This window comes from Penicillium canescens (assembly GCF_028828765.1).
Source record: "Penicillium canescens strain IBT 15451 chromosome Unknown utg000013l_segment0_segment0, whole genome shotgun sequence".
Lineage (NCBI taxonomy): Eukaryota > Fungi > Ascomycota > Eurotiomycetes > Eurotiales > Aspergillaceae > Penicillium > Penicillium canescens.
In genome coordinates, this window is record NW_026703975.1 from 1 (window position 1) to 66061 (window position 66061).

Here is a 66061-nt window from a genome sequence, read left to right on the forward strand (position 1 = left end):
CCAGGAGCTAGACCCTTAATAGATTCTCCAACTCCGCCTGAACATTGTTGTCAGTACAGGATATGCTGCTGCAAGATTGCTACGCACCTTTCAGCCAAGTGACAGACTAGACTTAGCTGACCACGAATTTGGCTGAGGTGAGTATATAAAGGCTCTCCCATATCCTACTTTCACAACTCTCACCTCCACCCCATCTACATTTCGTTAGCTCCATCCGCCGTCCAATCATGGTCCGTTCAATCTGCTCTACGGGGGCTTGGCTCTCTGATGAGCTACGTTACAGCCAAATATCAGAGACCTGCCCAACGAGCTTTTGCTGTGGATTGTGTCATATTTGGACGGTAGTGCATTATTTTGTCTCGCAAAATCATGCAAAGACCTCGATTTTAGACTGCAGCCCAGCATCTGGAAATACAATATCAAATTCTGTGGCAGCAATCTGTTGTACCTACGTCAGCACGACAACATTGGTCTTGCGGAGGTTTTGCTCCTGCACAACGCCAACATCAATGCATTTACCGGAGGCAAAACTCCTTAATGAGGGCGCTGAAATTTCTTCCGCTGTGTGACCTCTTGCTCAATCGTCAGATCTAGACATCAACATTCAAAATCGTTATGTAGAGCGCCCTGTATGCCATCCACTACGGAACTTTTTCCACCGTCAAGCGCGTTCTTCTAGAACAACCCAACGCCCAGGTGGACATCAAGCACAAACACGGCTGAACGGCGCTCCACCTAGCAGGCAGTCTTCGCAGGCTGAATAGGGCCTCGTGCATCTGCTACTTTCTAGAGGCAGCGACCCCGATCTACAGGATGATTCGGGCCACTCGCCATGGGACTGGTACGTCGCTTCAATAGAATCGGGTAATGGAGTCGATTTTTCAAACGATCCGTTGGCCGAGGTGTTTTGCACCAATCATCACAGGAGGGCTGAGCTACCTCTTCACCATGCAGGCATCCTAAGGGTCAGTAGATGTTGCCAAACGGCTTCTCGGAAGCAAAAAGGGCCTGAATTTGGACATCCAGAACCGGAAATGGCCACATCGCCGCTCCATCTCGCCATTCAAAGCGATCGCCTAGAAAATGGTCAATTTGCTCCTAAGTCACCCCCTGTGCCAATGAACTGCAAAGACAAAAATGGCAATACGCCACTTTAGCGCATGAACTACTCGTCATGCGACGAGATAACCGGAAAGGCTGTTGGCCGAGAAAGACATCAACGTCAATTTTGCTTGAGGCCGCGGGAGTTTCAGACGCTGTTCAGTATCTTCCACCACGCCGCGGCCAGGCCACCGTGCTCCTACGACGGCTGCTTGCGGTGCCAGGGATCAGTCTGAATCTCTGTGTTGAGGCCATTACCTATCTCCGTGGCCGTATATCACGGACGCATGAACACGGTTGCTTGTCTGTTATGTGCAGGGCGTGGAGATCAATGGAATGGATGTAATAGATCCGCCCATTTGTCGAGCGGTTGCACATGGCCATCTCGATGTGGTAGTAATGACTCTTAAGTAAGACCACGTTCAGCATCAATGAAAGCACGATCGTGTAAACTCACGACAATTCTTACTTGCCGCCGTCAGGTGAATTGGAGATGGTTCAGGCACTACTTAAGCCATAATCGGATTGATGTGAACCTCAGGAATCAATGTTCTGAGGATCCATTGATGTTGGCGGCCGGGGGTGCATTCCTCGATTGTTAATGCACTTGGTGGTCAATCCGAGACCGACATACTTCAGCTGGTAAAAATCCCCTGCATTCTAACAAGGAACGATTGCATCCAGGGGGCCATTCGAAGCAGAATGGAAGATGCCAAAGACTCCGCAAAAAGATTGCTGAAGCGGTCTCCGGGGAGAAGGCTTATGGTCTGGAAGAGCTTTACATGACGCATTTCGGTATTGTCGGATGCAACGTATTCGCTGAGTTAATCGACACTTTCCGTTAGCTACACTGGCCAAAGCATATTCACTGGATCCGTAGTTTTTTTGTTTAATATATTGGGCAATAAAAGCGACATTGAAACATGAGGATTATCGCAGAATATTCCCACGAACCCGGCGTTATTCCAGATGCGTTACTTCCAGTAATTTTCTCAAATTACAATGCGGTCACATTATTGCCAAGTTGAAGAAGTAATCATGAATATGCAACCCTTCAATTTCTCTTGCGTTGTCCAAAAACCCTGATAGATTGATGTTCGGTATGGTGATCCAGCCAATGAGGATCCCAGTCAATCGACCCCGAGATGATTCCAGTGCCTGCTCAAAGAAGTGCAGCCGAGACAGCTGCTTGTCGTGGCGCAGCTGAAGTCCGTCCCTTTCTTGAGTCAGGTGTGTGCTAGCTTCCTTCAAGATCTGATTGCTCTGCTCTAGCTTCTGGCCATCGATGTAGCAGCTGGACACGCACGACTTACAGGCGTCGATAGAGTCCGATACCCGACCTGCTGGAAAGGCAAACTTGGGATCTGTCGCGTTCTAAGGCCCGCGAAGGCTGATCTGCGGAGGGTTAAAGTGTCAGTCGCCAAGCTATGTCTTGTTTCTGCTTCTCTTGCGAGGGAGAGCTGCGACGGTCAGCAAGAGCATTGGAAGCTGGAGCCGCTTTACTTACCAGTGGAGAGACATGACTGTAGCCTCCCAGAAACTCTCTTTTTCAGAAACGATTGGTAATGCAGGGGCCGCTTGTTCTCCTTTTTTCCTGGTCTACGGGCGTACCGTTAGGGCATCCATCTTGATCGCAGGGAAAGTCGAGTATCTGGGCAATAGTATGTCCACTAATTCTTGGAGCTTTTTATAGACTAGAAGACATCGGTGGCTAGGGTACCAGTCTCATTTCACCCATGGAAGTTAATCAGCGTAGTCAGCTTCTTCAATCGCTTTTCAATCTCAGCACTTGTTAACAGTCCGTTTAATGATGGTGCTGGTGATATCAGTCTCGTGATGTTGATGTTTATGAATGTGCCTCATATTAGTGGCTTCCTGATGAACGGTCCAAAAGATATATATTCAATCACAACGCATTTTCCACATTCGTTTGAGAGCTCAGAAATTCCAAAAGTAAATAGAGTAAAACTTAGAGGATTGAAAAAGAAAATCGAAAAACAAGGTATCCATCTCAACCATGATCACAGTTCAAAAGTTGACTCTCGTCAACAAGGGACGGCCAAGCTTCAACGGGTTGACGGGTCGAGTACGTACCCGCGCCCGCGCACGACCGTGGTCTGACGCTTTCCGCAGCCTAGACGAACAGAACCACACACAGCTCAGACAACCAACACTCGAGCGAGGCCAGAAAATTTCCGTCTTCCTTAGATGAAAATGTGAGCGCTCTTGGTAAAATCAAAGAATGCACAGCTTCCGTTGCCTCAATATTAAGACCGTAGATTCAACGGTGACCCAACGTTTCTTAACCGACTCACTTTGACTCATTTTCAACATGACTTTAGCATGTTTTCTCGATGAGCATCTAAGATTGCACCACGAATTTCGCTGCTAATAGTTGCGGTAGAATGAAGGCATGGGTTGCAACAGGCCTCACTTAAGATAACATCGTGTTCAACGTTTGCTCTCTAGTAGAGCCCGCGTGCTACAGGAGCCGAGAACCTATAAATACGTCCCTCTGCCCCCAGCAATTTGTTCTCCATTACCATCACTTGGCTATGCAGAGTCGAGCAGGTCTTCGATTCCTGATAAGTTCTTCCCTTTGACCTACTGGAATTTCACTGTATTGACATCTATAGTTACATCGTGGACCGACAAGCTCGAAAGTGCTTGTGAGACGCGACGACCGCCAGGTCCATTATGTCACTCATGCCAGCCGATCAAGAAGCAGATTTGGGTTAGCTAGTCAAAGTATCTATGCGAACATCTGTCCACCATAGCAGCCGACCACTGTCCGCTCCTGAATATATCGATGCAAAAGAGCGGTCGAGGTAAAGTCTGTCTCAGCGCGACCCTATCCGAGACTAGACTGACTTCAAAGACGATGCGAAACAAAGATCCATGCATTCCATCCAATATACACCAGCCACGGTGCCCTTTCCCGTGTCGTCTTTCAGAATATGTGAGTCATGCATTGCCTTGCCGATCGACAAGCTAACGATGGACAGGAAACCGTTGACAGCGCACCAGACCGAGTCCGAACCAGCTCTCCGTCAGTGCTCCGCGCAGGGTCATGGCTTACACGCCATTTCTGGCCGTATCACTTCAAACCATGCAACATGTCCTATGTGAAATACTGCAAACTAAGGCCGCGGACAAACAGCAGGATGCATAAGCCCCAGACGTTCGTTGTGCACGACGAGGTGAGTGCAATATCACGCCTCCTGCTGCGCCGGGTCCGATGATTTGTGCCAACTCTGTGCCGGAAACACAAACACCACAGACATCTCTATGCCATTGCAGGAGCAGCCAGCCCATCGCCAACCGCGACAATTCTTGTGGCGAGTAACCTATTCCCGCCGAGTCAGATAAGACCCAGGGCCCGACGCGCCATCGCGTCTTCCCCCTTCTCACCGCCTTCACACCATGAACAGCGGAGTGCCTCAACCTCTCGCTGTTTGCACGAAGCTGTCTCCTAATACAACTGTACAATTTTTTGTCACACGTGAGTTCGTCATGCGCCTTTGCCGTGTTGTGAACTTGTCGGTTCATCCAGCGCGGCTTCTCGAAGCGACAGCCGGAGAGTGTGACGAACCTGGATACAACATGGCATATTGGTGACTGCATCGCAGAACTGATTTGGCAGTGATCTAGTTGGTAAGCAGGTATGATCACGAATATTGTTGATTATCTGTCTCAAGCATACACTCGGATTCTTCACGAACGGCGTAAAGTACAACACCTTGTCCAACTGAATCAACACTTGCTGACTCGGGTCTCACCACAGGAAGACGCCGTCAGATTCCCATCACCCGAATGCAAAGCGAGCAAATCTCTTATCTGCTCGACCTCCCTACATCAATACCATCTATGCTTTGTTTCTTCCACATGACTACTGGTGGCATCGACGAGTCGCTACCTCGACCTTCTCCCAGTCGATTTGGTTCATCAGATCATGCGTTGGTATGCCTACCTGATGCAGACCCAATGGAGCGCATAGCAGTGTCTGTCTCCCGGCATTTGAACCCTCTCGTAGAATGGCCTACTTGCGGCTTGGATCCCTGGCGTCCAGTGGGTGACCATCGTTGTCCTCAGATGGCATCTAGCGTCTTTCGAGCCTGAAACCCCTAAGAAACCGGGAGACGCCAATGCTTTGTCTAGCTAGAGCCATATTTTCGTACTGGCGAGGTTGTTAGTCGGGACTGCTTGCATGGAGAAGGTGAGGCAAAAGTCCCGTCATTTCTACCCGAATCAACTAACAATAGCCAGTCAGCTTCAAATCGATGGACAAGACCGAGGATGGCAAACGATTGAGAGGACCCATGACCCAAGAACCACGCCTGATAGAGTCCCCCTGATTCCTCTTCCTCTCCTCGTTGCTCAGCTTATCGACATATTCGAGCGAGCGGGAACCACTCGGACATACACGGAGCTGCATGCTATCAGGATTGTTTGTCTCGTCCCTGTTAGACAGGAGCTTGGCGATTTCATTCCTAAGCCTGTGTTTTTCTATCCAAGCCCGAGCACTACGTGCAAAACCCATACACCTTGAATGTCAGAGCAGCTGGAGGTCAGTCAAGTTATCCAGTATCCTTCGTCCATTGAGACCGTCGTCTAACATATCGCAATTGGAGGCGCAAGCAGGTCTTGCCAGCAAATCACCGATTCCTCTACGTCTCTGAGCTCACTGTTCTTTGACCATCTATGATGTATTCCTCCGCGCCCAAGACGATATCTGGCATATCACTGTTCGAGCAATTCACCGTGAAGGTGGGTTTGATGTCTGTAACAGAATCACAAGAGCCCTCGGGTTCTAGGACCTCTGAATATCCTGTACAGCCTATACTGAATTGTCTAGCCCAATAAGCGCTCATGTTATATTTGCTTGGGGAGCAGTTGGAGCGGATGCCTGCTAGGGTCACACGTGGGTTAGAACACCCCTGTACAGATATCACCAGGTCCTGAGCGGTGATCGTGGAGAGTGTCTTTACCGGTTCTGATTCCAGATAGCTCGTTGGACCCCGATCGGAATTTAATCATGCTATATCAGCAGCGGCGCGTGATTTATCGCATGTAGTGGGGAATAAGCCTCACAGAAGGTAACGACCGTTTCTTCATCGCTGTAGTGGACTTCTACGAAAGACTGGTTCAATTTACTGGCGGGATATTATTCACAGAGTTGCGACGGCTCCTACATGTAGAAGGAGCGGATCAGATATTCCCGAGCCAAAGCTACCAATGACATGTTGACCTCGAGAGAACGAAACTCTCACTCTCGTGGTCGCTCTATGATGTAGGCATTCTAGTGTAGAATAGGTTCGAGTGACTAGCAATAGTCATTTCAAGCAATTTTTTCCGCGACGCAAGAAACCGAGCCTATCGCATAATCATCTTGGATTGAATCCGTGATTCGGATTTACGAAATACATCACATGGCTCTACACTTCCTAGTTCTGATCTTGAGTGTACAGTATGTTGCGTGATCAGAGTTGCACAATTCTTGAATTAGATCATCTCAATTGAGTTGGAGGCCGTAGTCAAGGAGTGTCCAACAGGGATCAAAATTGCTTTGCAGGATCAAAAAAGAGCAATAAAAGTTTCTATGATGTGGGGGACATGGCAAGAGACCGCGTTGCCTCTGTGAGACGGTGACCAGTACTCCCTTCACCGCCCGAACATTCACCACATCAACATCAAACATCAACATCAAACATCAACATCAAACATCAACATCAAACATCAACATCAAACATCAACATCAACATCAACACATCAACACATCAACGCATCAACACAACAACGCATCAACATATCAACACATCAACACATCAATACATCAACACATCAACGCGCATCACCACATCAAAACACAACACATCAACACTCTCACCAATTCTCACCAGCATGTTTGCTCTACGCCTGAATGAAGGGTGTCAATTTCACTACGCGAAAGCATTATCGGACCGCAAACTATCAGCGCAGAACATTTGGGAACCTCCCCTTTGATAAAAATGACAGTTTCGTTGTTATCGTATAATTTTGGCCATTGAATTTGGGACGATCTATCTAGGGCTCATTCTATCTATCCAATGATGATCCTTCGGAAAAAGAAACAGACTATGAGGAGGTTGGGCAGGTCTTTGCTTCTTCGAATACTGTTGAATATCGAATACTGGTCTCTAACACCACGAAGAGGTGCCTGCACATTGCTAGAGGGCTTGTTAACGCAGCAATCCCCTGCAAAGCACGTTTGTTGACGCAGAGCTCGTCCTGCGAAGCACATTTTTACACTCCGCGGGGCTCAGGGCAGCGAGGGAGCACACTCTTACACTCGCGGGGCTCAGGGCAGCGAGGGAGCACATTTTACACTCGCGGGGCTCAGGGCAGCGAGGGAGCACATTTTTACACTCGCGGGGCTCAGGGCAACGAGGGAGCACACTCTTACACTCGCGGGGCTCAGGGCAGCGAGGGAGCACACTCTTACACTCGCGGGGCTCAGGGCAGCGAGGGAGCACACTCTTACACTCGCGGGGCTCAGGGCAGCGAGGGAGCACATTTTTACACTCGCGGGGCTCAGGGCAGCGAGGGAGCACATTTTTACACTCGCGGGGCTCAGGGCAACGAGGGAGCACACTCTTACACTCGCGGGGCTCAGGGCAGCGAGGGAGCACATTTTTACATACACAGGGCTCATTGGCTGTGAGGGAGCACATTTTTACATACACAGGGCTCATTGGCTGTGAGGGAGCACATTTTTACAGTCACAGGGCTCATTGGCTGTGAGGGAGCACATTTTTACAGTCACAGGGCTCATTGGCTGTGAGGGAGCACATTTTTACAGTCACAGGGCTCATTGGCTGTGAGGGAGCACATTTTTACAGTCACAGGGCTCATTGGCTGTGAGGGAGCACATTTTTACAGTCACAGGGCTCATTGGCTGTGAGGGAGCACATTTTTACATACACAGGGCTCATTGGCTGTGAGGGAGCACATTTTTACATACACAGGGCTCATTGGCTGTGAGGGAGCACATTTTTACATACACAGGGCTCATTGGCTGTGAGGGAGCACATTTTTACATACACAGGGCTCATTGGCTGTGAGGGAGCGCAAATCTTACATCGCTGGGCTCGTGGCAGCGACAGCCGTGGTCACGGATGGTCTGGAGTACTTGGTTTCGCAGAGCCCATCCTGCGAGGGACACTTGTTGACGCAGAGCCCATCCTGCGGAGACTCTTGTTGTCGCAGATGTCCCTGCGAGGCGCTTTGTTGACGCAGGACCTAGGCTGCGGAGAACTTGGTAATGCAGCGGTCTCCTGCAGAGAACTTGTTAACGCAGCGGTCTCCTGCGGGTCTCACTTGTCATCACAGCGTCCCCCTGCGAGGTAGTCTTGTTGACGCAGCACCTCCCTGCGAGGATTATTGTTGACGCAGACCTATCCTGCGAGGCACACTTGTTGACGCAGAGCCCATCCTGCGAAGCACACTTGATCACGCAGAGCCCATCCTGCGAGGCACACTTGGTAACGCAGAGCCCATCCTGCGAAGCACACTTGTTGACGCAGAGCCCATCCTGCGAAGCACACTTGTTGACGCAGAGCCCATCCTGCGGAGACTCTTGGTGTCGCAGATGTCCCTGCGAGGCGCTTTGTTGACGCAGGACCTAGGCTGCGGAGAACTTGGTAATGCAGCGGTCTCCTGCAGAGAACTTGGTAATGCAGCGGTCTCCTGCAGATAACTTGTTAACGCAGCGGTCTCCTGCGGGTCTCACTTGTCATCACAGCGCCCCCCTGCGAGGTAGTCTTGTTTTCGCAGCACCCCCTGCGAGGATTGTTGTTGACGCAGACCTATCCTGCGAAGCACTTTTACGCTCGCGGGGCTCATGGCAGCGAGGGAGCACAGTCTTACATCGCTGGGCTCGTGGCAGCGACAGCCGTGGTCACGGAAACTCTCGAGCCCGCAGGCAAGAGAGGGACACTACGATGCATCAAAGTGTGAGGATCAAAGTGTGAGGACCGAAGTCCTGAGTTTTTTGGGCTGGGAATCCGGCCCCTTTTATAACTTTTCGGTCAAGTCTCTACCATGGAACCATTGCGCCGAGGGTAGAGAGATCACTGTCCTTTGGTTGGCGTTGAAGCAAGTCGAACGACGTTGAAACGGTGTCTGGACACCTTGTGGCCCGCAGATTCATGTTTCGACCTAGGATCATTTTTCTCAATCTTGCGTTGAGTATGGTGAACCGCTTTCATCCACTGTTGAAAGAAAGCAACGCCGCAAAAATGTGATCCCTACATATTGTTGAGTTTGCAATTAAATCGCTCAAGCGGTGGCACCCTACATCTGCCCGTTTAGCCACGGTCACCGTCTCTTTCATGAGGGTTGAAGTGCTTCAACTGATGCCAAAATAATAGGTTGGAACTTTTCTGGCTGACAGAAACGCTGGACTGTACCTGCGGTTGGCTGGAGGATCCTTTGGCCTCGCTCGAATCAATCCTGTTCATCCTTGGCCCCGCGCCGCTGAATGTTGTTTGTTTCCTGACTACTCGCAGCCAGCTAATGTTGCTTTTACCAGAATCTCTACTCCCTTACCGCACAGATAATGACATACTCTCAAGCTCAGGATGAGGATTGTCCTTCTTTGGGAGGGCATAAACAAAAGTCCAGAGCTTATTGGAAAGTTTCAATAGGAAACCGAGCCTAGGACAACCATGTGAAATGTGCAACCAGGCCCACGAGCTAGGTTCGCGTGATCGCCACCCCCTCGCAAGATTGCAACGCTACTATCACATTGATGAGACTCTGGATACAAATAGCGCCCGACGGACCAATCAAACACAATGCGCGAATTTAGACAGACGCAGGTACGGTACTGCGATGCAGATCCCAGCGACGACCCACGGGACACTAGTTCAAGGAGGTTCTATTTATGGCCCGAAGAAGAAGTGAAGGATTTGCAAAGGTCCAGACCGATCCACAAGCCCAAACTTGACGGCCGTCAGTGTCTGATGGAAAAGGACTTTGTTGCGTAGAGGGTACGGCCGAGGTACGGTCCAGGCAGGTGAGGTATTTGAATATCGGCGGAATTTTGGCAACAGAATGGTAGCCTAAATCCCGATCCGTGGTTATGTTTTCCTGGTTCCTGTCACAGGAGAATAATTCTCCTGTCAAGTGGCAAGTTGCTCCTTGTCTATCAGGTCTGTCGAATGTTCTAGAAGCTCTGACTTCTGTCCTGCATAAAGCTTTCCCGTAGAGATTGTACTCTCTGAATCCGACACAACCCCCCTCAATCGTCAGTCCCATATCCCTAGCGGATAGCGTGTGGAAACTTATCCGATCATGGACAGATCTCATGAGCTTATGTAAAAATATCTCCGGTTTTTGCACTAAAACCGAGGAACCGATTGGCTGCCGGAAATGGGTTGAGGTTGTGGGCCGGCGGCCCCTAAACTTTATCTCAATTACCCTCCACATCTTGATTACGACTGTAGCGAGAGAGAATCTTTCTAGTACACTGCTGGTCTGTTCCAATACCCCATACATGAACAGGTCGAAACTCTCGTGATTCTGCCCCAATTCTCTGGGCTTCTTTTGGGCTGTAGGGCTTAATCACGAGCAACCTAGAAAGCAAGTGAGGCAGTAGCCGGGGCCTGAATCCTTCATGACCACCGCATTCTCTCACCGAGCAGGCGATTCCATGGGTCTTCCAGATCAAGTGGTGGAAATGATTTGCGGTTCCGCTGATGATCGTCAGCTGCGCTCGTGATTCCACGGTCTCTGTCTAACTAATTTCCTCCTGACTTGGGTGTAGTTTAAAACAAATCGTACGCTTCACCCCAAAGATTACCCTGCTTTCGACCATCGACCCTATCAAATCCAAGCAGTCGTATTACCTTGAGCCAACAAGAATGCCGTATTTCCATTTTCCTAGAGCCCCCTTGCTACCATGTCCTGTCTCCCTACGGGAACACTCATAGTATCGTAAATCCTTATATGCTGTCCGCAGTATTTACCGGGCCACATAACACTCCGATGAAATCCTCCTGGTTTTGCATGACAAGGATGAAAATGTGTAGGCGGGTCTGTTCCAAGGGCACCACCATCGTGCTCGAGTCCTTTGACTTTGGGACATCCTCTATATTATTGTCATTCCAAAGAAGGGCGATTGCTACTACCTCTACGGAATACATGGAACGATATACAACTACGCTTATATTCCTCATGCTGAGGCTTCGTTGCTGATCACCGCCTTTATTATAGTAACATTTACTTGGACTCGTGTATCGTGGTAGTTGGCCACTGTTCCTTGGACATCGCAATGTAATGCTCCAGCCGATAAATGCTGCTAAAGTGCACGCTCTGTTCGCCGGTATCTCAGCTTCCTAGCAGCACAGACACGATGCACATAGTCCCACCTCCAGGATGACGAACGTGTTCTTTTAGGCCGGCACGGAAGCGGTGCTGGCGTCAAGCGGTCTGTGACAAAGGGTCAGTGTGTAATATGAGACGATTAAGTGTTTCGTACCTGAAATTGGGATCGTTTGAGTTGGCGTTTTGCTGTCATCGGGCTGGTTAGGGTCGGCCGCTAGAATTGTTTGGAACCATTTGTCAATGTTCCTTTGCGTAGGTGTCTTGGCCGAAAGACTCGACCGTGAAGCGCTACCGACCACGGAGCGCCGTACGGCGCCTGCTTGCTTTTGTTTGCTTGGATTTGGGGGAGATTTGGCACCAGTGCGACTCTGCTTCCGCAGGATATGGTACTTTTTTCCTCGTAAAGACTCAACGCTTCGATGCACCTGGTATTCTTCATAATATGCGTCGGAGAGAGCTTTCCACGACAGCTCCGGATGAGCATCCAACCATGGAAGAAGGTTTTTCTCCTCCCATTCTGGCCAGCCGCAAGCGTTACGTGGGGACATGGTTATGCTTGGGTAGTTGGCAGAAGTGGTCAGAACAGGTGAAGAAAACTGCAGAAAGTAAACTTGAAGATGTAGGGTTGTTGAGTTTAAAAGATTGAAGTGTGGCAGATAAAATCGACTTCTGTGTGTCTATGAGATTTGACCCAAACAAGCCCTCATTTTTTGATGCAACGCACATCGTTGAGAATCAACAACGTTGAACGCGGCCACAAGAGTCCATTCTTGTTGACAATTTCCCGTTGTTTCACCCATTTTTGAATTCTATTGTCTGATCCGCCTCTTAGTGAGTCATTGTTAAAAATGCGCAGATTCAGAAATAGATATCTACGGGCAGAATGTAGGAATGAAAAATGCGTGCACTTGCGAACCCCTCCTCAATTGCGAGCAAGCAGTCAATCCTGATCCTGCGATACAACATGCTATAAAACCCGAGCGCCTCCTCCTATCACAGAAAACCAGAACTAGGACCACTCCTCACCCCAGCGTAACTCAGACCCAAGTATGGGCGGAATTCGGAAAGTCTCGCACACTCCTCGACGACACAACTTTCGAAGCCGATTGCAACGTGCATTGTCCTTGTCGTCTTCTGAGTCTGAGGATACTGGTAGTCCATCCGCTACAGGCGATACCACAGAGGACGATTCATCCTTTCAGGAGGAACACGACTCTGTCGACCAGGACAATAGCACCTCGGCCGATGAGAGTGAGCAAGAAGCTGTACGACAGCGGAAGACTGTGTTTGGACACCAAAGGGACTTGGAACCACGCGGGCAGACTCAGCTTTCCGGAGATGGCAGTTCGGTTGCTCTGGAATGCCTGACGGATTAAGTACAATCCTATCAAGCACATAATCAAGACTGGCCTGCTAACAACATCTAGACTAGATAATCGGATGCGGTCAGTAGTGGTCCATCTTGAGTGACAATGTAAAGCGCTAACTGTCTTCGCAGGTCTATTGAGCGCTCATCGCAGGACCAAGCCACCTGGAATGAAACGATACGCAATGACCTGGCCGACATTTTTGGTCGATTGGCAATCGTCGAAAGTGAGATCCAAAAGGGGACACGGCAGGGTTCAAATAAAGCTACAGAGGGCCAGAAGATCGGCCGATCCCTGCGCCGGCAGCAGTGATGCGACTGGAGCTTTACTTGGATGCCGAACCATGTATATCAGACCAAGATCAGTCTGTATTGGTCTTGAGGTATGACCACCAGTTCAACCAACAGAATATGAACACGCTCATCATTGACGCTGGATTGGACGGTCACTGGACAAAACTCGATTGACTCAATGCCAAACTGACGCCATGGCGAGCGATGGACCGTTTGTCGTTGCATGGGGTGTTTGTATTTTACCAGTGATCTTCTAAGCTCTGCAGACAGAAAAGTTTGACTGGTATATGGACTGTACCGAGATGGCTTTTTTGAACCCTCGTGCTATTGTCGCGAGCCACCACATTTTACCGAGTAGATTAAAGATTTGATTATTTCCATCATTGCAGCTGATTTGTATTGACTGGCTCACTATGCTTGTACTTGGTCTGTATAAGTGACGAAATTCCCAAGAAGGCTAATCCTACAGTAGTGCTCTAGAATCATACGCCATATAGCAAGGTGCGATCCTTAGCAGTTGATACTCGCACAGTAGTGCCACATCTATCGACTTGCGATATCCCACTCAACGAGCAATTGCTATTTGTGATTGGGCTGGACCAGGATACTACGGCAAGCTTTGGCTGAACGCCGAGAAGAACTAATGGCTATAATGCGCAAGAGAAGCGCGGATTTCTCCATGAAACCCATAGCACAGATATAAGTAATATTCGGATAGGACCGTTGGAAATGCGTTTACTTTACGGCAAGGGATCCCAGTGTGTAACAAATCCACAGGCCCGCGTGGCAGGGCCTTTTCTCTCATCCAGAGCGTACCCGGGCGTCTCGGCCTGGAGCGGTGTGATGTCGAATACTCTACGGCTGTCTCGCCATAAGTAAGAGTCCAATCTACGCTTATATTTATTTATGGCATAATAAATCGGCCGTGGAGGTTGTAGCGGACTCTGCCGCTAATCTGCACCGAATACTGCCTCGAGCCGCCCGTGCTCGGATCTATTAGACAAAAGCACATAGCCGTCCCCTTCAGGGCAATTAACAGAATTGACAATACACACAATTTCGCACGGTACATGTATAATAAGAATGTGGCGAATGCTTCTTCATGAACTATCTGCGCGTCGGCTATATTAAAAAGCCAGTCGTCTGCAGGAAAGACATGACTCGTAAGAGTTTCGGTCCTTTCCATACATAGAAGCTAGCTCACTCCATCAGTAGGACCTTGCCCAATCAACACACCCCAATTGTGCTCATCTCAGTTGGTGGTAGCTAGTTCATGTTGAGTACCAAGCGGGACATTGTCATTGTTCGATTGGGAGATGCTGGGGAGCATATCGTGGCCAAGCGTACCCGCGCCGCCCTGATCAGGCCATTCCGCCTGGATCATTCCGGAGCCTGGCAAATAGGATGCCAATCGTCTGTTCTGAAAGGCGTCGATCGTGCTCCAGAATCGAGTGGTCGTGGAAACCAGCTCTGCGTGTGCCTGATCCAACACCAGCTATATATCATTCCACGGGACCTGATCTTGCAAAGCGGTGTTCGTGGATTCCACCTGCTGCTGCAATTGGCAAATCTCACGCTGGAGCTTCTGCTGCTCGGCTAATGCGGTATCCCTCGCCGTAACTGCGATTTGCAATTCCGAACTCTTTTGCGCTTTCTCAGCCTTGAGCTGGTCCAGCAACTGAGAAAGATCGTGGTTCTCTCCATCTCTCTCCTCAAGCACCTCTTGAAATTCCTCCTCAATATTGCTCATCACCCGGAGACACTTTCTATGCGTCGCTTTGTCGGTTTCCCTTTTGGGCTTCTTCGTAATTGAGGATGTCTAGCATGGTCAGTAAAGAGTACATTGAAATAAAAGGGATGCCGCCGGGGCTGTTCTGGCCATAGCGTAGTACGATCCAAACAGGTGAGCATTGGCGTACCGAATCTCTGTGTGATTTCGTCTCTGGTTTGCGTGACTTTCGTCTATCCTTGGTCTCAGGACCAGTAGAACGAAGGGAATAAGACGGTGCAGCACGCCGCCGTACGCCGTCAGACCTGAGGTCTGCGTTATTCTGAGGATGCTTGGGATTCTTTGCCATGTTCGAACTTTTGTTTTTCTCAATCAACAGTGAATCAACCAGGCACAGAAGGGATGAGAACAGTATCAGCAGTGACCTGCCGAGAATCGAGCATTATATAGGAATAGGGAGAGGCCTAAGCATAAGATCGGAAAGAGAGCAGTGCTCCTGCCAAGCAAGTGCGTCGGGACGAAAATCACGAACTCAAAAGATTGAGGACTACTTTATATGCCGGACTCCGTGGAGCGTTAGCGCGAATGCACTAAACATCTGCCCTTCGATTTTACTATCGGGGATGCGAGCAATTAGCCCGCACAAAGATGCATGGGGATGCACAGTATCTTTTCACAGCATGAACAGGCCAGCCTCATATTATTACAAGTAATATCACGCATGAGTTACGTTGTACTTTAGTAAAAGTTCAAGCGACAGGCTCAATAAGAACCAAGAGTACATGGAACCTCGACAATGAATAAGCAATGTGTCGTCCAAATTGTGTGATCACCAGACCAGTTTATATGGTTTAATGAGGGTTCGGAAGATAGGCTGCGAAGTCGATTTTTTACGCCTGGAGTAATTACTACGACTGATACATTCCAGTGAGTTTTTGGAATAAGACTTATATTCAGGACGAAATAGAAGTTTTTCAACCGGTATAGGAAGATTGATAAATATGTGTATTTTGAAATGCTGTTATAACCATAATTCCTAATTCCAACCGAAAACTATTTCTGGCATACAATGATCCAAATTACATGTGTAGCCAGGAGACATGATTCCAAGGCAACAGGAACTCAGTCGTGACAGGTAAAATACATACCGATAAGCTACTAGAGCTAATATCTAGGATCTAGTTTCTTTCTGTATCGGTGTTTGAGTCGTTTTCAGAAAGGGGAATTACATGCGTAACGATTACCAAACCTTCCCAAAGATAGAGCGTTGTTGCATCCGAGCTTGCGAGATTGCCAAGCATTTTGTAGGCAACGCGCAAGTTTCTACTATTCCAATGACAGACTGCACCCTTTTCTAGTAAAGTGAAATGTGAACGTTCATTATTTTCGTTGGTATCACCAGCTAGGTACCGTGTACACAGTTAAGTGAACAGTGTTCATGCCCCTAAAGCGAAAGTTGATTGATTCATGTAGATAGATGTGTATTCCAGGTCGTGGTCCAATGCCCCTGAATCCATACGGCGGGAGCCGCAGCTTAGCAAGATTACGTACAACATGTCTTTGCTTATTCTGGCTGAAGGATATGTCCCGACACGGACAAAGGAAGTCACTGTCATAGTGTGTTTGCAATTTAAAATTCCACTTTTACATACGTAGAGAAGTCCAGGGCACAACTTGCGCGAAAGAAGGCTAGCTGGAAAAAGGTATGGTTTCCTAAGTAGCGTCGCACCAGTGAGGCATCGTCTCTGGTGAATCATCAGCGATCAACTCCGTGATATTTTTTCGCCCATCTCCGATGGAGGGTCTGTTACGTTTAAGTGAAACAGGTGCAGGCGTGTTTCATGAGCCTGACAGGATGCAGAGTTGAAGCACTTTAGCTGTGCGTTATCCGGAGTGTTATCTCCGTCATAGCTGACCGGCGCGAGTAAGGTGCAACCGAGGGGTTGACCAAGAGCGATAGCATCTATATCATGCCGTGATGCTAGTTCTGCAACATCGATGTACGAGCGCAGTCGGTTCACCACTCTAGACGGGCGTTCGGAAAGTTCCTTGTACGTCCAGCCATACGCTAAGAAACCCTGAAGAATCAATGCTGTTGCCACCTTGTCCAGTGAGCAGCCTTTCTCCAGGATTTCAGGCCGCTGCAACCTGAGATATTCCAATAGAAGAGAGACATCTCCCTTACTTAGTTTTCTTTCCCACCTGTTTCAATCTAGTCAGTTTCTTGCAAATGTCTGGAAGGCGTACAACACACTTACACTGTGTTTATCTGGCTACCAAGCATGAGCAATAGCCCCGGGCCGGCATCCATCAGAATTTGCATGTACCTTTGGCCAGCCTTACGATCGGCTTTTACAGCGCCTATGGAGGCTGATATGCTTGCTGCCTGCAAAGACAAAGCGGCAGACTTTCTGCCACGGCCACGGGATAAGCGGAGGAGGTCAGAGGTCGCCAACTGTTCAAGATCATGATCCAAGAATATGTGAAAGAGGCGACTTGCACAATCATAATCATCGCGGCCACGCTTCACCCGAAGAAAACCATGAAACAGTCTCTGAAAGCGAGCGACTGGACTTGTACCAACGCCGGAGAAAATCCTTTCCCGAGTGGACCAAAGATTCGCGTATGTTGCTCCATCGAGTTCCATGGCATTGATTAAACCCTGGAGCGCCCGGGCTAGATAGGTTGCCCTTGAGTTTCGAGATCCCAATCTGGCCCTGAAGAAAGCCGCCGCATTCGTATGGTTCTCCAGAGGAGCATAGGCCGCATCGGTAGAGCCGGTCTCAACCACCCCGTCTGGCTGGGAGGAAACGGATGGAGACAGTTCAGAAGCAACCAGCGAGAAGTTGGGTGTCTCCGATTCCTCTGGAGTGGAAGGGAAACAAGTCCTCTGTTCCAGACCAATCACAACAGGGCTTGATGCAGCTTCAGCTATGAAGGGGGTGATATCAAGCGAAAAAACTTGTTGACAAGATTCCATAGACCTTTCTACTTCCAAGGCCATGGTAGCTGCCCCTTCCTGATATGATGGCGAGTCGAAGAGGATCCGTCGTTCGGTTTCTGTGCATTGGAACACAAAGCCGCGAAAGCACCCAAGTAGACCCTTATAACGACACTCAGATATAGGAAATAACACAACAGGGTGCCATACTGACCGGTGAGTTGACAATAAGAGACGGAGGAATTGTCCGGAGCATCCAGGCTATAAGTTGTTCGTTGGTTTCGTAATCCATCAGAATTGGGGACCTGCTAAGCCGTACAAATCAAACTCAGGGGCGAAAAATTCCGGGAGAGATAGCCAGAGTCACAATGTCGGCATTATATTGTTCTTGGATTGAATTATTGGCACAACTTTCAGAGACAACGACACCAAGTGAGAGAGGGACAATTCCTGGCCGATTTAACGAAGAACAAAGGGGTACTTATTCCCCCACCGCATCCCTTTATTCCATATCAATGTGAAACTTATATAAATGCACATGTGGAGTTGCAGCTTTGGCTGGAGCTCACAGGTTGCGTTGTTTAGATTAAAATCCTGGTATTCAAACATTCCCGCTACATTCGGTGGGATCAAGCCAAGTGGAGTTCTTGCATAGAGTTTCCAGTACTTCGCCCGGCTGACTGCAGAAAACGCAGAATTTATGAGTCAAAAGACCTGAATATTGTCCATAGTTGTCAAAGAATGACTAAAGTGGGACGAAATACTTAAAGACAACAGCAGAAATGCTTCGAGGGTAGCGAGCGACGTGTGGGAAGAAAAGGGGCAAAAAAGACAGGAACGAAAAATGGGGCTGAGAAACTCCATTTATCTCTGAAGGAGTAGCGGCCAATGGCACGGAGGGCAGTGTGGGTAGACTTGGGCGGCAGACAGAGTTGAGAGTGCTGAGAGTCTACAGTGTAGGAAGGACTCGAGAGGCCAGGGATCGCCGGTCACTCGGCCCGCAGCACTGCCGTTCACCAAAAGCTTAATTTTCCAAATGAGCTTTTTCTCTTTTTCTTCCGTGTACGTGATTCCCCAGTGGCGCTGTTAGACTTTACATGCCCAAGACCGCCGCACGACAGGGAATACCATATGGTATTCGATAGAATCATTACCATTGTAGCTGTATTTATTTGTAATTCTATTAACGTTGAGCTGAAACTCTAAGTTAACTATTCTCATTGATGACTTGGGGAATAACTCGGGCCTGTTTTGAAGCCAAGATTCATAGAAATTGTACTGTTCCTCGGTATGACGCCACGAATTCCGGACCGCAGTTTCTAGATGCCAATCCAGTGCTAGATGATGCTAATGGTCTGGGCCAGTAGTCGATTACCCTCCTCTAGTCTCTGCCTGATGAGGTCGAACGTTTTCGGATCTGCTCGATAATTGTCATACTGAGTTCTTCCTCGACGTGATCAGCATAATTTCAACAAGTCTTCTTTGCACACTTCCCACTATTACTATCGCTAGCGCAGCATGCGAGGCATTGAGTAGAGATATTTACTGCACCAAAGCTCTTAGTTAATTTTCGCCCATAGTTCCGTTGATGGGTGTCGTGTGTCAAGTGCGGCTGCTGACCTTGTATTTTATCGCGGAGGCGTTGAAATGGCATGTTAAACTCTAACTCTAACGCCAAAAGTTTGGGTTGAGGGCGAATACACGTAAAAATAACGAAAGTGAAAATTTCCATCGTTGAGCTAGTTACTATTGAGCCTATGTAGACATATATGGCAAGGAGGTGCGAGGTTAATAGAGACGGGGATTGCTTTCCTTAGCTTAGAGCACAATCGGTATAGCCGAGCCTGTAAGCCAGGTATTCAGTTGATTGTTTCCTACCTCCCGTTGTCTGAGACAAATGCCTCAAGGTAAGACTAAAACGGATAAAGAAAGATATCCTAGTTTCCTCTTCCGCCAATTAGGACAGTTATGCCGCCTTGATATTACTTTACGGAAGGCCTTTTGGCAACACAGGATACCACCTTTCTGTTGCAGTTAACCCTTTGTGGAGACGGTCCTTTTAGGTATGTAGAAGTTGAACTCCAGTTATCTATGAAACCGCCTCTTAAACTTAATATGTACTGGCCCCAATATTGTCAGGGGTTTGGCGCCCCCTGGCGCGAGTACTTGTTGCTAGGGAAGTAACGGAGGTCAAATACTTCTGTTACACCACTGTACAATCAAAAATTCTTGATGGGAGATCATCCGAGCCGAGGTTTAACTTTAATCTCACTTCTATCCAGGTATGATGTTGTGCCCCTCCTTATCGTCGGTGATTTGCAGGAATCCCATAGGCTACTTCAATTGTGGTTACTACCCCAGGAACGACACAATAATTGCGCCGCGGCTTGCTCCACAATACCCGCTTACAAGATGCATACGGCAAGTAGAACTCACGAATACGGGGCATAGTTAACGATTTGGAAACCAACCGATGGATCTTCCAATGCGGCAGCATTTCGGGTGTCGGGATTGGATATCTCCACATTACCAAAACTCATGCGATGATGTAGAGTAACAGTTTAATTCTCAGTCACGGTCTCTTTTGATAGTTCGTCAATCATGCCAGTTGGTTCCCTCAGTGCTAGGCTGTAATCTGCGATGGGAATGGGGCAACTACCTTTCGACTTGTAAAGTTAGTTCGAGTCGCTACAGAACGGTTACATAACTTACCCGAATATGACAGACGCAGAGAATCTCGGAAGGTTCACGGTGGGCGGGGTTGAGACAAATGGGCTGGGTCACTGTACCTTAGTAATGTGTTTAATATAATGCCGCCTCACTCCTAGCGCGCCTCCCGAATCCATTCGCTTCCACTTACAGATGCTGCTCCACAACTGTGGGCGCGTGCTTACTAGGCATCATTCCGACTCGAATCAAAGGCCCGTAGCCGGCCAATAGAATGGCGAGTATTTTGAATAAGGTGTGTAGGACCTGTTGGCTTCTTGGCAATTTTGCTTACGGTTACGGAGTACGTACGCGGTGGTGACCAGTAAGGCACACAAAAGGGTCTCTCCGTACCGAAAAGTAAGAGAGATGCCTTATCTGCGTTTCCTCAATTTTCATCGCGCCACCCATTGGTCTTGGTCGCAAGATCTGCGGATCCGTTACCTAAAACTGAATATATATCCACCCGAAATTCCTCTAGAACTCAATGTTATGCCGATGGAGAAATTTCGGCCGGATAAATAATCTGCTCTAATTAGCTCCGCACTTTCATGAAGCTCCAGTGGTGCGTCAACCGGGCTTACCTTTGCTCCTGAACTTTATTTAAGATGAATCGAGCCTTTCGGGGCGTCCGAAGGCTGCTAACTGTGTCCCTTTTGCCGGACCCAACAGGGGAATTGCATACAAGGTTGACTGTAATCTTAAGAAACCCCATATTCACTAAATTATGAAAGGGTCGCATTTGCACCAGTTTCGAGGACAGTATCGCCCGGTTACTTTTGTTGAACCGTCCACTCATTCCTTGTTCCTGTATACTTACCTTAGTCATTCCCTGAACTGATCATTTCAAAACGGAGGCCTCGCCTAGAACACCACTGTCGCAAATTGCGTCTCAGCTCCCTTTCCACTTTTCTCGTCGTTGTTGTCAGTGCCTTGGGCCAGCATGAGAAGCCTAGACATTATCATAGATATGGCAAGTTTGAAATCTCTTGCGGGCACCGCGGTGGAATCCACGGTGGGATGAAAGCCGTTGCCTACTTCGGCAACTGGGTACGAGCGAACTCACGCTGAACTTTCATTCCCCGACGAATTTTTAGTTTAATAGTACTTTCGCGATACATACAGGATATCTACGGAGCCAACTACTTCATCACCGATGTTCCAGCAGAGAACTTGACCCATCTTGTCTATGTTTTCGCCAACGTCAACACTACTACTGGCAGCGTGTATGAACACATCAACGTCTTTGGAGAGTAGGCCTAGCTAAAAGACATTATACATAGGATATTGAGTGACACTTGGGCCGATCTCCAGTATGCGTACCCTGGAGATAATACCACTGCGCCGGGAGAAAATGTATGTGGGAATATCAAGCAGATGTTCCTGTTGAAGAAGAAGCACCGCCATCTCAAAACTATGCTTTCCATCGGTGGGTGGAGCTACCGCGAGAATCCTCCCCCCCCCCCCCCCCACCTTTCTTTATGCTTGTATCTAGCACCAAGCGGCGGAATTTTGTTGATACGGCCGTCCAATTGGTCGCAGATCTCGGCTTCGATGGAATTGATATCGATTATGAGTACGTCGCAGACCACAGTCAAGCGGCGCAGATGGTCGATTTGCTTAAGCGTCTGCGCCAGAGTCTGGACCAACTGGCAGAGAAGACAGACGCTACATCCCCATTCCAGATCAGCTATGCCTCTCCAGCGGACAAGGACAAGGCTGTCATGTTACACCTCACTAGCATGACCCCGTATCTCGATTTCTACACTGTTATGGCTTTGGACTACATGGGACCCGGATTCAGCAATTACTCTGGCTACTTGTCAAACTTGTTCCCGGATGTCCGCAATCCACGTGCAACTATTATGATACAAACTCGAGCCTTGATTTTTACATGTTTAACGGTCGGGTTCCACCCAACAAGATCGTTCTGGAGAACCCGCTGTACGGTCGTGTCTTCAATGGCACTAATGGCGTGGGCGATAAGTTCTCCAATGGCGGCACGCAGGGCAGTCTTGGTACCGCTGGGCTTTGGAATTACAACGCGCTTCCCCTACCAAAATTCGACGTAAAGGTTGTTAACGTTCCCCGTGTCGGCGGAAGCTACAGCTACGACGCCAAGCAGAAATACCTGATTAGCTATGATACTCCTGAGATAGCTGCCCTGAAGGCTGAGTATGTTCAGTGTTTGGGTCTTGCTGGCACCGCCTGGTGGGAAGTTAGCATGGACCGAAACGATACTCTGAGTCTCATCGGCACCACTGTCTCTCTGTTTGGAGGCGCTGGCGCTTTGGATCAGTCTCTTCACAACTTGAACTATCCCACCAGCACATATGTTAATCTGAAGGATGGCTTCTCTGGCAATTAAATCAGCCACCATGTTGAGGAATTTCAAAATGGGTTTGGTTGACTAACTGCAAGGTTTTCTAATACCAGGCATGACCAGCCACCCTACTGATCTTGTGTGTTCTCCGCCTTGTTCGACCTGGATTCTATGACGTCTAGTCGCTTTCCAGCCTTTCATTAATCATTGCAGTGAGGATTTTTCTCATTTATCATTTTCTGCTTTCCTCTTTTGTACGTGTGCCTGAAGGTAATCACAGTCACAACCAGTTTCGGGCCTTTTACAAGCCCTTCTGGCCCTATCAGATCTTTCCCTCCTTCAATCCCCATGGCCGCCATTGTCTCTTCTTACTAATAGACTGCTCAATCAACTTTGTTAGTTCGGCTTTTCTATTTTCTCTTCATAATCCTTGCTGTTTCCCATGTGTTATTTGTCGCCTCTCCCTCGTCCGCTCGGGGGGCACAATTAGTGTTGTTTTTAGCACATGCAATTAGTGGATTCTAACGGGTTGAAGGATTCTCGTGCATGCTAGTACTGAAGGAGCCAATTAATCGATTTTATTGAAGAATTAATTACCAGGTCGCTGTTGAAGGCGTCTCATAGCCTTCGGGGCTATTCGGGCGTGTTACGATGCCGATATCCCAAACTGGCCCTTTTTACCATACAAAACCATATGGAAAAGCAGGTACAGAGTACCCGGGTGGCCTTGGCGAGCCGTGTCAACGTCTAAGCGAAACAAATTTTGAAAAAGGAACATATCAAGCAGAATTAGCGATCTATTCATCCTGAATTCCTAATTATGCCAAGGAAGCCAATAAGTGGCAAGCCCAAAATCCTGTTGGCGGGCGACCAGGGTGCTGTCCAAGCCGGGCCGGGCTGCCTGTGGACGAGCCAAGGGCCACGGCGAGGCTTAGGCGTTATCCATGAATCCAATCGCGCATCCCCACTGCAGCCATACGCGCAAGTGTCTGAGTTATTCGGATCTTGACAGATCCAATTGCATGCAGTGCAGTGCTAAATGTAACGGCCAGCAAAGGATGAAATACAAAACATTCAGCTACAGGAAGGTTAATAACATACGGGTCCAGCATAATCACAATAAAGACACTGGCGTTTATCTAGAAACGCAGAGACGATAGTGGGAGAGGATTGGACTAGGGCAACAAGTACGGCGAAGACAGTTGCACAGGAAATCTTGATTGAGACCATTTTGATGTGGTGTTGTCGAAGAAAAAGGAGTTCACCAGAAGAAAACTGAAAAGACGTTCACAACTAGTGTCTGATTCGCAGAATTGTATACTAAAAGTGTATCATATCAGACAGCGCTTCTTCATGGGCCCTATCTTTGGTTCGGCTGTCCTCGGTCTTGTCCACTTGATTTGAAGCTGAGATGGTTATTGTTATTTTATTCGGCTAGAAATGACTGGACTTTCGCCTCACCTTCTCCTTGCACGCACACTTAAACTAACAACCTGGCCGTCTACGAAAGTACGGCTCAAGCAAGGCGAAACATCGGCTCCTCGGGCTCGAGAGACGCAGACGCCATCTGAGGACAGCGATGGTCACCCACTGGACGCCGGGGATCCGAGCCGCAAGCAAGCTATCCTATGAGGTTGTTCGAATGCCGAGAGGCAGACACTGCTATACGCTCCATTGGGTCTTCCATCAGGTAGGCATACCAGCGCATGATCTGATGAACAAAATCCACTGCGAGAAGGTCGAGCTCGCGATCATCGATACCATCGGTATTCATGTGGAAGAAACAGAGCATGCGATGGTGTTGATGCAGGGGAGGTTGAGCAGCCCAGACATTAGCTCGCTTCGCATACGAGTGTGAGAATCTGAGAGTGTCTTCCTGTGGTGAGATCCGAGTCAGCAAGTGTTGATCCAGTTTGACGAGGTGTTGTACTTTACGTTGTTGATGAAGAATCCCCCGAGCATACGCTTGAGACAGTTGGTCAATTAAGATCGTCATCCTACCAGCTTACCAACTAGATCACTTCCAATTGTCTTCTGCAATGCAGTCACCAATATGCCATGTTGTGTCCAGTTCGTCGCACTCTCCGGCTGTCGCTTCGAGAAGCCGCACTGGATGCACCGGGCAAGTTCATAAGATGGCACTAGCGCGCGACGAACCCACCTGTGACAAAAAATTGTACAGTCGTATTGGGAGACTGCTTCGTGTAGAGGCACTCCGTTGTCGACGGTGTGAGGCAGTGAGGAGGGCGTAAGACGCAATGGCGCGTCTGCCCTTTGGTCGTATCTGATTCGGCGCGAATAGTTTATTCGCCATAAGATTTTCGCGGTTGGCGATGGGCTGCTCCTACAACGGTATGGAAGTGTCAGTGGGGTTCGTGTCTGTGGCACAGACTTAGCAGAAAATCAAAACCGGCACAGCAGGAGGGGCGATATTCCACCCACCTCATCGCAGAGAACGAACGTTAGAGCTTATGTGTCCTGTTGTTGGTCCGCGACCTTGCTTTGCAGTCTTCACAGAGGACATGTTGCATGGTTTGAAATGATAGGGTAAGAAATGGCCTGTAAGCCGTGACTTTGCGCGGAGCACTGACAGTGCTGGGTCCAGCTCACTTTGGTGCGCTGTCAACGGTTTCCTGCCCATCATTAGCTTGTCGATCGGCGAGACAATGAGTGACTTACATGTTTTAAGAAAGACACAGGAAAGGGCTCCCTGGCTGGGGTATATTGGACGGAACGCATGGATCTTTCTTTCGCATCGTCTTTGAAGTCAGTCCAGTTTCGAAAATGGCCGCGCCGAAATCTACATACCTGTATGGAGATCACTTTCTTACGTCGATATTCAGGGCCGTGACGGGGGTCGGCTGCTATGGTGGACAGATGTTCGCATAGATACATCGACCATCTAACATGAATCTGCTTCTTTGACCGGCTGGCTTGGATGACATAATGGACCTGGTGGGGATCACTTCACAAGCACTTTCTAGCTTGTAGGCCCACGATGTATCCATAGATGTCAGTACAGTGGAAATTCCGGTAGGGATTAATGGAAGAACTTATCAGGCACCTCAAACGCAAGGCCTGCTCGACTTTGCGTAGCCAAGTGATAGAATTGTAGAACAAATTGCTGGAGGGGAAGACGTATTTATAGATTTCTTGGCTCCTGTCGCGTACGTGCTCTGCTAAGTAGCAAACGTTGAAGGGCACGATGCCTATGCTAAGTGAGGTGTGTTGCAACCCATGCCTTCGTTCTACGGCAACTTTTTGCAGCAAAATCCTTGATTCCTTTTAAATGCCCACCGAGAGACGTGCTGGATTTGTGTTGAAAATGAGTGAAGTTGAGTCGGTTAAGAAACGTTGGCTCACTGTCAATTCTACGGTCTTCTATACTGAGGCACTGGGAGCTATTCAATATTTGATTCATGTTTTGATTATCTCATGCGTACTATTTTATAAATTTAGTTTACACCTCTTTGCAAAGATACAAAGCGGAATAAGTTGCTGTTCTGTTCACTGGTGTCGCTAATGCTGACAAGGTTGCTGTGCACCGAATATATATTTACTAGTAAGCAACCTCAGTGAATGAGCAACATCCTCAGAGAGATTGTGTCTTCACATTAAGCCGTGAGCCTGCATCGCTTCGCACTTGCAATGCTACGTCAGGTATCATGTCGTGCTGTTCTTGAGCCTGACCATCCTCTCGTATATCTGCTTGAATTTTCGCTGGCTATTTACGACACGGAGTTGAGAAGCTCTAGCACCGCTTCTGTCCGTGCCAATGGTAGTGGTGTCAGGCCGTACTCATCCTTCAAGTCCGCCCTAACATCATTTCGCTCAACCAGTAGCTTCACCACTTCTTCATGTCCACACTTAGCTGCCAGTGACAGCGGCGTCAGACCATAACTATCTTTCGTGTCCGCCTCCACATAATCCCGCCACAGTAGCAGCTTCACCACTTCTCTATATCCACCCTCAGCAGCATGCGACTGTGGGGTTCGACCATCGTTATCCCCCGAGTCCGCCTTAACATCATCTCGCTCAACCAGTAGCTTCACCACTTCTTCATATCCGCACCCAGCTGCGTACGATAGTGGTGTTCGACCATTCTTGTTCTTTGGGTCCACTTGAGTACTATTCTTCGCTAGTAGCAGCTCTTTCAGTCTGCCCTCAGCTTCTTCTGCGAGAAGGTGTAAGACTGTGTTCCCTTTTTCATCCTGAATAGAAGTGTGGCGGAATGTCAGGACTCGTACGAGGTCAGGAATGGCGTGTAAGAGTGATAATTGGTCACGAGGGTTGAGATTCTCCGCCGTGAGGAGAATGATCTCTCGCGGGACATAAGCGCGGCCTCGTGGCTTTCTCATCTTTCAGCGCACGACAGATACGGAAAGATAATAAAAAGCCCACAGTAGTCTGGCCTTGTAATCTTGCAGAGCCTTCTCTTCGCAACTCTTGGAGATGTCGTCAGCCTTGAGAGCTGTTGGAGGAACAAAGTGGTTGTCAGCAGAGGTTCTGGGCATTCGATTTTTTCATATGGTTGTATCCCTGCTCACCCTAGATACATCCTCCATTCCAGTTGCTCTAGATCACAGATACGGAGAAACTTGGGGCTGGTGATACGTACTTAGGGGCGGGCTCTGCTTGAGCTTGTCGACCTTGGCAGAGTCCTGTACTTCGTTGTCAACGTAACTCGCCTACAGTTTCCGCAAAGAGCATAAGACTCCGAGATGCTCAAGCTGATTAGAGATAGTATTTAGTGGTGCGCAAGCGGAGCGTGTAAACCCTCTCGCTCACCCAAATCAGGCTTGTCAAAATGGAAAATGTTGTCATGCAACTCAAGTGGAATAAAATGATCAGTCCAGTTGGCTATCATACAGTGGTTAATGTCAATGTCTTGATAGGGCTTATCGTGTTGAACTAATGAAGAGCAGCGAGTATCTTAAGCTTTCCTATGTAGAAGCTCAGATTTCATGACGCAGAGTGAATTCATCTGGAGAAACTAGAAACGTAAGAGCTACAATACCGGCTCTCGATGCAGAACGAAATAGCAAAAGACCACCAGGAATAAACAAAGATTTCAATCCTGACCAGACCTTGATTCACGCCAGGGGAAAGCAATATTTATTGGCTTGGAAAGTGAAGCAGAGCGAGCCAAAGAAGGCAGGTCTACAGGCCCCTTCTAATGACTATTGCTTCTGTGGCACCGAATCGTCGCGGGAGCACTGCTTGTGCGCCAAACCACCAGCAGTCTTATTTTAACCATGCATGCAATCATTGCTTAGTTCACGGCTAATGAATTTCCCGCCGCTGCTCTCTCACTCGTATTAAAAGCAGCCACCATCCAGTCTTTCTTTTCCCCATCAACTTCCGCCATGCCTACACCTCACCATCCTTACTAAACAAGTCCAATCCAGAACCTCGCTGGTCTTGAACCGATAGAGGAGGTTCCACAGCGTCGGGGTTGCGACGACACCCGTATAAACATACAGATTAAGCTTTGTTGCGTGAACTGTTTTGGCCTGGGGGTCTTTTATTCTTATATAGTGGATAGCCGTGCATTTCTAGGGGAGCTGCTCATTCATGAGCTTTGGGCCTCTACCCTCTTTGTGTTGTTTTCGTTGATTCGAATCTCAGAGTGGTAAGTGGGAAATGCTTTAGGATAACCATGTACTCTGCCACGTGTGGTCACATTCGATACTTGGACTGTTGAACGGCAGATCGTAATGTTCGTTGTACTATATGGCGGCATAATCGGATGAGAAACACTGCAACTCTCACTTTGATGCGGCTTGCTCAATAATTCCTCCCCACTAAAGCCTTGGCGGTGGTACCGGAAAAAAGTAGCTTTAGGGACGGAACATGGAGTGAAAGTTGAAAACTGGTTGAATCCAAAATAGCTGAGGGACTACGTTGGTCTTATCATGTTCATTTACATCGGAGTGAGCAAAGTCATAGTATAAAGGGACACTGGCTCCACGACTGTGGAACCACTATCAGCCATGGATAATCCTAGCAAAGCGCCAGAAACGACGGATACACAAGGAGAAGTACCGCTATACACACAGCCAACGTCAACTGGGGAGCCCCCGCTTCTCGGTATTGCAACCCCGCTGCTGGTAAGAATAAGATATGAACAGACAGGACCACGCTGGCCAGACAGACCCAAACCCGCGACATAGAGAAGCAGACCTTGGCTGTAGAGCCCTTCCGACCCATGCTCGAGGCCTTGAAGCCAATTGAAGAAGATAACGAGCTTGTTCATGACATCATCAGCTGTTTTGACTGTTCTGTGGATGCTCTTGCTCTCAAACGATTTGAGCGGGTGAATTTTGGAGTGTGGATTCATCGAGAGGTGCGCTGGCGCGGTCGCGTCACGACTATTTCGCCACTGTGCCGACTGATCTGCAGCGGTCCTTCTAGTACTAGTAGAGTCCGTTGCTGGATAAGTGGGTCCCTTGTAATGTTGGCTAGGGCATATTCCAGTTCTACTGCGGCTTGCGCTAATGTCGGAACTTGCTACAGACGATGGCCATTGCCGGTTTCTGACTGCTCAATGCGACCGCCCGAGAAAGATCGACTGAGATCATGATCAGTGCAATCTCCACATATATGACATGCTTTCCCAGATTTATTTCGGTGCATGCCTGTGGTCTTGTGGTTTAGCTCGTGGTCATGATAGGTCGAATGAAATCTGGATGATTGCAAAGCTACTGTTGTTGCAGATAGGGGGCCGTAGTGATTGCGGTGGATGGCTAGCGGACCGGGATCTTCGCCGGGCTCGAGGGGGAGAGGCTTGTTCTTGATGTCGTTAAACGATAGCTTGGGGAAAATTGAAGTGCGTCGAGATGGCGAAATTGAGCACGATGGATAGGTAGAGCCTGACGCGTTGCCTTTGCTAGATGCCGATTCAGTCGGTACTGGCGGGACGAACGTCGGAGCTCGCAAAGAACACGCCGAAACAGCATAGTCAAAGACACCAGCCGCAACGGGTGAGAGAATGGAGCATCGATGAGGTTCTTTTGTGACTGGCCTGAAGCATTCTGTCTCAACACTCGCGATAGAAGTCCGGCTACTATAGAAAGACGAGGCGCAGTCAAATAAATCCCCGGAGCCCGACAGCGAAGATGCTGTCTTTTGCTTCAGAGCTTCATTCACGTCTGTGGCTAGTATATCAACAGCATTAGCCGAAGTCTTGTAGAGGGTTTGAACCCGCTCGCGGAGTTCTGTCTCAAAATTCGACGAGAACCCGATTAGCCCGGCGCTTTGCTGATGGGCACCAGCACTAGCTCCTATCGAAGACACAGATACGAAGTCGGTAAAGGACAGTTCGGGAAAGAAACGGCGTAGGGCTGCGCTAAAGCGTGGTACAGTAGATGGCTGGTTGTCAGGTAAAGGCCAAACGTCCGACTCTTCGCCATCAGAAGAGACGGCTGTGTCGACGGCAATGATTGTCCGTCGTGATTCCCGAGGAAAACAGTCCAAGTTTGTGTGGATGGCTCGGGTGATGTTTGCTTAGGTATGGAGATGGAGGATACCGTTCCTTGATGGCGGTTTGTTGGAGACATTCTGGCGCTCTCCACTGGTCCTGCAGATGGTGGATATTGGATGGACTTTTCTTTGGCTCCGCTAGTTAAGTGTAGTCCTAGGGAATCTTCCATCTTGATCAACATCTCCTGCGGTCTGATGCCCTTGTTCTCTTTGTCCTTCACATTCTCTGATGATTCCGAGATATTGCTTCCGCGGGTCAAGTTCATCAGGCCGATATCTTTTTGAACATGATTGTGGAAGAGAGTACACCCGAGTTCGGGTGGCCGAGGTAGGCTACACCTTTTGTTGCTCTTCTGTTTTGTGGAGTTTCTCCACGGTCGAACGAATGGAAAGATTCGAGGAGACTCCATTATAGACGTGTTCAGATTGCCTAGCCCACCGAAGGTTTAGTGCCCCGGCGTTATTGAAAGTTGTCGATTTGACTGTGGTCTACATTTAGTCATGGGCCCTTATGGATGTTTTCTCCCACGGGAATAGTGTCCTAGAAAAAGTATGAACGGAGGACGTACCGGAGGACTGCTGTCTTGTGGTCGTGAGTTGTGTTGATAACACTGTCTTTTTTCTGGGCTCTATAGAATAGGTCGTCATATGCATGGTCCTAATCTTGCATGGCCTCCCGCTGAGGCCCCTTTCCTAGAATAGCAAGCCCCGATAAAAACCGTCCGCGGGGGAAATCCTCGTGTATGTAGAAGGCCGTGAATTAGTCTTCACTGGCTACCTTCTCTGGAGGGACACACAGCTTGCGCACAGAAAGGGCCGTTAATAACATATTCTCGAACGCTTTCTGAGAATTCCCTACCTTGGCAGAACCTGCGAAGGCAGGTATGCTTCTAAAAGCTGGTCCTGACGCCTAGCGCAAAATCAAAGTCAAAATTGGAATAAGAAAATGGACTAGAGATCCGACGTATACATAAAATAGTCAGGCCAGGCAGTGCTGGTGTTACTCTGAGAATCAAATAGAGCGAATTGTTTCCCTCCTTGGCTGGCGAGATTTATAGCGAATTATCACCCACTGATAAATTTCTTGTAACAGTAGGCACGTGCGTGGCGAGTGGATCAAAAAGACGAAGAGTTTAGCTCAAGTTAGCATGCCGTTCAGCAATGGTGGGATTATTACCGAGTCTTTGGCGCCCACTTAATTAAACAATTATAAAACGTGGCAAGACCCTACTTGTTCTAGGCGCAACTACCGGTGCGGCGCTGCTTATTACACTTTAAGTTAAGAAACCAATTAAAAGGTTCGGAAAACAATCGTATTCGTCCCGAATAAATAGTGTACATAGAAATCATCCTGATCGTCTTTGTGTTCTTTGTCTTAGATTGAGGAATCTTCCTTAAAGCATTAGATTAAATAGGAAATGTTGCATAGTGTAATATGCATACCTAACATACGTGCCCGCTCTGTTCGATGAATTATACATTAAGTTAAGTGAAGGAAAGTAACAACGTAGTCGATGGCCAACCCGATCTCACGGTCAACCCGATTGCACCAAAACGCATGGTAAATGCGATAAATTTCACTTCATATCCCAACAACCGACCATTTTCACTTGAATGCTAGGGTAGGCTTTCTTAGCATAAGAAATAACGTATCCTAGTTCTAAGTAATTTCGACGTTTCCCTTGCAACATTACTATATAATCCACCGTAATTTAGACGTGATAAACGGAAGTATATTATCTCCATCTTCCCAAACTTCTCTTTTTATCAAAATCACTTTGGTGGACTATTTTGCTATCTATGCCATCGTATCCTGAAATAATAGTCTAACGACATGGTTATTGACATATGAAGTGGTGATATATAATTATTTCCTCGCTTGCGTCTACCCCGGCGCCACACGCGGGATACCGGGCACGTTAGACCCGTTACTACGGATTGTCTGTAGGCGCTTCCGAATCAGGTTATTCCGATATAGGGTTCGGAAATCGAAGGATTAAATCCTGCCTTGCAAGTTAAAGAAGAAAGTATCCGTTCTCCCCGTGGAAAGGGGGTTACGATTGCTGGAGAACATGGTTTCCCTTCAATGCATGGAAAGCCGAGCCCGAGGTTCCGAGCACACGCCTTACAACCGTTGCTGGAGAGTTAGATCTGGGGGAAAGACACCAAATGGAAAGAAGCAGGTGGACAGTTGAGTGCGATGTATTTAATGACCCAAGGACAAAAAGCGGCGAGTTGCACAACACCTAGCCTGCGGCATGTGCCGACTACCGTAAACCTTTTTTATAAATATAAGAGAACCTATATGGCTCTGGAGGTTGACGGAACTGCTAGACGGTACAGGAAAGAAAGGGTCAACTATCGCTGTTACCGCCTCACCCTGATAACGATCGAGCTGCCTAATTGTATACTGTGATAATTCGACCTAGTGAGCTAGGATTTCATTCAAACGGGAATAGTATTAGAAATGAGACGGTCGAGTACGATGAGATTTGAAAGATGGATAGTGAGATTGTAAAGTTCAATCTCAAGACTGGTAATGGGAGCCAACATAACCGGATTAGGATATTGGGTATATCAACGGCTTCCCCCACCAGATAGAGCTCACTTTCTTGGACAGTATTGAAACAGTAGCAACAGTCATTATCTCGAGCAGATCCTTCTACGCTAGTGAGGCGCAGCTGACTCTGTAATTCTGGAAAAGGTGTCTCCTATTGGGCGCATTTTCAGCGATAATATTCTTCGCGATGCGGACTCGGTACTAGAATATACAACTAATCATCTTGGATCAAGAGAGGGTTTAATCCTAGTATCTCTCACGGTTAACATAGCCTAAGTGAAACTACAATATAGCAAAATAAATAATGGTTTTTTCTCTTATTTTTACCCCTTATATTTTCGTGGACTTAAGTGATACAATAGTCGAAGTCCATAGAGGCATGTTCTCTTTGTTGGGCACGTTTGGCTTTACTGGCTGCATTTGCATCCCCCTTGCACGCATGCACGTGGCATTTTACCCTGCTTGTTCTGTTGGAAACAAGAGAGTAAACCCTTACAGAAATTGTTGAATAATGTATGTCATCGCCCCAGGATCCGCACGGACGGGTTTCCCTCGGCTAAATTGGCCTGCGGGGGCTTTAGCAGCTCGATCAGACAATATGCAAGCGGAACGTGGGGCTGTATTGCGAAGCTTCTGGATAGTTTCGGACGCGAAAAACCCCAATGCCCTCAGGTTTCCTGCCGTGAAGATATCGTGGTGATCGCGACAGTGACTGTTTTCAGAAAGAAGCATGGTAGCCGAAATGAAGGGGTCTAGGTCTCGCTGCCAGATTTCCGCGTTCGCTTTCTGCCAGAGATAGTAGACTTGATGTCTAGTCACTGGTTTTCCTTCCGGAATCTGTCGAATCTCGCGGTATATTTCGGATGGAGTTTTGGTCGATACAAGTGAATTGATAAGGTCTTGCACAACTGGTGAAAGTTCGATGTCCTCATAAGGTGCATGCCAATGGTGATGGATTGAAAGGGATCATCGCATTAAGAGACCAAAGCCTGATGTCTCACAATGGTACTGTAAGTTACGGATACTATTTTGGAAAGCGGTCTAAAAAGCCTATGTCGACATGATATCCAATCAGGACTCGTAAGTGTCGGAATTAGTTTCCGGCAATCAAGTCGTAAGAGTGTGGAGGTATAACTGATTTCGAAAACTACTGTAACGTTCCCCAAAATATCATATATAGTGAAACGATTCACGCCTTGCTCGCCGTTGAGAATCTTGAAGGCTATGTCGGTTGCTGACGTGACAACGATTTTAATCACCATTGAACCGATTTGCGAGGTTGAGGTTCCAGATCCTGGAATTATCACTGGATGTGTGGCACGAGATTCAAGAATATGTGTATTTGCATCTAAGTTCCTAATAAGAGTCAGGTCATATTTTCTCAAAATATTAGGATGTCTTTCATACTCCGGAAGATGGTGGACCATAGTGGTTGATCCCGGTACATCTCCCTTAGGAGTGAGGGGAGTTTGGAGAGACAGGGGCCACATCAGCAGTCCTAGAATGGGGATCAGAGACTGGCCTGCACCATCCTGGGAGAGCCAGTATGCCAAGAGGAACAAAGTAAATAGGTCTCATTTCTGTGGTTGAAAGATCACTGAAATGAATTAAAAGTAAATCAATGTAGTACAGGTCACAGAGGAAGACAGCCGCTTCGAAAGACCTGGCGAGCGTTATATAATGCTTTTTGGACTATTACTTAAGCAGTTTTTGGGGCTGACCTCGTTGAGTATCGTGGCGTCAACTGTATGAGATACTTGTTCTGAAATGGAGCCAGGCAGCAAGGAAGTGGGGTTACTCGAATTTTCGGGGCATTAAACTTTTCCTCGCGCATGAGTGTAACAAGTTCTCTCTCTGCAAGTGCTACAATACCGTGGAGTCTAAAGCATGATTCAAAAGCTGATTTTCTGATGCCGTAGGTTATATTACAGTTCCTATTAATACGTAGTTATCAAGCCATCAGAGCTTCTTTAATCGTCTCTCAGCTACCTATCTCGCAGAAAATTACCCTTTAATCAAAAACAGTCGAGACATTGGAATAAGGGAACTTTAAATTAAAAGAATACGACTATTTCGGTTCCGAAATATGTCAAGAAGTGAAGTCGTTTTTGAGTTAGCTAAATCCGGTGTAGTAGTTTAGGGGGCAGAATGCGCCTTCAAATCAGTGCAGCAGGAGTAAGCCAATACCCACTACTGCACACACGTATTGACTGCCATCTGGTAACTATATCCCTACCGTGCCTATCCTTTCCTTATTACTCCAGCCTGGTGTCAAGTGTATAACTTTCTTAACTTGTTTTAGTAGGTTCAAACCGGATACCGAATGGGGCTTCGAAACGTCTACCTCGGTTACGATGGGTAAAATTCATTGCAAACTTTGAGCCCTTGCACAGCTTGGTCTGGCCTGGGCTATCTGTGATTACTCAGCCTTTAGAGTGGCGAGAAAGCCTCCACTTGACGGAGCGAGACTCAACTTAACAGCCGCATGGATTCAGGTACTCGCAGACCAAACAGGCTTCACGAGGAATTCTCAACGCAGGAGGGGTGGCGGGCTTATGGGCGATTATACTGTGCTTCTGGGACACCTTGCTAACCACTAGGCTGGGAAGCAGTACCACACTCCATGCAAATCATATCGGCTAATTTCGCATGGAAAATGCAAACGGATGATAGAGACAGGGAACAACAAACATATAGCGTCGAAGTACCGCACAAGCAACAGATTAAAGCCAATGTTGCAGGCATGGCTAGTGTTGGTTTACAACAAGAATGTTCGTTATCTTGCCCAGGGGATTGTTCGTAGATTTGCTTTAAAAATGTACGAGGTACTTTCATCGACAGGTTGTTTTAGGCTGCTTCTGTGGATTTCTCTGTCTGCCCTGCTCTGAGATCGGGGGGCTGCCATACCTTATTTCGGATTATTGCAGTGAAGGTTAAGGTACTCCATACTTTAAGCAGAAATTAAGATTGGCGGGTGTTACTTGCGGTAAAATAAGAGTTTAGCGCATTTAGCCTACAACCATAGCGTGCTTTTTATTCTTACCGGTTTTACTCTAATCCTCAAAATGGCGACTTCGATCAGCCAGGGAATAGTTAGTATTTGTGCTGCATACCATACTACACTGGTTAGTATCAGTATAGTATACCCTTCGCTGGCACTTGCTTGTCAGTTGCGTGTCCTTTCTCTGCCCCAAACAGCACAATCGCCTCCTCCCCCCGCATAACAAAAGGGACACATGAAAATAGATTATCCAGGTCTGCACAAAATAATGCTAGAATTGATAAGGCCCAACCGGATTGATATTTTCCGTGCGTTTTTAGGCCTAGATATAATCTTTCTTTTACATTCTGAACAATCCAGTAAGTTAGTGGTGGGTCTTCCCACATCCACAGTTTAGGAACCTTGAGCAAATAATTTAGATTACCGGCGCCAACTAGACTAGAAAACATGTGCTTACGGTAAATATACAACTCACACTAAGTAAATATAGCCTACTAGCACCTTTGGAACTGTTTATACTCCTCAGAAAGCTAGCCAGCAAAATTATAAAAGGGGACAGGTTCCCAAACCTACTGTTGGTTACTACTTTCTGGTTATCCTTTACTACTCAGAACCCTTTACTACTTCAAACTACAACATAAGCCCTGCAAAAGCATTTCAAGTTTCACAATGCAGATCATCGCCACTCTTGCTACTCTTTCTTTACTTCCCTTCCTGGGCGTACTTGCTGATGAGCACCAGCAGTGTTGGTGTGCTTACAAGGTTGGAAATACCTGGCAAGCGGATAAGGACCTTACTTTTAATGCTTGCCGCAGGAATGTTCCCAATACAGAGGTACAGTGTTTTCACCCATTGCCCGTAAGGTTTGCACAGCTAATAGTATTTTAGGGTCAGTATGATTTTGGCGTTCAGAAAGTAAGTATAATACGCTTCTGATAACTGCAGTCTGAAAATTATCTAATAAGTTATAACTAGTGTGTCGCCATTCAGCATAAGCGTCTTGATGGAGACAGGTGGAACGGCGATTGTGTACAACAAGGAAAGGATGGCTGGTATCCAATCAACGACGGTGCTATCGACTACACTCAGGCTCCTAAGTATGGGACTACCAAGGGCTTCTGCTAGGTGCACATACTGACCCTGACTGGCTCATACTGCCAAGCCCCACTAAGCGACATGTCTACAGGAGGTTGGAACTTATCAGGAATATGGGGATCAGTATTTTATTGACTTAAACGGTGCCTCTGGGGTTACTGAGGATTTAGCGTCATGCAATACTTTCCCTCTTTGAGTTACCCTTCCTTTTGCCACCTTTTGCCACATCGGGTTTGTAACCTCCGAGTCAGGGCTATGCTCCAGGATATTTCACCCCCTCGACCTCAGTATATACTTTACCAGAATCAACACTCTTTTCATCTCATGATAAGCATTCTATTGGAAATCAGGCAGCGAAAGAAAAAGTTCTCGGACGAGTGGCGCCCCTTTCTACATGGAAATCAATCAGCCTACGGCGCGGTCAATAGTCCGAATTCGGATGATAACAGTGCTCAGTCTGACAGCGAGTCCGATTCAGATAAGAAAAAGAATAAAAGTGCTGCTCGGATCAAAAGTTTTCGTAGAGAACGACTCCATTCTCTCGGTAATAGTGGAATTACTCGAAGGGCTTTAGCATTTTTCATATACTTGATCCCTAGGAACAATCGTAAAGAACGCTCTATATTGCCACTAGCGTTGTCTGTATCGCGTGTCAACGAGTTCTGAACATTCTGATCCACTAGCGGTTAGCCGACTTTGCCGATAGTATTTTCCTAACGAAACGCTATACGCCTCATTGGGAAAGTGTGCTTTGTTGCAGCTTGTTGGTGGCGGAGCTGGATTAGGGCTGATGGAAGCACCCGTGACAATCTCGATCAGATGGTTTTCCTACCGGTAAATCACATACGGCTTTCTGTCATCATGAATCTACCGATGAATTTCTACATCGAGAATGACTTAGCAGAGCTTGTAAAGTCGATCGATTAGGGCGGAGCGTTGAACAATATTCTAAAAATGGCTATTCTCAATATCGCCCCGGTAGTGGCCAAGTTGTTTATTGGATGTTTTGTTTTCTATCATAAATTCAACATCTACGCTTCTCTCTTGGTGGTGATTGCCTCTGTCACCTATGTTTCGGCAGAAGTTTTTACTTCCAATTGGAACCTAGAGCATCAACGCGAGGTGAAGCAAACCCAGCGAAATGAAACCCGCATCATGGAACAAGCCATGCAAGGCTGGCTGGCGCACTATCACATACTTCAACCAGTTCTCTTACGAGAGACCGGATTCCTGGGATTAGCGAGTCTTCTTCCGTGATCGACAGTTCGGTTTCTGAAATATACGACAGAACTCATTATCTCAGCCCATAAGAAAGCAGGAAGCTTCGAATCAGCTAAAAGGGCTCTGCCACAATACACACGAGGCCGTTCCATTTTGCCATTCTGCTCGTGGGCGTATGGCGAACCGCAATGGCTATACGCCGCTCCATCTCCCGATTCGAAACAAGCGCCTGGAAATGGTCAATTTGCTCCTAAGTCACCCCCGTGCCAACGTGAACTGCAAAGACAAACACGCCACTTTGGCTGTCTACTTACTCGTCATACGACGAGATAACCGAAAGGCTGTTGGCCGAGAAAGACATCAACGTCAATTTTGTTGGAGGCCGCGGGAGATTCGAGACGCTGTCTACATCTCTCCACCACGCCGCGGCCAGGTTGGATACCGTGCTCCTACGACGGCTGCTTGCGGTGCCAGGGATCAGTCTGAATATCTGTGTTGGAGGCCACTCTCCAATCTCCGTGGCTGCATATCACGGTCGCGTGAACACGGTTGCTTGAGTATGGAGGGTGTGGAGATCAATGGAAGGGATGTAATAGATCCGCCTATTTTTCGAGCGGTTGCACATGGCCATCTCGATGTGGTAAGACTCTTAGTGCAGCAAGGCGCACGTCTGAACATCAATGAAAGTACGATCGCAACTCACGACACTGCTCTCTGCATTGCCGCCAGTGGTGGTGACTTGGAGATGGTCCAAGCACTACTAAGCCATGATCGAATTGATGTAAGCGTCAGAAATCGATACTGAGGATCCATTGACGTTGGCAGTCAAGGGTGGACATTTCCCGATTATTGATGCACTTGTGGTCAATCCCGGACTGAATTACTTCAGTTTGGCAAAATCCCTGGATCTAACAAGGAACGATAGCATCCAGAGGGCCATTCGAAGCAGAATGGAAGACGCCGACACTACACAAAGATTGTTGAAGCGGTCTCCGGGGAGAAGGTTTGGTGGTCTGTACGAGCTGGCGACATCCACTTCGGGTAACTGTCGTGATGCAATGCGGGACGGCCGAGTTAATTGACACTTTCTCCGCTAGCTACACTGCCCACATTGTCGCTGGATCCGTGGTTTGTTTGTTTATAATATATTGGGTTAATAAAAGCGTCACTAGGACATGCGGCATTATTCGCAGACACATTCCACAAAGTTACAATATGAATTCTTGAAAAGATATAAGGTGCTTTCCATGCGGTAATTCTCTTCATTACAACATAGTTGGATGCATCGTTGGGTACTTTCCTCACTGTAAAAGAAATAGAATAATTAAGAATATACAATCCTTCAACCTTCTCTTGCGTTGTCCAAGAACCCTGGTAGATTGAGTCTGGAAGGGTGATGCCAGGCATCGAGTACGCGAGTCAGTCGAACCCGAGATGATTCCAGTGCCTGCTCGAAAAAGCGCAGCCGAGACAGCTGCTTGTCGTGGCGAAGCTGAAGTCCGTCCCTCTCTTTAGTCAGGTGTCTGCTAGCCTCCTCCAAGATACGATTGCTCTGGTCTAGCTTCTGGCCATCGATGTGTTTGGACACACACGAATCCTATAGGCGTCGATAGAGCCCGACAAGTCGAGCTGCGGGAAAGGCGAATTTGGGATCGTCGCGCTCGAGGTCTTCTAGCACTTTTAAAATAGGTTGAAAGGGCTCGGTCGCCAAGATATGTCTTGTTTCTGCTTCCTGTTGCGAGGGAGAGAGCTGCTGCAGTCAGCAAGAGCATTGGAAGCTGAGCCGCTTTACTTAGCAGTGGAGGGACATGATCAGAAGTTTCCTGCGAATTGTCTTTTTCACAAACGATGGGCAATGCACTAGGCTGTTAATCTCCTTCTACTTCCTGGTTTGACGTGCTGTTAGGGGCATCCATCTTGATCGTAGGGAAGAGTCGAGTGTCAGGGCAATAGCATGTCCATCAATTCTTAGAGGATTCTATAGACTAGCAGACGTAGGTGGTTACTCATTCTCACTTTCACCATGAAAGTCAATCAGCGTAGCACCTTTTTGTTGAGATATTGGCTCACCAAGCCTGAGGCCTCAACGTCTCTGAATTCATGCGCAATGGCCATGTAGGGCTCATTGGGTGCTCTATACCATGGAACTCTTGCAGTTACATCGCACTCTCGCTTATTGTATTTTACTACTAGAAATAGCTGTAAAAGTACCTCTTCAGAGAGTGAGAATTAAAACACCTCACGTTCATTGACATACCCTTCTTGCCAAGAGGACCTTCATAGTCAGACATTTCAAAATTGTTGAGGATATGTATTTCAACCAGACACTACTTTCCTTTTCGTTGAACGCCTTAGATATCCGACAAATGGAATATTGTAGAACTTATAGTCATCAAAAAAAGAAGTTGAAAAAGATAACAAAAATAAAAATAAATAAAAATAAAAAATAGGCGTGTCTTCACGGTCGCAAGTTCGGAAATTGAGTGTTGACAACGCGTGGCCAAGCTTCAACGGGTTGACGGGTCGAACGACCTCGCGTTCTGCAGTCTAGACGGACAGACTCATTGCTCTACACAACCAACACCACACTAAAGCGAGGGTAAGAAAAAGAAATACATACTTATCGGGACGAAATTGTAGGCGCTTTTCGGTGATTCAACGTTGAGTCATCACAGGTGAGGTATCAGAACAAGAAATATGAGCCTGCCATTGCGGATTGAATAGTACTCAGTGCCTGAATTTTAGAGAGCCGTGAAAGATTCAACAGTCAGCCAACGTTTCTTGACCAACTCAGCATCCTTTTTCTCAACACCACTTTTACTCTCTCTCTCGCTGAGCATCTCAAGGCATCAAAGATGTCGCTGCAAATATTGCGGCAAAAAGAAAACATGAGTTTCAATGGACCTCAATTAGGATAGGTACCAAGCTTGTAAGTCACAGAAGCCGATAAGCCTATAAATACGTCCTCTACCCCGGCAATTTGCTCTACAATTTATTCTCCTGACTCTCCAAATTCGAGAGGGCTTGTGTCTGAGCCACTTGAGAAGTACTTCCCCATTGATCCCATACTGAAATTGCCACTGTACTGACATTCATTGAATACATCGTGGATTAGCAAGCCAGACAGTGCTTGTGAGAGATACAGGTATTCCTAAGAGAGCGCGAATACCCGCGTCGCAGTTATGTGAATCTTAGCCTGACTTGTCTGGATTCTACTGATCCTGAAGTCGATGCGATTTAAATATAACCGAGGAAATTCGACAACAAGGCAGGAGCGCAAGGGCCACAGCTTTTTGCCGTCTCTTCGTCCCTAGTTTTGACCATCAGAACATGTGAGTCATGCACTATCTCGCCGATCTGAAAGCTAATGAATGACAGTGAACCAAGGCATCGCATTAGAGTGCCCCCGAGGCTACCGCACTCCTGTTAGTGCTCTGCACAAGCCATGGCCTACACATCTTTCCTGGTCCCGTCGCTTAAGACTAGCCAGCATACCTTAGGTGGAGTAATACCAATAACAGGTATGGACATTCGATTGCGAGCTTGACGGCAAGGAAGTCCATTCATCCTGGTAGTGTGAGTGATTTGTCGCGCCCTCTGCTGTGCTATATCAGTTGTTCGCGCAAATTTTTGTGCTCCAAAACACGGATACCGACGATTTTCATGCTATTGGAATTAGGAGCAGCCCATCCCCAATGTGAAACATCGCTGTTGGGAGTTCTATCGCCGCATCGGAGATAAGACCAAGGCGTCACTACGACGCGTGATCCATCGCGTCTTCCGTGACAACGCCCGTAGCCTCACGTGATATTTACTCCGACATTACGCCTCTTCCTCCTACAACTGCCTCACGGGAGTCAGTTGCTTGCCTCTGCGGGTAGCTCGTCATCTCTCACGCAGTCAAGTCTTGATTTTGTGTATCACATCCTTTCTCTACGGCTATAGCACCGATAAGCCTTGACTATATTGCTCTCCACTATGACGTTCGGCCAATCTAGCAGTGTCACGCCCGCCACACTCGACTCCGCTTGGCCTCCGGCCCACATTTGGGAAACCATGGGCGCGGCAGACCGTGCCAGTTGGCTAGGACAGATACAGAGAGACAGGGCCAGGCGCCTTGAAATGGATGTAGCGGAGACCGACCTCCGCCGCAAGGCCTCGTGTGGACATACAAAATGACGATAATCTCGAAGAAAACCGTCAGCCACTTGCCGAAGTCAAACCACCCATCGACATATTTCCGGGTGTCTCCGCCGCCCTCCTTACTCGCGTCTTTGAGAGGAAGTTGAAGGCGACTGAACTCATACGCTTCAAAGAGAAGTCAGTCACCGAGCTAGACCAGGAGGACAGAGTCTTCACGATGACCGAGTTGGGAGGCACAGTAGGCTTCAAGAAGGCAGCAGCGTCGCTTAAGGACTGGGGCCCCAACCCTCAAATATCGAAGACCTGCTTTCTTGCCTATCTGGCCGTTGTATGATATCTCTTCGGCGAAAAACATCCTAAAGCAGTTCCCAATCTACTCATGTTTATGAGGCAGATCCTGGACTTCACTCAGACTTATCAGTGGTCGGAAGCGGTCCGCTCACTTGCCCTTGATTTCCACCAATACGTAATGGATGAAGGAGAGTTATCGACGGACAACTACCTGATCACAGGCCCATTTCGCGAGAAATACCTCCGCCACAATCTCACCCTGTCTGCAAAGACACCAACAAACCCTCCAACCCGGCCTCGTCAAGCTAGGGATACCAGATCTTCGAATAATGAGACAGAAGTTTGCGATAAGTTCAATACGACAGGGTGCTCCTGGGAAGGCTGTAAGAGACGTCATGAGTGCACGGCATGTGGGCTAAGGGAGCATGGCGTCTCCTCCTGCCGCAAGAAGAAATAGCAAGTGACAGCCCTTGAGAACTGCACTAGTGACACCGACAACGTTGTTCTCAATCCCATATTTCTAAATCTCGTACCACAGGGGCAACCACCGAGACCAAACACTGCTGTTCAATACCCCGTTTTCAACCCAGAGCTCCCAAGGCTACAGTTCTCTCCGTCGCCACTGCATGCGCAAGGCTGGAGCAATCTTCTACGCTACTATCCGGGCGATCTCGGGTCCACTATCGCTGGCATTCTGACCTACGGTGTTCAGGTCGGCTATAGGGGCAAGAAGCAGTTTCGCTATTCCTCCAACCATCACATACATGAACCTGGCATGATCACGCCCAAACTAGCAGAGGATCTCAGCCTCGGTCGTGTTAGACTAGTCTCTCGGCTCTCCTTCATTCACCGGTTGGGTTAATCCCTTAGCACGAAGGGGGATGGCGCCGCATCCATGATCTATCCTGGCCCCCTGGACAGGGCTTAACCAGGGCATGCCGGACTCTGGTCAGCTATCGAATACATGACAATCGATGACATATACGAGCAGGTCATACAAGCTGGCCCAGGTTGCACAATAATCAAGAGGGACATGAAGGACGCCTTCCGAATCGTCCCCGTTGCCGAGGATAACCAGCACCTCCTTGCCTTCCAGTGGACCGATTCCACTTATGTCGAATGCTTCCTCCCCTTTGGCCTCGCAACGGCCCCGTTTCTCTTCAACCTCTTCGCCGAGGCGCTCCATTGGATACTCCGATGTCTCCTCCCTGCATTCCATATCAATCATTGCCTAGACGGTTAGTTACTCAGTCTCCCTCAGTGTCCGACCCCGCGGGTCTTTTTGATGAGGTTTACAACAGAGTTACCGACTATCTACGTATTCCTTGCAATACAAAAAGGACCAGCCAGGAACCTGTGTTAAAATTCTAGGTATCCAGATCGACTCCATTGCAATGGAAGCTCGTCTGCCGCCAGATAAGTTTTGCCGCGCCACATTGGACGCCGCAGCTGCCCTGAACGCAGCGAGTCTCTCCCTCAAGCAAGCAGAGCGCCTCACAGGCTTATTAGCCTTTTGTCCAAGAGTTGTACGACTTGGAAGAACAAGAATACAGTTTCTATACACCTTCCAGGCCGCTTTCCCGCATGGGAGTAGTGCGCGCCGCCGTATCCCTTACGAGGTACGTGACGATTTGGAATGGTGGAGGGACTGCTTGTCTCTCCGCCGCCACATCACGCATCTCTACACAGATGCCTCCAGTACAGGCCAGGCGCTCTTCTTCTTCTCATCCTAGTCTACATTATACTGCTGGCTGGCCCATTGTCACCAGCTTCATCCAAGCAATGCTGCCACATTGGCCATTGCTCAAGACGCACATGCGCAAATCAATATGAACGAAGTAGACGCTATTTTACAAGGCTTCCTACTTTTCAACCACCATTGGCTCCATCGTACTCTCGTTATCTACACGGATAGCTCCACAGCGCACACGGGACTCAAGAAAGGCTTTCTTCATGGTCCGCCTAACGCACGTCTGAAGAGCCTGCTTATCCTAGCGGCGGCGAGAGACATCCACATCGTGCCACACTGGCTTCCCTCCGGGGGAAAATACATTAGCAGACGCGCTCCCACGTAACAATCTTGAAGACACTTGCTAACCTTTGTCCCCATTGGCAGGACCTCTCGGTATTGAACCGCCCGCGTGGTTCTTTCACGAGGTCCTAAGCACAATGCCGGCCACCTAAAACTGCTCTGGAACGGACTCTGCGCCAACACACGTTCCGTTTACCTCTCCGTTCAGCGCAGCTACGAAAAGCACTGCGCGCTACAAAATTGCTCCGCATGTCCAGTGTCAAGACATTCATTAACCTCATGGTTAGCTCACGACTCCTTGGTAACGCCAGCCAAAAGGCCGTCAAGCCTGACACCGCACTCGCCGACCTAACGGCTCTCCGAGCCTACCATATCGATAATTTCCTTGACGATAAACTCTTCGATAACAAGCATTTTCGACATCTCATAGACGGTGCGAGGAGACTCAATTCCATCACAAAAGTACGAGTCAGAAAACCTATTTCGCGTGACACTATTACGAACCTATCCGCGGGCCTCGCCGCACTCCCGCCACGGCTCTTGGAGATGTCTGCGAACCTTCTAGACGACTTGAAGTTCGCAACCGCGTGCCGGGTAGCATTTTCTGGATTCCTCCGCCTCGGAAAATTCACCTACAAGACTGAAGACCTTAGCACACATTCTATCTTCTCAGCCACAAAGTTAACTCGCTCCGACGTCGGATTCTCTTCCTCGTTAGACCACGCACAACTCACACTCAAGCGCAGTGAGACGGACCGCCGCCACGAAGGGGTGTAAATTATTCTTGCAAAGACGGGAGACGGCGCTTGCCCAGTTGATGCCCTTCAGAAGCTGCTACTTCTCGATCCTAGAGGGCCCGACGCCCCATTGTTCTCCTTCCACAGAAGACCATTCAGTCGCAACAACTTCCTCTCGACCTTATCTACTAAGCTAAGAGCGCTTGGACTACGGACAGAGGGCTACTCGGGTCACAGTTTTCGGAAGGGCGCAGCTCAGCATGCGCACGATAGTGGGATACTCGACGACCAGATTCAGATGCTAGGGAGATGGGCCTCAGAGTCTTTCAGGGTGTATTTTACGGCGAACGCGTCAGTTTTGTACAAGCTCAATCACCAGTTCCAGACAGGCTCGCCGGCCCCGCTGTCTCTGCTGCTTCCACCACCGTCCCCTCCACCATCCTAGTTTGGCCGGGTCATTTGGGCCCTATCTGACGCTACGGTCTACGACCGCAGCGACAGGTGACCCGGTATGGCCATAGTACACTCTTCTTGCTCCTCTTGACTGCGTGAGGTCACCAATAAAGTGCTATTATTAACTTAGTCTAAAAAATAACTAATAAAGACACGTGACAAATAACAGAGTCACATAATATTTCCCTGACACGGCCCGTGTTTTGTCATTTTCAGAATAACTATCATTTACGCACTCCTAGGTTACTCTCGTCCAGTAAGAATCACTAGGCCGGTTAGTATGCGAATTATAGGGTCACTTAAAAAAACTTACACAGCAAAACTAACCGCAGAAAGAGTAAGCCAAGAGCATCCAAGTACACGAAATAATATTGAAATAAGGGGAGAAACGTACCATCCCATGAGAGCAATCACGGGAATAATCAGCGCAGCAGCATTCACCAGACTCGCATGCATCATCAGATGAGCAAGATTCCTAGATCACCGATACCCAGACTACGTCAGCTAACTCCTCGAAGAAGATAACACTACTTCGTGAAGTACACCGAACGACCACTCACACCGATAGATTTAGTACCAGGACCAGGAGTGGCAGATTGGGCTGCAAAGGCACTGTGAAACAATCACTAGATCAGCATAACATCGCATACGTACTTAGAGACATCAGATGACTTACAACAGAAGCAGACCGAAAACCGCAGTAACGAGCTTCATATTGAACGATGCGATTAGGGAAGATTATTTTGATTGCTGAGTTCAGTACGCAGATCGGATTACTTATAAATGTTAGTGTGGTACTTATATCTCTTGAAAGCGGTGAGAACTACCATAAAGCTTAACCTAATATAGTATTAGTTAAATGGCATGAGCTTTTAAAACCGGCAGAAAATTATCTAATAGCTGAGTGGGTCTAAGGAGGGTGTCCAAACTTATGGCCAGTCACTGTATGTACTAAAATCTTGGCGTGAGGGAAAAATAAGGAGTTTGAATGTTGGTGTGCTGTATTCCACTAGTTAAAAAAGAGGGAAAGAGTGGGCTTTTGTAAACTAATAGTGGCAGCTGGCTTCGCGTAGAAGGTCTACTACCTCGGCCTTAGACCCACTTTTCTATTACTGCGTGGCAGAAACTTCTCAGTTCAATTCAATTAATAGCTAGTATGCCACCCTCCATACTTAATAAGACCAGCTACCCCGTGAAGCCATGCCTTCTGATAGATGTTTAAATATTTCAATATCTAGGCCTTCCCATGCTTCCTGTGCAGCTTTTAGCGATAGTTCAAACTTCCTAATTCAGTAGGCGGTATGGGAGACGGTCAGGTCAAAAGTGAATCCCGAAGTACCAGCGGTCAAATACTTTTGTTACACCACTGTACATTAGCCAAATCAAACAATCTAAGTTTGCTCCTTTTTTTATCTTTGGCTTTGCTTTTTCCCTGTGAGACCGTGTCAGCATGTTATTATTCGTCCTTGGATATATGAAAGGCCCCCTCACCACATGAGCGATCACATCTACCCATCTTTGACTCTACATGATTGGATGAAGAGGCACCACTTATTTGCTCCTGGGAGCCAGTCAGATGTTTATCTTATCTTCCCAAAGATTGGGGGTATTACCGGCGGCAACAACATAATTTTGAGATGGTCATTGAGGAAGTTCAGTAATTTTAGAAGAGTGAAAAGTGCGCATCGATGGCCTTGTGATAGGTTCGCGAAAGAAACTTTGCAGGAGCTTTGCATTTTTTCGGGGAGTCAAGTGAATAATACCATGAATCGGCCTGTTGGCGCTAGAGAGATGCTGCTGTACGATAAATATTCCTGAGTTTATAGAGACTCCAAAAAAAAGTCAAAATAGCTTTCTTCGAAGTCGCTGTTTTAAACCGCGAAAGGGGCGCTCCACCGATGGACGCACAGTGTAAAGTCGGTAGAAATACTAGCTAGCTGGTTGCACCCTTTCGGTAGCTGATACCACGTGTACGTCCTTTAGGTTAAAGTCCGACTTCACATTCCTGTTCATCTCTGTCCTTTCGATGCAGCTAATTGTAAAATACCAGAAACACTGCTTCCGTCCTTGGGGAAGTTACCGCCCTTCTCGGACGATGGAAACTCCTAGAAGGAGATCGTATGGTTTGGTACAAACAGGAATCGCGGCTGCACAGGTTCTTCCAGAGTCGCGATTCTGAACCGCCAACACGGTGTGCGACCAATGGACACACAGTATTTACCTCGAATCGCCAAATTCAATCGGTGGTTTCGTACCGTATCAAAGCTCCTTTCCCCTGTGCTTCTCGTTGGTATATACAATAGTTTCAACTCCACTCTTGGTGGTGCATACGAAGTTGAGGCATAGTCCCAGAAAAATTTTTTTCCGTGAAGACTACCAGGTTCGTTATGCGTGGACTAATAAGCAAGCAGCGAGGATAGCCACAAGACCTGTGGACGAGAACAAGCATCATTATTCGTTTTCGTTTGTAATCTCTATTCCTAACGTCACCGTCGCTGACGCCTTTCCCTTCCTTGTCTATGGTTTTTGGAATGAGACCAGGTCTGTAACTCCCGATATATATCCTAATATAGAGGTGACTACGCCAGAGCTTTGAAATCCGAAGGCCTGAGGCAATGGAGGATCATCACGGAGGGTTGATATCGAAGCGGTAGATATTTAGGTATAAAATGATGCTGTCACAACTTCTGTATCGGCCTCGGGCCCTCCGTACTTCATCCATGGAAGAAAAATTGACATCTACCGCCCATCTGCATCGCGTGGATCCTTCCTGAGTGTAGGGGCTGAAGCAGAACTTACATTCAACTTGACCACACCAGAAACTGAGTACAAAAAGCTTAAGAGAAAGAGGGAGGCAAACACTGGTAGAAAATACGGGCAAGCAGCAAGGCAGGAGAGCAACAGTGGCAAAGCCGCCATAATCAGCAAGGTCCACTCTGTTTTGATGAGAGTTGCCGATGTTAAGCCTGACAGATTAAGAACGCAACCATATCACTAGGAACAGTTCGCAAGGTAGGGTCCTTGAGGAATACATCCATTTCCCCTGGTTTTGCAAGGATGGGTCTAATTTGTTAGTTAGTATTCTATCTCTCTCCTCTGTGTGTTCAAGACGCTGCCATAGGGTGTTCAAGGTGGATCTCTCTGGGAAAGCGACGCGAGGATGCTGAGATGGAACTGTACCGAAACACAGGCGAAATCTCCACGATCACCGTTATTTCCAACGCAAGTTCCATAATCTCCGCCTGTAGGCAATTCACAATTCTATGAAGTATTCAATGCTTAGCTGGGGATTCTCTTGTAATGGTTGGGGCAATAAATCAGATAGAGTGGCATACAAACCAGCCGAAAGCGACAGATATAATTGAAAAGAAGGTAATAGAAGTAGACAACCTCATCGCGGATATCGAACGAATGAAGGAAACAAGAACGGCTCTGTCGTAGAGAAAAGGGATCTGTCACGGCAAGCTGATACTCTATGGTATTGGATGCAAGAATGGGGTCTACCAAGTGAAATCAATCCAAAAAGACAAGATGAGTTGAATTAAAGAAAAGAGAAAAGAGCGGATGATGCGAAGATATGCTAGGGTTGTCTGGCTTACAGGAGTAGGGAAAAAGGGGTTGAGAGTCCCGGTTCTCGGAGCGTCGAAAATCCTCTAATACAAACAAGGAAATCACGACGCCATTCCGGGTGTATTTTACTATCCCACTTTCCTCGACAGGATCTTAAAATTGGAATAACATCAGATTTCAGAGAAGTATCATCCGTGTCTATGTGGCTCTTCGCAATTACAGCAGACTGTACCACCGACGTCGCTTTTCCATTAAGTGGTACCCATATTCCCACGGCAGCTCGGGATCACCTATGTCATAGGTATCAGACGGTAGCGCTTGAAGATGAACTAGTTCCCAACGCCATCGGACCTCCAATTGGCGAGATATTTTAAGGAAACCTTTTTGCCAAGAAAGAGCTGTTCCAACCTTGGACTTCCCCATTTGGAGGGATTTTTGCCCTCTAAAATCCGGCTTCACATAAAACTCTACAACTTAAACTAGGCTTACCAACGTCGGTAGTCGTTTCCTTGTAATATTACAGAGCGAAATTTTGACACGCAGCTCCATTCGGCAGTGCCAATACGTCAAATTTGATATTGTTTCTAAGCACGTTGACTTAGTACCATAGTGCTTGAACAGAACCTGCTTGAGAGGGCATTCTAATTACAAGATAGGAGCAGGCTTAAAGGGGTTGGGGCGGGGATTACTCCGTATAGTCTGTATAATAAATGTTAAATTGATTGACTCTTAATACTGGAATAGAGTTTCCTTCCACCCCTCTAGTCTCGTTCGACAGGAGTCACGCATTTCCGTCCTTGAATGGTGCCAGTGGTCACCCGACTCCTATAGGGCGGATAGGACGAATCCTATGGTCCAAGGCGTTAAGAATCCTTAAATTCGGTCTCCATCCACGGCCGCGCCCCGAGTAAATATTTCGCATAGTCGGCTACATCTAATTCTCGATGCAAAACAAGCATAATGTACCGTACCAAATGCGGAAGGGATCAATCCTCGCGGGTCTAGGCGCTGCTCCACGCGAATCCATAGAGAAGATCCATTCAATAAGCGAATCCTCTTCTAATTGGGTCAATCTATGATTATTAGCGCGTATATCAACCCGTGAAGTCATCCCCTCCGTGCGCTGTGTCAATGTTGAATAGGATATATCGATATATCATATAGCTTTGCAGCCGCGCGAATCGATTGAACTCTGCCCTTTTCAAGACTTTTAAGGGCTAATAAGACCGTACCCTGTTGTTCAACTGAATTCTGAGATGATCGAGAACGTTTTGGTGGCTTGGTGGGCAGTTGATTAGAGGGGGTATACAGAGAAACGCGATTTTTGGTGTGGTGACCCACACACTCACTTGTGGATTACCTTACTCCGCCCCTAAGTTATATGGACTCTGATTCGATTAAGGGATCAGAAATCTGTGATCGCTATCACTTTTCGGCGGCATCTCGTAAGCCGAAAAAAGCTTTCCACAAGTAAGATTAGTCGGGCGCTACCATATTAGCCAATAAAATTGCACCATTTCTCCAAACAGTCCTCCAATATGGTATAGTACTGGTGACGCGCGCTACCGCACGCTGTGGCCCTGAAACGAAACCGGGGGAAATGAGGAAGAATTTACAGATGTCATGAACATTGAAAGTTTGGATTTGGTAAGGTGCCGGAAAGTTACACGAACGTTCGCTAGGATACGCTAATTGTATGCAAGCCACCTCACGTTGTCCTGTGGCGTAACGTGTGATTGGATGAGTATCGATGCAGAATAGAATATATCTGCAAAAGGACCCTTTAGTGAAGAGTTGCTTGTATGTTTCAATTTCCCTGCCATGCAGCAATCGTTTCCTTCTCGAGCTCTTGAAGTCTTTGCATTTCAGTCAACAGCCGAGGATCGGGTCCGAATCGAAGGTCTTCTATTTCGAGTTTCTGCAGAAGATGAAGTCCTTTGGAGGATCGAAGCCGGGATAGCTGCACATATAGCGAGCAATACTTCCGATGGCGATCTTGCCCCCGGATGGTGGGGTCATCTTTAAGGTCTAGGATCGCAGCTGCAAGAGTCGAGCCTTGAACTTTGTAGTCGGTGAGGCAGAACGCTGGGCACATGGGAACCTGCTTTCTTCGGACCGAATAGCCCTTCATAGTGATAGATCGCTCTAATGGAAAGACTGGCACGATGGAAGGTTCAAGGTCTTGAAATGCAGTGGGTCTTGGTCTGTCTGGTTTGAATAAAATGCAGGCAGGTGGCTTGGTGCACATGATATAGAGGTCGTCGATTTCAAAGAATTCAGCTAGTGGGGAGGTGTCAAGAGGATGGTTTCATCACTGTTTACGAAAGATCAACATACCGGCCGGATCTAACACGACTCCTACAGCAGTCCCCGCTGCGCCATTAACCAGGCCGAGCAGGGTGCAGATGTTGGTCAGTACAACGGCAGGCATATTTGGGGTGTAGAGAAAGAGTCCGGGAAAAGGGATTTTGGTTCCTTGGTCCGGTTGCTGGAGCAAGTCGTCTGCACGAAGCCGCAGGTTGATAGGACCAGTAGACCTGGTCCGCGTATGATGCGCAGGAAAGACATATACATTCTGACACCGGGTCCGCGCGAATTGCTCAATTCGAACGCGGTTTACCTGGTGACGCAGAGAGTTTAACTTCACGACAGTGGTGGCGTCTTCCAACAGCGGGCTGACCAGGGTCGTGATAGTTTTGCTGTTAAGAAAGGCTCGATCGGCTTCTGTCAAAGTTCCAGCCCTCGCTCGTGAAAGGAGATCACGAAACGGAGCATCTTCTGATTGTCTCATTTGCTCATCCAAGATGATTACCTGTTTGAACTGATGCCAGAGGAGCCGACCGTTCTCATCCTCATCTCTACCCCTTCTAGGCTCCTTCCATAGGGCCGGTCCCCGAACAGGTGGAAACTGGAAAAAGTCACCGATGAAGATGACGACAGGAAGCCCACCGAAAAGATCAGTGGAGGATCTATCGAGGGATTTGGCGATCTTGCAGTGATTATCAATGACTTTGATCATGGTCAGATCCATCATGCTTACTTCGTCCACGAACATGATGGTCTTGCGAGACCAGAGTCGTCTAACTCGAGATGTCATCGCAGTTCCCCGTGAGCGGTCGATAGAGATCCCTAAAGATGTGTGGTACGTATTCCCGCCAATGTTATCGGCCGCTGCACCCGTTGGGGCCATGAGGATTACCTCGTGTTTTCGTCCGATAAGGTTCATACCGGCATCAATTGCCTTGATGATCTGGCTCTTACCCGTGCCCCCTTCACCTCCGACATACAGGAGGGTCTGTTTGCGTTGCGCTGAGTCATAAGGATGGTCCGCCCAGGCCAAAGCTTCAGATAGCACCCTCTCCACGACCATTAGCTGTTTCTGATTTAGGGGAATCACTTCAACGACCAGGGACGCCAGAGAGGCGCCAGTGGGACTCTGGTCAACCCGGGACTGGAGGTCATCCATAGCAGGGACCGTGTATGAGCCAACCAGTGTAGGTTCCAAGATGCCATCTTCAATCTGGATGTCGAAATCGTCGAGTGCGAAGTTAGAGCTGGTGGCATTACGATCTGTGCTTTGCCCATGATCAAGATTGGCGAAACTTTTCAGGTGAACCTCCCACGCTTGTAAAGTGGATGGTGGGAGGTACTTTAGGCCAGATGTTTCGTATGCAGGAGTATGAAAGATATCCAGCGGCCGGAGGCTCTGTAGTAGCAAGCTTCGCACTGGGGTTATGGCGCGGAGCAAGGGAGGAATCCGGCGTCCAGTGACCAGCGTCTCTCGATGCCATGCTTTCCTGATGGAGTGATAGGCGGCGATCAACGTCTCGGTGTTAAAAGTCTCATCCTGCAGTTGAAAGCATTCATCGTTCTCGTCGCCATCAGAAGCAAAATTTGGCGGCTCAAATCCGTCAACGTCATGGTGAAATGAATCAGCTGCGCCATTCGCCGACTTCCACAAGCTTGCATCGGCTTGGCAGTCTTCCTTAGACTTCCGCAGCAACTCGATGTTTCTTGCAAATCCCCGATTGTGAAATGGGAGGGTTGGTTCAACGGCCGCCCATACTTGAACATGGGCGTCCCGCTTTGTCGCATGCCGGCGGAAGAGATCAACCAAGTGATCCCAGGGAACAAAAAGGCCCAGTAATATCTCAGCCATGTCATTTATAATCGCAGTCGTTTTCGGATGGCCTCCCGGAATCGCGTCTTCTGCGGCCTGGAACTCCGTTAGCTGTCCATTGAAAGTCACGGCGGCCACCTGGGACGTTGTGCGCGCCAAGTGCTGTACATGCGTGCCATATCTAGGATGGGTTGGTTCGAAGTCCACGTCATTCGCAACAGCGTCGCGTATATTCTTAGTCTTTACAAGCATGCAGTATTCAAATAATGAAAGAGGAGCCAGGTGCGGTCCACGCCACTTATAATTGTCAAAGATGCTTACGGGGCCGGTGTCGCCCGTTTCATATGTGCAAGGTTCTTCTGCCATGGGATCAGAAGAGGGGCCGCTTTCAAGGTTATCTGGCTGAATGATTGCCCGAATATAACGCCTTAGCCACCAGAGGTTGATACGGACGAAGTTGTAGCTGATCGTGTAATAGGTTGGTAGCTGAAGCAAGACGCTAGCGACCTGCACACCACTGATCTCTCGGTCATGAGAGAGGGCATTAAAGCAGCGTAGTGCAAAATTATTGACACCTTTTTCTCGAAGTCGGAGATCTGTCGCTGTTCGTGGCTCAGCAACCTTTGCATTCTCAATAGATTGCTTCAACAAAGCCGCCTTGGCAACCATCTGCCAGGGAGAGACGTCATCTTTCGTGGCGTAGTTGGTGATGTAATAGATCAGCGACAAAGACTTGGAGACTGTCGGAATCCAGGAGATGTCTTGATTAGAACGAACACAACTAGCAATGGCGGGGTTCCACGGGTTTATCCAGGCATGGTTTCGAGCGAGGTGAATCAGTCCAAAATCATCTACCTTAGAGGCAGGGACCAGATCTCGAGGCATGCCAAATCGACAAGCATTCTTTCCGGGACCTGTTTGCCGGTACTTGAAGCATGTGGCGAGATGGTGTTTCGAATGGACTTGTGTTTTACGAGCGACACAATTGCTGTCATACGATAGTCGAAGATGGAAGTCGTCATCGGATTCAAAATCTTTGGCCGATGGTGGCATGCCGGGAAGGTTCACTTCAGGGTCTTGCAAAATACTCTCATCAACGCCTTGGGTAATGATTGACTCTAAGTAGCGAATCATGCGAGCCGCAAAGTCGCTATCCTGGAGGAGCCGATCTCGCAAAGTAGTGAAAGCCAGGTTTCCTCGCGCCCATGCTAATCCGTGGAGATGTAACATGCCTCGACCATTCGTCTCGACAACAGCGAAATGGTTCGAGAGATCGCCAAGGATACCGATCCGGTCAGTATTAGTAGCGAAAAGGCCGTCCAGAACGGCTTTACAGACTTGATGGAAAAACTCAGCGACTGCCACCGGATTAGAGGTAACGGCGGCCTCACGGATAGCGGCATTTGCCGCAGCCAAGTTGTTCCCAGAGTACTCTACGCCAGCCAGGATCAGGACCAAAGGATTACGTAGGTCAGAGGGGTTGATAGTGATCCAGAAAGCTGGCATACCGTACCGTGTAATCAGTCCTCGAATTTCAGAACGCATTCTTAGTTTCTGGGCGAAGGATCCCGGGACTTGCATCCCGACAGTCTCGATATTTCGCAGCAGTCGTCGGATGACCGGATCCTCAATCTTCTGGCCGCTTTCGATGGTCTTCGCTGCATTCTGGAGTTGGGTCACTGTTAGAGAGGCGATGTCGTCCACTGCCGACTGCCAGTTCTGCCGTTTAATGAGGAATGCGTTCCCTAGCGAGGATTTTCGGAGTTGGATCACATCATACAGCAGGTACATGAACGTTTTGTGGCGTGCGAACCTACAGGAATAAGGAGAGACAAAGATCAGTATCTATAGAATTTTTTTTTTTTTTTTTTTTTTTTTCCAAAGAAAGCCACGCACCTTCTACTGTGGTGACGCAAAGCCCACTCGGCAAACGCTCCAATTGACACCGGGACAGTTCGTTCATCGAGATGGCCCCCAATGCCTCTCGGAAACAAGGTTGGAAACGCGGCAGTAAAGTAACGAGGGTCCGTCCAGTGATTTACCAGGGTGGTTTGGCCACGGATTGTGTAAGAAATTAATGGTATCTTTCGATGACCAAGGGGCCGTGTGCCTCTTGCACGTTCTCTGGCTGAGGTACTCTCACTCGACGGGGCCGGTTGGTTCGTAAGGACGGTGAACAATGCGTCCAAAACGCGGCGATCCAGGTCTTGACGTTCTCCGTTTATGTCCGTGGCGACAGAGCCGGTATTGAAAGGGCTACCGCCACTCGCGTCGAATGCACTATCCTGGGCAGCCTGAAGATCGTTCTCGTAGTTCCCTGTCTGTAGATTTACCGTGTAACCTTCGCGCTCGTGGTGATCCGGCTCGTCGAGATAGATGATGGTATCCCGCAGGTCCGGCGGGATAAAGTCATCGCCCCAGTCATCGATCATGGGACGGTTAATTATGGTGTTACGGTAGAGGTGGTTATGTTGGACAAGGTACTCCAAGGCTGCCAGAACCTTCGCCTTCCGCACGAGTAGGAATTGAATCAGGTCCGAATCTACGGGAGGTCGACGACCCAACCAGAACACCTTGATCAGACTATGTAATGTCAACTCCGGGCTCGGTAGGATCTCGAGAAGTGGTTCTGGGTCCTGTGGGATGACAATGAAATGGCCACGGAGAGCACGGTAGTTGATTGGCGAGGAGCGGCCACCTGGTCGCAGTTTCAAAACGACACCGAGAGGATGGCACTTTGCAATGAGACATTCTTCTGTCAGAGTGAGGCCTTCCAGAGCAGACGGATAGTCCTGGCACCGAGTCACATTCACAAGGTTCTTCGCAGAGAACTTGGGGATCATATTTCGATTGAGCGAAGCATGGCACGACGAGCACAGATTCCAAGTGTTACCATGTCGGCCGCAGGGATCAAGACTCCCCAACAGTGACAGCAGCAAAGGATCCTCATTATGTGCGCGGTAGATATCTGTGTCGGAGACAAGTTCCCCGCACGAACAACAGACGCATCTCTTCGCAGCCGCAGAAATCTCATCCTCGTATCTGGCTATGGATGCTCGTATATGCGAACAGGAGATATCCGGGGGAAAAGCATCGGAGGCGACGGCACGAGCCTCTAGCTCAGCACGCAGGAAACCTACCGCTCGATTTAAATTGGCCAGCGACCTCTCCAAATCTACCGTTCTCTCCCTGTTGACCGTGGCCTGTAAAGGATTCGGATAGCATCTTGTCTCTATATTGATGGGAGATGCCTGTGAGATCCGTGGCGACTGTGGGGAGGACACCGGCAAAGGACCTGCAGGAAGTAGCACTCTCTGGGGTCCCGGCCCGGTTCTCGAATATAATGGCACAGGGACGGGCCGAAGCGCAGCGTTTAGAATATCGAACGATGGAGGCGGAGCCATCGGCGCTTGCGGAACTGGTGCCAGAGGCCGCAAACGGGATCTCCTTTCTGGCAAGTATGCTACAGTATCATGTACAGAATTGTCATTAACAGGACTCGGTATGCGGAGAGCTGGTGCTAGAGGCCTCAAAGGAGATGCCCTTGCGGGCAAGGATGCTCTAGGATCACGAACAGGATGTGGCGTGTGTGGAACTGGGGCCAGAGGCCTTAGAGTAGAACCTCCTGCAGGCAAAAACGTTCCAGGGTCTCGAACGGGCTGCAGTGTGTGCTGAACAGGGTCAACAATGCAGCAGATAAGAAGGACGGACCACTCCCAGTACCTGGTACGATGCTACCGTCCTCCGTGTAGCTGCCTGGCGGCAGCGATTACACGTCCTATGATACAACGACCGGCAGGGGCGTGCACATGTAGAGCACGAAAAATGTAGCGTCGAAAAGGCAGGAACAGTAGGGGAAGTTAGAGGCGGAGGTGGCCCAGTTAAAATATTACTCGTGCCTACAGTAGCTGAAAGCTGTCGGGCTCTGACCGCCCGTTGAGAAACCCTCCTGCGGCAATTGTCGCAGGACCGAAACTGTGTAGAGCGCCATGGTCTGGCGCAACCAGAGCAGAAAGAACGTTGCGCAGGAAGAGATGTCATTAGAGAAGAGATGACTTGAAACCAGCAAACGGCATCCGTTCCGAGGCGCACTGGGAGAGGAGCGACAGGAAAAAGTTGGGACCAGCGAGAAAGATCCGTGTTGATCATTCATATAGTAGAAGTCGAACACGTCACCGTGCGCATGAGTGCATAATAGTACTATCTGCAGGATGCTCAGGACAAATAAGGGTGGAATCATAATAGAAAGGCGAGAAGGCCGGAACCCCACCGACTCCAAGACTAGCGGGAACACCGGGATCCCTAGACACGGAGAAAAAGCAACAGAGGCCGAATACGAATTCGGGAAGCACAAAGCCTAAAGAGGAAGGAAAGGAAAGTAGGTGAGCAGCAATCAGAAGCGAGCGCGGAGAGACAGAGCAGCAATCGGAGGAGAGCCTGGAGAGTCGCAGCAGCAAACGAGAAGAGCGTATTGGCAGTCAATAGGAGCATTCCTTGGCACGAGAAAGCACCAATTAGCAACGAAAAAAACGAAGAGTTTGGCAGTGAGAGGCCAGCAAAGGTTGGCGGGCAGCTCGCGCAGGGTTGTAAACCCTTTCACTACGTTCCTTCGTTTCAGGGCATTCGTTTCAGGGCACCCTTCACTCCGTTCCTTCGTTTCAGGGCATTATGCAAATGCGGGTTTATGCGGGTCGATGAGGGTTACCCTCCATCGACCCTCCCGACCCTCAGGGTTGGTTGAGGTGCGAAAGTCTGCACCTGCACCTCTTGAGGTGCGGTGCAGGTTCTGAGATTCCGCACCGCGGGGAGGTGCAAAGCCAGGTCTATGAGTGGGTCGCAATAATGCACACTAAGACGCACTAATGTATGCCACAAGAGTTAGGAAGGACATTTTGCCCCCTTAAACCTGGCGCCAAAGAGACTCTTATATATGGATTATACATATTCTATTTTAGGTTTATGTTTGTTTCAGGGCCGAAGGTACCACTTTTTTGGCGTATCCAAAACGGTATAGTGAGTCGTGCGAGAAGCCAAAGGGTCGCGAGAGTAGCCTCACCCTTCAATATGGTGTTTTGGGGCGTCTCACTCGCCCGTGTGTCTCACATGCTACTGGATTACTCCGTACTGGTACGATGTGCCTGACTATCCGATCCTTCTATAAAGTGATAAAAAATTCCACCTTTCGTTAAGGACGAACATTTGTATCTTCTGGTCATCCTAAGAGTCCCAAAATCCACAATGAGATTTACCTCTTCGGTTGCATTCTTCTCTGTTTTCTCCGCCGCCTTCGGCTATTGGGTATACAACCCTAACTTATCTTCATTTTCTATAGTCTCACTACAGAAATAATGGCTAACAAATTAATATTAATAGAACTGCGTGGTGCATCAACCAACGCCTTGTTCTGGGGCTGTTGAGGCGGGACCTTCTGTCAGTATACTTCTTGTAATCAAAGTACTAGCTAACATACCCCGATTTAATAGGAGTGTGTAACAATCGGTCCGGGAAGGTGCGTTGGAAATGGAGATGACCACGGATCATACGATTGCAAAGATGTATGTGTCATGACCTCTCTGCGCCCGACGGCGGAAGGGAAAAAACTCGGGCGATGACTTCCTTCGAAAGTTATACAGAATGGAGATACAGAATGCTAACTGGCACAATAGGATCACCCTTGCAGTACCCAGGGAAATGGATGTATTCCATTCCCGGGGAGCAATAATGCCAACTGTTCTTAGGTGCTTTGTCGATGCTATCCGGTAAAAGAACCGTATCTCTTCGTCCGTCCTTTTGTCACAATTAGTATGGTCCTTAGCGGCATAGACTAGCACAATCTACAATGCATAATAATATACTGAGCGATGCTCGAAGAGTGCATGGGGCCATTTTCTGCTTACTTTTATCAGTCCTCGGCTAGCGTTCACCCCGAAAATATGTGTACGACTTGTGTATTGCGAGCTGATAGATGATAACGTGATTCACGGTCTCCCGGGCGACACTGCTGGTCGGGCGGCCCCACCAAAAATGAAAAAACCTTCAATTTTTAAGCATGAATAATACCACAAAAACAACTTAAATTTTGCTATTTAACACGTGTATGGCATTTAATATACGTATGACCTTTAGTACCACATCCAGAACAGGTGACCTGCCGCCTAACTGTAGGCATAGAGGGTAAAGCAGGTTCTGTAGGTTGTTCTACAGGCATCTCCAGCAAAGATATATCTTTACATACATCCTTCTTCTCAATAACCACATCACTCTGACTGCTCTCCTGACCCCTTAAAATGCCTCTCTGATCAATAAATGTATGTTTGATCACTGAAGACAACTCTTTCTTGGCAAAAACGTTTTCTTGAAATATCTAGCCAATCAGAGGTCTCACAGCCTCGTGAATTAGTTCATCGTAATCGTAACCTCAAGCGCTACGACCTGATACCCTTTTTATAGGGGAGATGGCAGCGATGGTTGGGACGGGTGCGAACGCACAGATTTTGCCCCCTGACAGGAGAGGAACACCAAAAACCACGGCCCTCGCGGATCCGCCCCGATCCATGGACGACATCGCGGAAGGGGCCCGCAGGGTGCTCAACCACATCGAAAACAATGGCACGGAGGACCGATATGTCACTGGGTATATTCGCGCCGTCCGCCAGTACGCACTCAACGCCCAACGGGGAGACGGCCAGGGGATGGCCAAGGTGCTCGAGGCGTTGACCAAAATCAACATCGACACCGAACGTCTGAACCAGCGAATGGATACCATTGAAAAGACAACGAGCACATTATCGACGGCACTATCTACCCCCGCGGCGAACTCTGCGGCAGCGTGGCGCAACTTCCGGGCCAAAGAATGGCAGCGCGACTTGGCTACGGCTGCGGCTCCTATCACCCGGAGCGGCGGCACATCGTCACCAGGAGTACCGGAAATGGAACTTCGCGAGGACCGAGAGGTCATCGTCAAGGTCGGAATGAACCGCGAGCAAATCCGTGGATTGACACCAAAAGATTTGGTCGAGAGGGCTGAACGACAGAGGGTATCAAATGCCCGTCAGAAGAATTCAGGGGTACTGGCCGGACAGGCTTTCTTTGTCGCTGCTCGAAAATTGCCGTCGGGGGATGTGGCAATGATCGCCAACAGTGCGGCAGGGGCAGAGGTCCTCCGCAAACATGCTGCGTGGCTGAGAGCCTTTGGACCAGGCTCGGTGGTCCAAGAACCGTCATGGGGAGTGGTGGCGTACCATATTCCCGTGAGGTCCATGAAGGTTACTCCGGAGACGATGGCTGACGTTGCGGCTGAGCTGCTCAGGCAGAACAACTGGGGCGAAGGCGCTAAGATTCAGTATCTAGGATGGATGACCCGTCCGGGTGAGAGGGCGGAGGGCTCCATCCTGATCGAGTTCACCAGCCCAGTCGTGGCTAATCGCGCGATCATCTCGGGAGTCGTGTGGGGGAAGCAAATTCACAATGCATCACGATTCTGTCGTGAGGGGCGGATAAAGCTATGCAGAAAATGCCAAAAGCCGGGGCATATCCAGTCACACTGTTCCAACTTATTCAAATGCGGTCACTGCGCCAACGGACACCCGACCTGGGAGTGTCCGTCGACGAAGGGGCAAGCGATACCAGTCAAGTGCGCCAACTGTGGTGAAGGGCATCGCCCTACAAGTCGGGAATGTCCGGTGAAGGTTGCAGCGATGAACGAAGTCAAGCAAGCGCTGGCCAACTGCCCTGCATATCACCGCGTTCCTCTGCACCTCCGAGTGACGGCAAGCACTGGCAAAGAAGCAACTTCGATCAGGGCAGACCCCATGGCCACGAATGGACTCGAAGCGTCGATACACGCTCCAGAGGAGCAACGGGGGGAAGAGCCCCGGCGGAACCCCCAGGATGCTGTAATCGACGTGGAGGCTGCAGCAATAGAAGTAGAAACATCACCAGAGGAAAACACTGAGCCTATTCAGCCTACTCAGCTCAAAAGAGGTCCTGGTCGCCCAAAAGGCTCAAGAACGAGGCCAAAGAATCCGAAACCAGCAATGATACCACTAGCATGCCAAGGGTCAACAAGGCTCCAAGCGGCCTCGAAAAGGCGCCGCACAGGCGAGCCGGACGACACCATGGACGAGCAACCAGACGACAATGAATGGCTCAGCATTCAACCCACTCCGGCCGATCTCCCTCAACCTGACACTCCGCAGGATAGCCGGGAACACCGACTTACCCAATTCATTAACGAGGTCACCTCTGTCAACGTGGCCGGTAACACGTCCGAGCCTGATGACGAGGACGAACTGGACCCGGAGAGCCCCGAATACCGCAAATTGGTGGTTCTGAAATACAAACAGCGACAAGCGATACCAATCGGATCTTCTCCGCCGATTTTTACGACGGATGCACCAACAATCGAAGACCCAAATGATGAAGTATGGCACGAGGCCAGCGAACGAAGCGATGACGAACAAACTCATCAATGAAATCGTTTGAGATTCTTCAATACAACGTACACAAATCGTGGCCAGTGATGGCAACGTTCCTCAGAGACAGAAATGTCCTCGCGGCGGACGTCGTCGCGGTGCAGGAGCCATGGAAGAACGAAATGCAACACACAACACACCAACCAGCGACGGCAACATTCCAGCTAATTTACCCACCAAAAGCAGCTGCCGACGGAACAACCCAAGGCCAGGACAATCAAGTCCAAGCCTCGGATCTCTCCCAACCGGGCGTATGCCTGTTTGTGTCTAAAAGGCTTGACCCGAGCACTTGGTCGTGTCAACTCGTCTCACAGGACTACCAGTTACTGAAACTTAGAAAGGCTCATCAGGGCAGAGACTGGACAGATCTCTTCATACACAACATATACAATAGGCCGGGCAGCAATACTCTTAGACATCTGAGAAATGAGCTGTCAAAACGACCTCATGGAGAACACATCATCCTTGGAGATATGAACGCGCATCACCCGAGATGGGGAGGAACAGGGACCAGGCTCGATCAGGAGGCCGAGCAACTCCTAGAAATCGCCAATGAATGGGGACTCGAGTTGACGACCCAACAAGGCAGACCTACCTGGTCTCGAAACGATCAGTCGTCGGTGATTGACCTCACCTTCATCACATCCAACCTTGTCAACAGGCTTATCAATTGCGAGAGGGCGGATGACATCGAACACGCATCCGACCATTTCCCGATCAGGACTGTGCTTGATATTATTACACCCATTGCAGTACAACAGAAGAGAAGAAACTGGAACGCAACCGATGATCAGAAACTCATCCAGAAGATCGAAGGAGGTCTACGGACAGGAGGCCTATACCGGGCAAATCCGCAAAGGATAGAAGCCAAATGCCAGGAGCTGATGGGAGCGATCCAAACAGCAATCGAGGAATCAACCCCATGGGCAAAACCATCCGCGTGGTCGAACCCCGACTTTGACGACGAGTGTAAAGTTGCGGTCAAAGAGGTTCGTCGCCTCCGTCGCAAACATACGAGAACTCAAGACCCCTACGACTGGATGTGCTACTCTGAAGCACGCAACAGAAAAACACGACTCGTCAAGAGAACCTTGTCAAGGGCGCACCGGCGCCGAGTCCAGCAGGTCATTGAAGATGGCCCACAGGGTATGTGGCGATTGGCTAAATGGGCAAGAAACCGAGATGGGGCCTACGAGAAGGGTATCACCCCTTCGCTGAAAATACAGGATCCCCAAATGCCTGGAACTCTCGCAGAAACAGTTGATCAAAAGGCAGAGGCATTCCGGATTGCCTTCTTCCCCAAACCGCCGCCAGCCGATCTATCCGACACGGACTCATTCCAGTACCCACAGCAAATCGAGTTTCCAGCAGTCACCGCTCAAGAGATACAGGAGGCGGTGCGAGGAGCGAAAGCAGGGAAAGCACCCGGAGAAGACGGTATACCAAACTCTCTCTGGCACAAGCTTATCGAGATACCGGTGGTTCTAGCAACAATGGTCCAGTTATTCAACGCATGCATAAACACGGGATACAACCCGTCACATTTCCAGCGCTCAATCACGGTGGTGCTCCGGAAGCAAGGCAAAAGTGACTACCAGCTCGCAAAATCCTACAGACCCGTCGCGTTGCTGAACACGCTCGGAAAGTTTCTGGAGGCAGTTGTCGCGCGACGGATCAGCTACGCAGCAGAAACCAACGGTTTACTCCCACGAAACCATCTAGGCGGGCGAAAGGGCATATCCACCGATCATGCTATCCACACTATCATCGACCGAATCAAGACTGCATGGGGAAAGGGCAAGCCAGTGGTATCTCTGCTAATGCTGGACGTGTCCGGAGCGTACGACAATGTCTCCCATGAACGTCTACTACACAACCTCAAGAAACGTCGCTTGGGACATTTCGTTCCCTGGGTGAGGGCCTTCTTGACCAATCGAAGCACAAGGATCCGCATGCCCGAGGGCACATCCGATCGAATCCTGACACCTACAGGCATCCCTCAAGGATCACCGATCTCACCCATTCTATATCTCATCTACAACGCAGACCTCGTTGAGAACTGCAGCAACGGTGTGACAAGCAACGGGTGGGTCGACGATGTTTGCTTCATGACAAAGGGAGACAGCGAACGCGAAACCATCAAGAAACTCAGAGCGGCATGCCGCAAAGCCGACCAATGGGCCGAGAAACATGCATCAGTTTTTGACCCGAAGAAGTATGCACTCGTGCATTTTGTAAACACCAGGGAAGTCGACCCACAACACACATCGCTTTCTCTACGAGGACACGCGGTGACAGCGACGAGGACGGCTGAGCGGTACCTAGGCTATTGGCTGGATCCGGGTCTGGAATTCCACCATCACCGCGAGAAAGCGGTGGCCAAGGCCGGTGTCTCTCTCCACGCACTACGAAGCCTGGCAGGATCAACGTGGGGAGCCTCACTCTATGCAATGCGAAAGATCTACCAAGCGGTGATAATCCCGCAGATGCTCTTTGGGGTTTCCGCGTGGTATCAACCTATGCTCATCAGTCATTCCAAGGCACGCATAATCAGTCGGCCTTTCGTGGCAATCCAGAAGCAGGCAGCATGTCTCATCAGTGGAGCTTTCAGAACTACGGCAGCAGAGGCACTGAATGCAGAGCTTCACCTACCGCCTATTTCTGTTCACATGAATCGACTGGTGAAAGAAACGGCCCTTCGACTACGGACAGGACCAAAGTTCGCTGTCCCGCCAACGATGTTACGTCGACGACCGGCAGATGAGAGAGACTGGGCTGGATGGTCACCGATGGAGGCGCAAGCTTGGAAGGCGGGCGGATGTCTTATGGCTCCCCCGGATACTTTGACGAGGAAATGGGAGAGTCGAAAGGCATTCGTCCTGGCACCATGGCAAGCGCCACCAGAGGTAATCATCGAGGACAGAGAAGCTGCGGTGAACAATCACAACCAGATCCTGATGAAAGACCCAAGAGAAAGACCCTTGATTCTGTACACCGACGGGAGCGGAATTGATGGAAGGATCGGAGCGGCAGCGGTCGTGGACCTTGAGGATCAACATGCTCATAGCCAGATGGGAGATGATAATACGTCCACCGTATATGCGGCAGAGCTTCGAGCCATTGAGATGGCACTTGAAATGGTTCTGGAAAGCACAGAGCCATGGGCTAAGCAGGCGAAAAACGGGGTAGTCATCTTTGTAGACAGCCAAGCAGCGCTGAAGGCGCTGAGACGACCGCGGATGCCGTCAGGACAGGTCTATCTAGCAGGATGCCTCAACCTGATCCGACAACTTGCGGGCAGAAGCATTCGGACAGAACTCAGATGGATTCCTGCGCACCAAGGAGTCATTGGCAACGAGATCGTGGACCAACACGCAAAAGAAGCGGCGCAGGAACAGGACGGGCTGCATAACCCCTCAACCGAGACATATGTCTCGCAGCCGCAGCGAGACGACGAATTCGCAGAGAAGCGAAGCTGGAGTGGGACAGAACGTGGGCCAAGGAAGCGACCAGTCGTCCGACGAAACGCTTGATTGAAGCACCAACAAAGAAGACGCTGGAATACTGGACGGGCTTGCGCAAAGCGACGACATCGATTCTGATGCAGCTTAGAACTGGGCGAATTGGCCTAGGGGCTTACCTGAATCGTATCAACCGACGCGAAACAGCGCGGTGTGATTGCGATCTTGGCAGCCAAACAGTAACACACGTCCTACTGGAATGCCCCTTGCACCAGGACGAGCGAGACTGGATGAGAAGCGCTCTCTCATACCAGGGAGTCGCTCTCCACCGGGACGAACTCCTCACACGACCGGAGGCCCGCACAGTTGTGGCCGAATTCATGGTCAAGACCGGCCTCCTAGGCCAATTTCAGACAGTCGACCCTACGGCTCTGGGCGAGGAAGGGGACGACAAAGGAGCGGAGACAATGATCCCTTAGACAGTGTGACGGAAGAAGAAGGATGGCGCCCATTAGGAGTGCAGTGCCAGGTCCACTGTACTCCCTTGATCCAAGCGAGCGCGCAAGCGGCAGCCGACAAGACTGGACAGTTGGAGA

General features: G+C 48.8%; 4 protein-coding genes across 4 annotated transcripts; 2 read left to right on the forward strand and 2 right to left on the reverse strand.

Annotated features, from left to right (window-relative positions):
* Positions 1 to 16618: 16618 nt before the first annotated feature.
* On the reverse strand, positions 16619 to 18052 carry N7446_014099 (uncharacterized protein; the record flags this gene model as incomplete). The annotated part of the gene is made up of 3 exons (XM_058522838.1): positions 16619 to 17057; positions 17114 to 17958; positions 18011 to 18052. The coding sequence occupies 3 exons, from the start codon at positions 18050 to 18052 to the stop codon at positions 16619 to 16621; spliced, it is 1326 nt and encodes a 441-aa protein (XP_058364789.1).
* A 3470-nt stretch (positions 18053 to 21522) lies between these two features.
* On the forward strand, positions 21523 to 22870 carry N7446_014100 (Endochitinase B1; the record flags this gene model as incomplete). Its single annotated transcript, XM_058522839.1, has 5 exons — positions 21523 to 21552; positions 21628 to 21728; positions 21786 to 21931; positions 22045 to 22324; positions 22384 to 22870. 5 exons carry the CDS (start codon positions 21523 to 21525, stop codon positions 22868 to 22870), a joined length of 1044 nt encoding a protein of 347 aa, XP_058364790.1.
* A 6465-nt stretch (positions 22871 to 29335) lies between these two features.
* On the reverse strand, positions 29336 to 30573 carry N7446_014101 (uncharacterized protein; the record flags this gene model as incomplete). The annotated part of the gene is made up of 2 exons (XM_058522840.1): positions 29336 to 30173; positions 30221 to 30573. 2 exons carry the CDS (start codon positions 30571 to 30573, stop codon positions 29336 to 29338), a joined length of 1191 nt encoding a protein of 396 aa, XP_058364791.1.
* Positions 30574 to 36537: 5964 nt separating this feature from the next.
* N7446_014102 (uncharacterized protein) lies at positions 36538 to 36993 on the forward strand (the record flags this gene model as incomplete). Its single annotated transcript, XM_058522841.1, has 3 exons — positions 36538 to 36702; positions 36757 to 36783; positions 36844 to 36993. The coding sequence occupies 3 exons, from the start codon at positions 36538 to 36540 to the stop codon at positions 36991 to 36993; spliced, it is 342 nt and encodes a 113-aa protein (XP_058364792.1).
* Positions 36994 to 66061: the final 29068 nt, after the last annotated feature.